The 72,089-nt window shown below is 41.2% G+C and overlaps 2 protein-coding genes across 4 annotated transcripts; one reads left to right on the top strand and one right to left on the bottom strand.

Moving 5' to 3' along the window:
• Positions 1 to 34,721: 34,721 nt before the first annotated feature.
• On the bottom strand, positions 34,722 to 35,471 carry LOC147446116 (uncharacterized). Its single transcript, XM_086524671.1, has one exon. It carries the CDS (start codon positions 35,469 to 35,471, stop codon positions 34,722 to 34,724), a length of 750 nt encoding a protein of 249 aa, XP_086380797.1.
• Positions 35,472 to 36,440: 969 nt separating this feature from the next.
• Positions 36,441 to 50,492, top strand: LOC147446115 (calcineurin subunit B-like). Of its 3 annotated transcripts, none has more exons than XM_086526163.1 (6): positions 36,441 to 36,564; positions 40,333 to 40,555; positions 40,866 to 40,970; positions 48,813 to 48,944; positions 49,086 to 49,198; positions 50,143 to 50,492. In XM_086526163.1, the coding sequence occupies exons 2-6, from the start codon at positions 40,519 to 40,521 to the stop codon at positions 50,257 to 50,259; spliced, it is 504 nt and encodes a 167-aa protein (XP_086382289.1). In that variant the 5' UTR covers positions 36,441 to 36,564; positions 40,333 to 40,518; the 3' UTR covers positions 50,260 to 50,492. The 3 variants fall into 3 exon arrangements, with proteins under 3 accessions (XP_086382289.1, XP_086382290.1, XP_086382291.1); XM_086526164.1 differs by lacking the exon at positions 36,441 to 36,564 and adding an exon at positions 36,571 to 36,728; XM_086526165.1 differs by lacking the exons at positions 36,441 to 36,564; positions 40,333 to 40,555 and adding an exon at positions 40,675 to 40,727.
• The last annotated feature ends 21,597 nt before the right edge of the window (positions 50,493 to 72,089 follow it).

The following is a 72,089-nucleotide window of genomic DNA, read 5'->3' as shown; positions in this document are numbered from 1 at the left end:
CAATAACGAGAACATAGAATCTTTATTGTAAATGGTAAGTCCTTAGTGAGCATGGAATGCTTCAAACAATCGTGGGCAGTTTTGGAAAAGCTCATCAATGAGGGCCACAAGGAAAGTTATGGGCAACTTGTAAAAGGTGTATTGACTAAGCATTGTCTTTGAACCAAGCCAGTCGCACCCAAGGTTAGGAGGGGCAAAGGAGGAAACATGGTCGCACCCAAAGGAAAAGGATTTGGGGGTGCTCGCTCACAAGGGATTTTTGCCGGGTGGAATCATCCTTCAAGTAGAACCAAAGTCTTCAGAGAAGAGAACTGTGTCCCTCAATAAGAGCTTCATATTTTCAATTTTGCAAGGATTAGAGTACAATTCCAAGACTACGAGAACCTAGAATCTTTACTGTAAATGGTGGATTCCATGGCCTTTATTTCCCCTATCATCACTTGGTGCTACCCAACTCTCATGTATTTGTAGGCCACTATGAGAGATAGTCGACATTTGTTTTCCTTTTTTCGCCTACATAAGGCCTTAGTAAGCATGGAACCCTTGGGAGAAATTGAAAAGTTGGAAAGCTTGGTGATGAGTGCCACAAGGAAATTTAATAATGGCAAACCTTTTTCTTGTAAGAGGCGCATTAACTAAACATTATCCTACGTCTAAACATGCCATTGTGACTTTTTATGTCAAGCCAATGGACTTATCACAAGAGTAGATGGCAATATAGGGGCCATACATAGAATGAGCATATATATATATAGAATGGTTGGGTGGTGATTCACCAGACTCTAACTTATGGGTTTCGAGACGAGGGTTGAAGGAGCTACTTGGAGATCATAGCTATGGAGATCCATAGTTGGTGGTCTTACACTAATATCATAGAAGATAGCTAAAGGGTTTTATATAGAACATGTCTAAAAAAGGGTAGGTTGGGAGGATATTTTCAAGCCACTATCACTTGTTCTCTCATTGTCATTAGAGCCAAGATGATTTCTGGGAGAGAGGGTCGTTGAGACTTTCCCAAAAGAGGGGAACTTTGCATGCATGCACCCAAAGTGGTGGTTGAGGAAGAAAGTAGGGAGAATTGGGTGATCAAGAACGTTTGTGTACATGAGGCCTTGCAAGGTTCTTATAGGGAGGGGAGAGCGGACCTTGAGTAGACTAAATCGGGTGTAGAGGAGGGGGTAGAGGTCGCCCTAGCAAGTGAAGCAAGAGGCGGCACAAGGCCAATAGTTATTGATGTTGCCATAGCTCTACACAACCTCTTCTTCGCTCTCTATAAGCTCTTTCTCATTGCCACCATGCCTTAAGCACTCCTTTTCACGTCTCCTTGAGCTATTGGCTGCCTAAGGGATAGCCCCAATGCCATCCTAAAGGCACCCAGGGAGCACGCTCTCACTAAGCTAAGGCTCAATAGTCATGGTGCTAAAATCGGTACCAAGGTTGGGATCTTGGAAGCAGTCGATGAGCGAGTGAGTTGAGGGAAATATTTGCGATGATGATCATTAAGATGATGCATTGACAAGAAATTTGGTAAGTCTCTAAAATGAAAGGACTATAGGATTACATCATGCAAATCTCCACCCATCCTTGCCCTTATATGGACCTTTAGGAGTGCATGTGTCAATAAGGGCCTTGCTCCCTAGTCCTACATTAGGCCTGACATACTCCCCCTTTGGAGAAGGGTTTTCGTCTTCAAAAAAAAAACTGGATATATATTCTTAAGAACACTAATGTTTTCCATAGTGGCAGTTCCTTCGTGTCTAGCACTTGACCAATATGTCACATTCAATGGTCTAGTAACTTGTGTGTAGCGGACAATAGCATGAACATAGTGAGCATTTCATTAGAATAGCTTCCTAATGAGAATAACAAGAGTGCTTGGGTGTGGAGAGCAACAAAAAGCATAACACCTAGTTAGATAACATGAACAATACTTCAAAAGAGAGAGAAATTAAGCAATTGACAACAGTTGAGGACCAGATTTCCATGGAGCCGGTCACCCCTCCAAAAGGCTTTGTATTATGGTTTCTCCCATCAAGAGAGACATTTTACAATACAATTCTTTGTGTTCCTTCAGTACTAGCTAGTGCAATGAAAATGGAAACTTCATGCACTAAGCAAAACACTTATCAAACACAAGATCAATTCCCTCACGGTCTCAAACCCAAGACCTCACACACCTTCGAAGATGGTGAGAGCTAGCGGGGTATGAGAGTAGATTGAGAGGGAGAAGGAGTATTCTTACGAGAAAGATGTACATCTCCTCACATAATCACTCATATTACCATAGCTTAGCTTAGTAATTAGCATGGTAGAGGAGATGAGCATGCATTGAAGCTTGGCTCTTGGTTGGATTTGCATCACGAAGCCAAGAGTTGTTGGTGTAGGCCTCCCTTCTCACAAGCTTGGAGTATGTGGTAAGCTTTCCATTAAAGCTTGAGAAGGAGAGAGAGTCTTCTTTGCTTCACACATGAGATTGTGTGCGTGTGTGTGTGATAATTCCTTGTAAAAATCAGTCCCCCCCTCTCTCTTGGACGACCCCTCTTGCTACAGTCCTATTGGACCTCCCCGGGCCTAGCCAATGGGAATTAAGCAGTATAAGTGATAGCCTTGACATGTGTCCGCCTTTCCCCTTTTGTGATAGCTTTAGGTAATTATTTAATTCAACTGAACTCTCATTGGACCCCTTTGCCTCCTGGCCAATAGGAATCAGGCAAGCCATTGGGTTGTTGAATGCTCATTGGTCCCCTTGGGAGACTATCCAATAGTCTTCTAGAGAGCTTAATTCCTATTGGTTCTTTTATTAAGTGTTTTTAAAATTGATTAAACTAGATTTACTCTAGCATGATTCTCATTGGTCCACCTCCAAGGTCATCCAATAGGATTTGAGTACACCTTGTGGGCATCTGGGCTAGGGAGCTGACATGTGTCCCTCATTCCCTTTGTGTAAAGGGAGCTTGTGTGTGTGTGTGTCTGTGTGAGTTCCTCTCTCATCTCGTACAACTAGGGCTCACCCCCTTCTATGTAGGGATGCATGAAGACTTCTGGGACACACACAAGCATCCAATTCCCCTAATGTGTGACCTTTGGACACAACCTTTGAATTTTGAAACCTTTGCATTTTGGAATTCTTAATGGGTTGAACCTTAGGGTCTTTTAAGGCCATTGTTGCACATTGCTCTTTTGCAGATGGCCCCCCCTTTGGATCCCTATTTTCCCTCCTTTGGATCCCTACTGTGGGTCTGCTAGCTTAACCAATATTCTAACTTTTTCTCCCTTGGCACTTACCCATATTAAATGACCAGTTTAACATGATAAAATCATTTAAGAGAATTAGATATTGATTATTATGACAAATATATGGTCCATTAGGAGGTTCAATGAAACCAAAAATAACATTTTGATCGTCTACATTGTTGCCTCTTTGTAAGCGTTTTGATAAACGGCTTATATCCAAAATTGGATGAATACCATAGCGTGTGGATTCAATTTATAGTTCTTCAAATGAGTTACCACAACTAAGAGATAACTAAATGAATGACCAGGTTTCAGACTTTTTAAAGGTGATAGAACATGTAAATACCTCTTCTCCACTTTCCATGAAAGTGACATGCTAACATATCTCATTAGCAAAGATTAACTCCTTGACTTGTTGTCATTCCTCATTAGTAGGAAAACCCCACCATAACTAGTGATCAAATGATAAGGAAACTCCATTGAGAGGTAATCTTTCTAGTTGGATTGCTTCTTGCTAATGTACACTCTTAGCATATCCTCTAGCACTATATTAACACTTGCCCATCGATCTCTGGATGATTGGTAGTACTGATATTGAGTTGTGTTCCCCAACCATATAGAAACAATCATCCAGAAAGGACTGATATCCATGGGTCCATTAGTACTTACAAAATTGCAGCGTAATCCATATTATCTGTATAGATTGTGAACAACCAACTTGGTTAAAGAGTGCACTTGATTATAATAAACCTACAAAGTTTAGACAAACTATCTACAAGCACCCACACCTAGCTATCACCTCGTATGGTGGTTGGTAGACCCATAATTATAAACCCCATAGACATACTACACTTGTGGTGCCAAAAGCTTCAAAAGCTATCAAATTTATGAATTTGCATGCCGCTCCAAATATGTCATTGCTAAACACTAGGGCCATAACACCTAGTGTGCATGCATTTACCAAAAACTTATCCAAACCTGCATTTTCATGATTATAATTGCCAATGCTTATGGCTTATGTTATGCTCATAGCACACACGAAAGAGGAGGGAATAAAATGTGTAAATAGCTCTACAAAAAGAAATTAAATGCTTCCCAATGTAATTACTTGAAAGCCTTGCTAAATCATTTGGATGATAATAGAATGTGAAAATGAATCACATCTAGGTACAAAAATGAAATATTTTCATTAACAGAACATAGCCTTGTTATATGTATAAACAACCATCTGTTAATGTTGTTTAACAATATTTGTACCTTAACAAGTCTTACTTGGTATCTAGAAATTTTTTGCCACTAAAATTGTTCCTGATACTACGCGCTCAATATGGTCTAATAAACAAATTTGACCAACACCTAGGGACTCTAATGCGACACATAATTAAGAAAAAGGCATCAGTGTCACTCCTAGAGACTCATATTCTCCACAAATAGAATATGTCTCATATAATGATGCCAAAACATATAACATCCATCACTAGTACGATATGTACTCGTGTGTGGAGGTAACTGGAAGCACTCAAGAACATGAGTGAAAGGGACCCTCATGAACCTTGCTCCACACTAGCTAAACCGAGCTTTATGAGTTCTTAGACCATGTTTCACACCTTGTGACTAACAACATGCACCAAATGAAACCCTACCATGTAGTCCTATAATTGTTTCAATAGGGAAGTGGAGTGAACCCTTGATATCAGAATGGACGGTTAAGAGAAAAAGTATTAGGTTGCAGAAATGGTACTTGATACACTATTGTCCCAAAATCCGTTGCTCGTACATGACATTGTCATTTGTTTGAAGAGCTATGTGGATGGAAGCATTCCAACATATACATCCCACATGTAAAGCTCAATCACATCATATTAAAAAAGAAATGGTACTTGGTACACTACTGTCCCAGAATCCTTTTCTCGTACATGACTTGTCATTTTTTTGAAGAGTTAAGTGGATGAAAGTATTCCAACATATACATCCCACATGTACAGCTATATCAAAGCATATTAAGAAAGGAAACAAATCCAAATCATATGCATACTATGGGATGGAAAATACACTATACTACCTGAAGGTCAAAGACAATTTTCAAAAATTCCAACTTCAAAAGGCCCAATATTCTTGTGTCATGTTAAACACTAAAAGTAAAGATTATTGAAGACAAACAAATATTTGACCGATAACTTGGGTGTTGCCTTGGCAATCCAAACCCCTTGGTGAGATTCTGCAAAGAAACTTCTTAAACTATTGATTAACTGAGAGTAGCATAGGCTATTGTTCTACCAATTGTGATTGTAAGCAACATGGTAAAGTGAACTTAGCTACTACCCCTTGGCATTTGAGAACTTCTTTTCATGAAAGTACAACTATAAAGAGGCCAATCAATGAACATCAACACTTATGGAGGGATTTGTCATTAGGTGGGTCATACCATTGAATAAACCACGCCTATAGACACGATCAATGCTATAGAATAAGTAGAAGATCCTCTCAAGTTGGAATCTGATTCACAACTAGACCTTGAAACAATCATATCTTCCCATGGAAAGAAGAGAAAGATTCCCAAAACCAAAAAGAAATGTAATCATATAGGTATTCTTTGGTTTTCAAAACAAGAGTGCACTTGTTCGGAGGCTCTCTTAAATTATCATGTTATCACATAAGCTAGTTGTTTGATATTGAGGCCATGCCTATTTTCCACAAACAGAAACCATCATTTGTAGTGCATGCACCTTGCACATATAAACAATGATATACAATGCATGTCGATCCATTGAGATGCAATGAACACGACCATAGATACTAGCCTCAATTGCGATTGAGTAGAAGGTCATAGTAATGACTAAATCCTGCAACAATTTCAACAGGAGAATTGTTAATAAAAATCATTGGAAACAAACAAGATCTTACCTCATCTTAAAGAAGCATGCAAGTCTAGTGCATGTGGACATCATATTGAGTGGGTTTGGTGGACAATGATTTTCTTGACAGAGTAGCTGGTATTATGGCGGAAGCGTAAATAGTGATTGAGTGGAATTAATTCCATCATACTAGCATGTCATGCATGCCCATCAAATAAAATAGAGTGATAAGTGTTTGGCTACAATGACGGCCTCAATAGTTTGAGCAGATACCACGAGTACCTTGCACAATCTATACTGGCATGGATACATCACAATTTGATGTTTTCATATGTAAAATGTGAGCCTATGTCCTAATATTGCCAATGCCCCAAACATGTCTACAATTGCCCTTGATCCTAAGTCAATGAGCAGTACCTTGGCATGAGGCAGAATCCTTGCTGCTCATTCTGGCCTTCAAATCACTTTGCTTTGCAAAGAAAAAAAAAGCGTTCCAAATTAAAGGTTAAAAACAAAAAAAACAAGAACTTGAAATTTTATAACCTTACTGGCCATATGTGGCAAGTTATCTAGAAATCTAGAAGCAAATGATCAGTTGAGAGAGAAGGTTAGTCTGATTTTGCAATCCTAGATTGAGTCCGCCTCATAGCCATGAATTCTAAAGTATGTTACCTTGACTCTGGCTGCGATGGGGTCTAATGTGCTTTGAACTTATCCTATGTATCTTGTAAACCCCTTGACTTGAGACCTGCCATCACTCATTGCATAACCGACCAAATACCCTTGGAAAGCCCTCCCAAGTTTGTATGCTAATAGCATAGCTCAAACATTGGAAAGTACAATTTGGTGACACCTTGTGGATATCGTCTTGTAGATGGCTCATCCCATTGTCACCCTTGCTAATGGATTTGTTACCATAATCACGTAGATAGACAAACCAAGAATCTTTGGCCAAAGTTTCTTAAAAACCTAGGCATAGTCCAACCTTGCATGATTTTTATGCCTTTGACAAGCCATGTATGTACCAAAATTAATAGCAATATTGCTTACACAAGCCGTGCTTGAGTGACTCAAGGAATCGTGCTCTTTGGGGGCTCTTGTCGATTGAATTTTTTGAAGGTTATTGCTTATCCGTGATTTTTGCAAGCCTTGCTTGTGCTATGATGCAACATAGCTTGAATTTGTCAACAAAAACCAAAACTTTTTGCTTACTTTATTACTTACCGATGCTAACTTTCCTTGATCTACTTTTCAAAAAAGTGGCTTTGCCTTATTCTTGGCTCCTAGCACGAGGACCTTAAAAATTTCTTGCCTTTGCTTCAACAACTATGTGGTAGTGACATATTTCCAAGCCTCTCTAGAACCTCAAAAACGAGTGAATCTCTGGTTACCTGGAGAACCCCCTTTGGAAGAGGCTTTAAGATACTTAAAAAATTTCTTGACCTTGAATTCTGCTTTTATTGTCGAACATCGTCGAATGGCTTCGGTTGCACTGCTTGAAAATCTCATCTCTTAACGAGTAGATGTGTTGGGAAAATATGAACAAAGGATATGATTGCCATATATGTCTTTGCATGTCAACAATTGCATGATATGTGTGTGCGAGCATCCTGGGTGTGTAAACCCCTCATCAATGCTCCATCGGTTGCTTCTCGCACACCTACATGCATGCATGAGAAACTCCTCATGGAGCTCGTTCCTTAGTAGGGGAGGGTGCCCAAACCCTTTAATTAAACAAAAGCATGTAAAAACAAATTTTGGCCATGGCATTGCACAAAAGGCATCGACAAAGAGAGAGAGAAAGAGTGATGGCAACCCTCCATGGGCCTCCTATGCCCGTGTTGATGTGACAGTTCTTGGGAGCAGGTGGTTCCCACGGTGGCCTTCCCCACTCGACTTCGCCCTCCCCTCACAAACTCAAAAGGCTTGCCCATGTTTGATTTTGTGATAGTGCTTGGGAGAAGGTGGTTCCCACGGTGGCCTTCCCCACTCGACTTCGCAAGGGTTTCCACCATCGCCTTAACCCTACCATGGAATCTTCGAGGAGAGAGAGAGAGAGAGAGAGAGAGAGAGAGAGAGAGAGAGAATGAAAATTCCATGCAAAATCCACGACCTCCCTCCTTTCTCTGAGCTTTGATATACTAGTGAAAGTACTGGAGGACTACAACATACTCATCTCCACCCATCCTTGCCCCTATATAGTCCCATGGTTGCTATTTTAGGATCCCCCTTGACCAAATGCATGCGTAGATAAGGGCCTTGCCCCCCCTCCTACCTTAGAATTGGCATAAAAACCTCTCTATACAATGTGTGAGAGATAAATGATCTAGAAACTCAAACAGGGTCTACTAGTTAACACTACTTTTGTAATTGGACACTCAGGTGTCTTGAGACACTTAAGTGTCCTATTTTCCTTCCAAATTTTTGGATTTAATTTGAGTGTTTTTTATTAAGGAGTTAGATTATGAGCCAAAGAAAATTGAGGATTCTTTTCTATGTCAAAAGGAGCACTAGACCAAGAGATTGGTCATAAGTTTGAAATTGAAATTTTCAACAAAAACTTAAATTGTCTCTCAAAAACAGTATAAAATGCTTATAACTTCTTGAAAGAAAAAACTTTTTCTTAAGTTTGTGGATCCTTGGTAGTAATAAATAAATACTATTAAAATAAGAAAATTAATTCTAAGCTAGTTTTCATATCTACTAAATGTAGTAAGAAAAAATGTAGTCTTGAAAATGCTCAAATGGGGGAAACTTTGGAATTTCAAAGATTTATCAAAGAATTAATGTAATCCTAGTGAAAAGCTATGATCCAAAGTGAATATGTAAGTCAACACCAAGAATGTAAATAATTTTGGGTGTCCAATCACACATAAATCAAGTCGCATTTCAAAGTTTTGCCATGCGTAATCCATCAACATTATAAGCTTGTCACCAAAAAACCATGTAAACAATTTATTCTTGTATTCTAGCTGAGGAGTAGTGATTATTTATTAAAATTGACAAAAAAATCAAAGTTGCCCATTTTTATAGTCTATAACTCTCAAGTAAAAATTGACAATTTTAAGGAGTGTGGTTTTGAGATACAAGATTATATCCTTTTTTTTTTCAAAACTCACAATGGTGAGTAGATTATATTAGGATAACCAAAAAATTACAATTTTTTTTTCATGCTCGTGACAAGCCATGACTTCTTCAAGGGATCAAAGACACATTGGTTGATAGGGAAGCCACCCCACGATAATGAAAGAGCCCACACCTTTCCCCATGCAAGTCAGTCATTGCGGTGTCTATGGCCGTGCTCCACTCATTAGAGTTCATTTGATTCCTCATGGCGATGACTGCCCCCTACTTTCTTGAATTATCTTCGTGAACTTAGGTATTTGTATGGTGTTCTCAAAGATCCGACAGTTCATTGCCTTCCAAACATGTTTGAAGTAATAGAATCTCACAACTTGTGTTGCGATGAGAAGTTCTATACTCTTGAACACCTTCCCTCCCAAGAAGAAATCGTTCTTGAAGAACCCTATTTTCCAGGTCTTTTTAAGCCATTTGCAAATCTTCCTTGCTAGGCCACAAATCATAGGGCACTCCTGAAAAGGCGAGGGAGGTCTTCACTAGCCGTTCTGTATTGTGAGCATCTGTCCGGACTAATTACTCTGGAGAGAAATTTCACCCTAGTTGGCATGGCTCCCCACAACACCTTCCATAAGAAGACCTTCATCCTATGTGGCCATTGTGGATGCCAGATACTCCAACCATTCCTTGCTCCCCTGCTTGTTAAGCAGGGATAACCAATCCTTTGAGGTCATAAGGGTGAGGTATGCATCCTTGGTTTGCAGTTTCAGGAAGTGTGTATTCTTGAGCCATTGCCATGCTTTCCACTCAAACTTCGATTCACAGTTTGGTAGACCCCATCTGTTGTCCCACAATTGTCCTAGATGTCTAATACCTTTTCTATTATCTTTCTGGAAACTTACGTCTAGAAAGGGATCAAAAGGATGCTTCTAGCCTTAGAAATCCAAGGGGACTAGTGAGTTATAGAATTGTGAAAATATCTTGATAGATCTCTTGTTTCCAAGGACTCCATTGCTCTATTGCATTTTTTAGCGAGCTTGTCAGTCGTGCCTCCACGTTTCAGGACATTCCATGGAGGGGAAAGTATCTTGGCATGCACCTCAAGCCCTTTCGAGCATAGTTTGGAGTTGTCCATCATGGCCTTAGCCATGATAGCCCAAGAATTGTCTTGCTTTGCGAGTGCTACCACAAACTTGGCACATTGGGCCTCCACATGATTGCAAGGGTTAAGAATCCTTAGAGCACCTTGCTCCACAGGTCTTGCAGCTGTCTCCCCTTAGCCCACTACCATGGCGTTGAGTCTTTAGTGTTGTTCTTCCATAGATATCTCTTCACTCGTTTTATGAACTCTTTCTAGTTGCATTTGACTAGCTTAAGCAATGGACCATTAAAGGCTAAAGAAGGGAGCATAAATGAATTGATTTCCTTTACTATGGTCGAGTTGATTTCCTTTACTATGGTCAAAAAGGGCAGAATCACATACTCCCATATTTGCATCTTGCTTTTTACCCTCTCCACAACCCATTGGAATCTTTGATTGTGAGTTATATCTACCCCCAAAGGGGCTTCTAGGTGTTGGAATATCTTCCTTTTGACACTATCACGCCGGTCCACATTGACGGATCAAACGAGTCATTCTTGAATACACTTTGACCCTAACACTAAGGCATATGTATGCACAATTTTGAGAGCCTTTCTGATAACTTGAGGGCACACTTTGAGGAAAAGCAAGGAGTCCTCCGCAAAAAGCTTTGCCAAAAGTTGGGCAGAGTTAGCCCTTGAATCTCCTCTTGAGCAGCACTATCTTCAAGTTATGTTACCAAAGGATGGGATCCAATGGCAAACATTATAAGGGAAGTGGGCACCCTGTTTTATTGATCTTTTGACTTCAAAAATTCCCACAATTATCTCTTTGAAAAGGAGCTCCGATTGGCTACCATCACCAAGGGTGCTGACAACCGGCACATCTGCAGCCCAAAGCCTAGTGACTTCATGACATCTTCAATGAACGACCATGTGATCCTGTCTCATTGGCTTTATCTAGATCCAATTGTGGTAGGATACACTCTTGCTTACTAAAAGTTACATATGTAATGCCAACCATTGCTGCCAGAACGTCATCATATATTGACCTTCCCTTGATAAATCCATGCTAGTGGGTAGTAAGGACTTTTTCTAGGAGGGGGGAGAGCTATAGTTTTGGCGATAATTTTATAGGCTATTGACATCATCATTATGGTGCACCAATGCTTCAGCTGGGAGCAACAAATTTGTTTGAGGATGGGCTTAATGAGGCCTCTTTTGATGCTTAATTCCATCACTACATCAACCAGGGCTTGAATATCCATTCGCGTAATGGGGGACTTGAAGGATCGGGGTGATCGATGCAAGAGAAGGGATGGAGAGAATGGGAAGTGGAAGATGACAATGAACACATGTTTGGTGGAGCATGAGAGAGTAATTGACTCTCTCCTCCTTATTGTCTTTATGAACAAAAAATGCAATAAGAAGGCGGGCGCCCGGGCCACAACCCGGCCACGGGCCTGAATCCCAACAATCTCCCACTTGAAGGCCAATGTGTCCCAAGTGGCTAAAGAATGTAGTGGCTACTATGTACAAATGTACAAAACCGTGAAGCATGATTGTAGCTTCACCTTACGCCCATCATCTTTATGCAATGTGCAAACCGCTCTGAGGCTAAGCTCTCTGTTAGAGCATCCATTGGGTTTTTATCCGTGTGAAATTTGACTAACTCAATGCGTTTGCTAGCCAAAATATCTCGTACCACATGATACATGTCCTCTATGTGTTTTGATTTGGAGTGAAACACGAGGTTCTTTGCTAACGCAATCGCACTTTGACTATCATAATGTAGCACTGGAATCTGGTGTATACCAAAATCTCCCTCTAGACGAGATAACCACATATCTTCCTTACTGGAACTAGAAACTGCAACATACTCTGCCTTAGTGGTGGAAGACAAAGTGAAATTCTGGATACATGATCTCTAAGAAACTAGCGTTCTAGCGAACAAGAAAACGTAGCTAGATGTGGATTGCCTAGTGTCCACACAACCCGCATAATCCGAGTCAGTATATCCAACTATGGATGCATCACTTGTGTAAGCACTTGCTAGCTGAGCCCTTCATGTATCTCAAGATGTGCTTCACTACTTCCAATGCTTTTTGCCTGGATTTGCCAACATAAACTTGTTGACCACTCCCACTACATATGCAATGCATGGCCGTGTGCTAACCATGGTGAACATGTGACTTCCAACTGCCAAAGAATACGACACCTTTACCATCTCTACCTTTTCAGCATCCGATTTGGTAGAATCATGCTTGCTAAGTTTTTCGTATGCAGCCATTGGGATACTCAATGCTTTCCCCCCTTGCATATTAAAACGTTGCAAGACCTTGTGAATATACTCTTCTTGCGAAAGTTTAAGTATACCACGTTTGTGATCTCTCTTGATACGCATACCAAAAAAGTGATGTGAATCACCCAAATCTTTCATAGCAAACTGCTTGCTTAAGGCGTCCTTGAGAAGGGCAATCTCATCTTTTGACTTCTTGGTTATGAGCATATCATCCACGTACAAAATCAAATCATGAGGGAACCATCGTTCAACCTCTTTGTGTACAAACAGTGATCCTCTTGGCTTCACACGTAACCCTGGGATTGAATGTACTTATCAAACTTGATGTACCATTGCATTTAGCCTTGCTTTAATCCATACAAAGATTTCTTGAGTCTACACACCAATTTAGCCCATGTTGGCTTCTCACGCTTTATCGCCATGAAGAAATGTTGTCTTCACATCCATTTGGACCAATTCCAAGTCCTTGATGGCTACTAGACCAAGCACAAGACACAATGTAGTCATCTTGACCACTCGAGAAAAGATTTCATCAAAATCCATGCCTTCCTTTCGTTTGCTTGAACCCTTTTGCAACTAATCTTGCCTTATACTTAGGCTCGGGATCATTTGTGATATACTTCTTCTTGTACACCCATTTGCATGTCAATACCTGTTTACCCGTAGGTAACTCTATCAATTCCCAAGTTTCATAGGCTAAAATCAAGTTATACTCAGATTGCATAGCCTCTTCCCACTTCACGCTATAATCCATTTGAATGGCCTCTTTGTAGCAAGTGGGTTCACCGCAATCAGTGACTAGCGAGTAGTCTAATCCTGGCTCAAAACGCTCAGGTGCACGAGATGTACAAGTAGGTCTCCAAAGTGCCTGACTACTAGATTCCGCTCTCTCTGGAGCAACATGTGTGTGTAGTAGTGAAAGGTGCATCACTAGCACGTCCATCATTCTGTTAATTGGCCATGAGGAGACATCCTCAAACCGTACTCTGTGATATTCAATGTTTGTTCACTGGCTTTTTATGCATCTTAGCCTCATTGAATATCACTTGTGAGATGCATATGACCTTCTTTAATTCCGGGTGCAAGAGACAATATCCCATCTCTCCATCTACAACATATCCAATGAAGATGCACTTGTGTGATTTGGGGTCCAACTTTTGTCTAAGCGCTTTTGGCACATGTGAGAATGCCTCACACCCAAATGCACGTAATCTATCATAATTGGGCTCTTTGCCCATCCACATCTCCTATAGAACCTTGTACTTTAGTTGTGTACTAAGTGATCGATTGATCAAATAAGTAGCCATCATAATAGCTTCTACCCAAAATGCTTGAGGTAAATTGGTCGTGGACAACATAGAAGTGACCCATTCCTAAATGGTTCTATGCATCCTATCAGCACACCATTTTGGGTGGGTGTAAAAGGCATGGTAAACTTTCTTCTAATGCCTCGTTTACTGCAAAATCCCTTGAACTCGGAGGAGATGTACTCATCTCCATTGTCACTGCATAAAGCTTTAAGCTTTCTACCCGATTAGTTCTCTACCAATGCTAAGAACTTATGAAAGACACTAAATATGTCACTCTTTTGCTTCAAGAGATAAGCCCACACCTTTCTTATAGAGTTGTCTATGAATGTTAGGAAGTATAACGCTCCCCCTAGAGACTTGAATGGCATAGGCCGCACAAGTCGCTATGAACGAGATCTAGAGGACTCCCTAACTCCTTGTCCAAAGGCGCTGATGTCAACCTAGTTTGTTTTCCATAGATACAATGCTCACATAAAGAGAAGTTAGAGTAATCTAACACAAGGATATAACCAGAATGCTACAAGACTTTCATTCCCTTTTGACTCATATGTCCTAACCGACTATGCCACAACTTTGTAGACGGTAGCTTGCCTACACAAATAGAATTCTCTTTCACAGAAGAGACATAAAATGAGTACGATGAGCCAGACTTATGGCCTTTAAGCATGACCATATATCCTTCTTGATAACCAAAAACCATGAGAAAATATGGTAGTATAACCCAAATCATCCAGCTGTCCAACTGACATCAAACTCTTTGTCAATTTGGATAAATGTATGACATTATGTAGCATAAATTCAGTGCCATTACACATAGAAAACTTGATGCTTACCACACCGTATATATCAAGCTCATAATAATGCCTAGCTTCATCGTGTCATGTGTCGCAGTGTATGTAGAAAATCACTCCTTGTGTGGAGTCACATGAAAGCTAGCACATGAATCCACAATCCAATTTTGTGCATAACACTCATCATGAGCTAACAATGCATCATGACTCAAATCCGATGTGAAAATCAACGCATCATTTGACATACCAAAAACTGTCTCAATGGCTAGATACTCAACCACATTAAGCTCTTCAATTTTCACGTTGCTTTTAGTTTTGTCAGACTTTGATTTTTCTTTGCCTTTATCATGCTGAATTGTGCGGAAATCTTTCTTTAACTATCCCTTTTTATGGTAGTAGTAACACTCTACGTTTCACATGTCTTTGCCATGACTCTTGCTGCGACCTTGTCTGCGATCGTGTGAACGACTGCGGCTATGACCACATTGCTTTTGCTTGTCACAATTGCCACTAGATGCATATGCATCACCATGCCCACTTGCATCAAGAGATTGACGTCAGATCTCCGCAGTGAGCAACGCACCAGCAACACTACTGAAATCTAGCTTGCCATTGGGTGAAAAATTGCTTATGGTTGTGTTAAAATTATCCCATGATGATAGTAGCGACCATAACAAGAAAATGGCCTTCATTTCATCATCGAAATTGAGCCCTTTTGAAGTAAGCTGTGAAAACACGTTGTTGAAACTTGTTGAAGTGAGAACTAACATTACTGTCTTCTTTCATGTTCATGCGCATCAATTTCTTCATCAAGAAAACCTTGTTCGTTCGTGGCGTTGTTGCCATCCTAAGCCTAACATAGAGCATCCCACAAATCTTTGGCATTGGTCTTATAAATTATGGTAAAGTAAATGGATTCACCAAGGTGTAGGTGAATGGTCGCCATAGCACGCTCATTCAAGTCATCCCACTCATCATTAGTGTACGCATTCTCTCTTCTTGCAAGGGTGCTATCAAGACTTTGTTGATCAAAACACTGTCGCCAAATGATAGAGTTTGAACCATCAAATTTTTTGATGTAGTATTCTCCTCTTTTGGAAGCCCTACTTGTAGCCATAATTAAGAGAATGTAGCCAAAAACTTTATGGCGGACTGCTTGGGATAATTTTGGCAGAGTTTCCCCTAGAATAGGAGCAAAATGTCAAACCAAAATGTAGTACAATCACTATGTAAGAAAAGCTAGAAGTGCCAAGAACGCATAGAAGAGACTCGCAAGAAAAATTTGGCAGAGTCTCCTTTGTATGAGGTGTCAGAACTCAACTAAAAAAAATGCATAAATTGCTCAAAAGAACCATTGGGAATCTGCTACACAAACGACTACTGTGTGACTGCAATCTCGACGTCAAAAGCACCAAAAACCGTCCAGATACATGTCCTATGGCGAGGGTACCATAAGAGGGGAACTCGAGCTACCTGTATCACCAAAGGTATCTCAACATTCGAGAATAAAACAGCTCAAAGAAAACCTCACGCTATCGACCCTCCATAGGCTAATGCAAACACAAAAGGACTAGCCACAGTCTCAGAAAGGGCTCTTTTGGTCTGAATCTCAGAGACGAACGAGAAAAACAGCCAAAAATGGCTCCACATGTAGTACAATAGGCAGTGTCCACAACTCAACGTACATGAGTGATTGCGCTCAAACAAGAGCCAAGAACTACTGCATGGAGTAAAAATGATCCCTGTGGGGATATCTACTCTCAAAAGAGCTCAATAGCACTAGGTGTGCTCACACAAAAATGCATTTGTCAATGCATCTGTCCACAGAGAAACTATTGTTGAAATGACTCCTAAATCTACCTGAAAGGCTCTGTCTCTAAGTGTCTGGTAACCTGGAGAATCTGTGTGTAAATGGGCTCAAAAGCCCCCTATAATTTGTAACCTGCATATCGGTGATTTCCACTGTTGGTGGAAATGTGCTAGTCAAATAGCCGCCAAAGGTGCTCGGAGTTGAAACGGTGCCTTAGAGCACGATCAATGCGCTCGGTACCGATGCCGGGTGTCAATCCTCTATGGTAGAGGCACCTCACCCGTGCATGTTGCAAGCGCAATTGTCAGTGGGAATGCACGTTTCGGGGTTCGATGTTGGAAATCTGCCATGTAATGTGCAAGAACAATGTCATGGTTGTCGAGATCGGTGTCGAAATCGATGTGCAAATGCGGAGCAGCAAGTCGCCGATGTCTAAGATTTGGTGTCGATGTCGAAGCCGAAGCTCTCTCTCTCTCTCTCTCTCAATGCATGAGAGTGGTGACGATGTCAATGTTTATGTCGCCTTGCGCCGCCGTACGGAAGCCTCCAGTGTGAAGCCAAAAATTCCCTGCTCTCTCTCTCTCTCTCTCTCTCTCTCTCTCTCTCTCTCTCTCTCTCTCTCTCTCTCTCTCTCTCTCTCTCTCTCTCTCTCTCTCTCAATCTCTCAAGCTCGGTCGGATGGTTGAGAGAATGTCGAGGTGTGTGTGTGAGCGGTCAAGGAGTCGGGGGGGGGGGGGACCCTGTGGGAGGGGCTCCTTGCAGAGACACAGGTGTGTGGGGCTCAAAATTGAATTAAAAAAATCGAAATTCTGCTCTATTGAAAACTACAGGTCTGGATCTTTGACGAGCGTGACAATGGGTGTGTGTGTGTGTGTGTGCCTTTTTCTAGCGACTCCTGCTCAATGCTTTTCAATTCCTTGCTATCACGTTGTCGAGATAATCCCCTTGAATTGCAAGCCTTTGTCTTGCTACTCGGTGCTCCTCCGTCGGCCTCAATTACAAGCTCAATGCCTCAGCACTTGTTCATCTTGGTTTGCCCGCTACACTGCTCTTTGATTGAATGCTTTCCCAAGCCAAAATTGGATCCAGTTTACCTGCTTCTACTTGACCAAGCCTTGCTCCAATGCCCTTGATTTGCCTTCCAATTTGAGCCCAAGGTTTTGCTCGGTTCTCACGACCGGCTCTTTGAGCTTCCGATTCCCTTACTATGCTCAATTCTCCCTTGCTTTTGATTTCAACCAAGGCTCTGCACTTGCCTCTGGTTCGTGCAAAACTTTATTTCCATGGCTTTTGACTGGGGTTGCTAGCACGTGGGTAGGGGAGCGGAGATGCAGGGGCTGTGTCAGCTCTGATACAAGTTGAGGATTGGGGTGATCCGTGCAAGAAAAGGGATGGAGAGAAGGGGAAGGGGAAGATGACAGTGGACACAGGTTTGATGGAGCATGAGAGATTAATCGTCTCTCTCCTCCTTATTGTCTTTATGAACAAATACTGCAACAAGAGGGCGAGCACCCCCGACCACAACCCAGCCATGGGCTTGAATCCCAAGAGGACTTAAGACCATCCCAAAATTCTTTGAAGAAATCAATAGTCTATCCATCCCAACTAGGGGACCTTTCTTTCCCTAAGTCTTGCAACGCAAGAGAGCATTCCTCCTCGGTGAAAGCCTTCTCCAAGAGGTTGGGTTCAGAGCAGGATATCTTTTTTTTTAGGCTCCCAAAAAGAGTAGATCTGGCATTGTCCGTTTTAGGGGATCAGACCTCGGAGTGGCCTATATTTTTTCACAGGTGGTTAAGCATTAATTGAGCAATTTTGTCAAGATCATTAATATCATTTCCATACGCATTTGTGAGTAAGTGGACTAGACCCGGATTTCGTTTTAACTTTGAGGGCCCTAAAGAAGGGTACACGGTTGGCCTACTTTGGCTAGAGAAAGCTTTTTCTGGATAGGATTCTAGCCTTCCTTACCTCCTCTAGTTAGTGATTGGTTAAGTCCACTTTAGCATCTAGCCATCTTTTGTGCTCGGCCTCAAAGGTAGACCCTTCCTTATTTTTGGTGGTAAGACTTTCCATTTTGTTAGAGCGAGATGTTTGAGACATTCCTCCTGCTATTTCTTTCTTCTAGGCCTACAATTTTATTTGCTTTTTGCATATTCTTGGCGAGAATATCTCAGGCCCTAGGGCTTCCCAAATCCACATCTTTCCCAAGCTTGCTCAAGCGGGTCTTTATCCTCTCTCAAAAGTAACTTCTTAGACCCTTCGGGGAAATGATGATCTCCATTGGTTTTTAAAATTTTATGCTTATTGATAGGTGATTCGACAAACATTGTGAAGTTACCACCTTCAATTCAAGCCATGAGGGTAGCCAATCGATGTGATGAGAGTAGTAATAACGGTCCAATTGTGATGTCGTATTGGCATATTTCAAGATGGTGTATGTGAACCCAGACGTGCTACTTCATGGGCCAATCTCCCCAATGCCCATTTCTCACAAAGGCTTAGCCATTTGGATCCTCCAAATCTAGCTAACATGTTCGACGCATCGGTTATGTCCCTCTCTTCTCCATCATTTTAAAGTCTCCCACCAAGAGCCATTCCCCTTCAACATGGATGCCTTTCAGCTGCTCCCATAGCTTAGCTCTTTCCTTTGCTAACTAGGGTCCATATATGGTGATGATGGTGATATGTTGATCTGCCCACTTTATTTTAACTCTTGGATCTCTCTCAGAGGGATGATTGAACACCACTTTTGGCTCTAGAACTCTATCCACAATTGAGAGGACGCCATTGTAAAAACTGCCCCAAAAGAGTAAAGAATGGAGTAGGAATAACACGTGCTATGTATACAACCCAAAGAGGATGGTAAGGAACCCGTTCTACAAAAAATTGATTGATAGAAATTCTGTACAAAAGGAAGAAATTGCTTGCGCAGTACTCCCTGTAGTGGAAACAAAGGCCAAAATGATCATGAATAAAAAATCTGAGTTGCTAAAGCTTGCCCAAGCTTGTGAAAATTTGAGAATGTTACTCAAAGGAGTATTCGCGACAGTACCATGAGAACATGACCTGCTTTAAGTCGTGATCCTTCCCTTTCTCTCACTTTGTAGGTGAGAATGTCTGCAAGTCCTGCTCTTGTGCTATCTTCTACAAGGAAAGTGTATTCAAATTCTTGGAGTTCAAGCACCCACTTTGCTATTCTAGATGAGAGGCTCATGTGTTGTACTACATATGGTAGATTGTGCTCTAAGGTGAGAAACACAAATGGCACAGGGAGAAGATACGATCGAAACTTCCTTACCGCAAACAAGATTGCAAAGACCACTTGAATTCCTTGTGAAGAAACCATATGGCCTAGCAAAACCACCTGAGATTCACCGATATGACACTTCTCTGGGTTGAGTTGTCCCCCAAATTGATGGAGCCTCTTAAGCCCCTCTTCAACCTTTTGGCAATGAAGTGATCTACAACTATAAATACAGAAATCATCCATAAAGACTCTTATGGATTTTCCAAAGAATGGCTGAAATACAAATATTGTGAATCTCATGAAGGTGCTAGGAGCATTGGTGAGCCCAAAAGACATTACTCTGAATGCAAAACATCCCCAAGGTGTGATGAAGGTGGTTTTTGGTTGGTCCTCTTTTGCTATTCTAATTTGAAAATATCCTGAATACCCATCACACACAGTGTAGCATTCGTGACCTGCTACTTCATTCAAAATTTCATCTTGGAAAGGGAGAGGGAAGTGGTCCCTCTTTGTCGCAGCGTTGAGGGGTTTGTAATCCACGCAGACCCTCCACTTACCATTCTTCTTGGGAGTGACTACAATAGGTGATACCCATTCGGAGTTGGATACTGGATAGATGAAGCCAGCCTTCAAGAGTCGATTCACTTCTTGTAGGAGAGCCTTTTGTTGCACAGATCCTAGTCGCCTTAACTTTTGAGCCACGGGTTTGGTCCCTGGTTTCAATTCAATTCGATGCTCTATTACATCTACACCTCTTATTTGTGAGTAGTCAGTGATAAACAAATTGGGATACCTCCTTAACATATTGATGTAGGACCTCTTCTCCTCACAAGTAAGATCTTTTGCAAGCATCTTCTCAAATCCTTCTTCAAGGTGGTGGCATCTTTCATCCCCTCGTGTGTGATTGTCTGTTGGCTTTTCTTCTACTGGAACATCTTGAGTGTTGGCGTTGAATACAATTCCCATTACCTCCAAAGAAGACTCCTCTTCACTGGTTGATGCACTGGTTGATGCTTCCTCATCACTTGAGTAAGGACTCTCCTTCACGCTCTCTTCATCTGCCGTGGTTTCATAGTTGATGAGTAGTTGCTTTCCTTCTCGCCAATCATACACCACCGGTTGACCCTTCTTAAGAATCAAACGACCACTTCCCCATTTTTGATCTGCATTCACAGCAATGAGCCAAGGCTTCCCTAGGATGATGGGATAGCCCTCTCCCTTAGCTGGCATGACATACATATCCACTCGTGCATCTATGTTACATACAGAGACTTTTACATTTTCAATGATCCCCAAACACTTCACACTTGAGTTGTTGGCTAGCCTAGCTTGACAATTAGAGGACTTTGTAATTTCAAGCCCTAACCTGTTCATTGATTTTTCCGTGATCACACACATTTGAGCTCCACCATCAACATATACATTAGACACCTTTTTACCCCTTATGTAAGCATCCACAATGGGTTCCACATCTTTTTGTATCTTTGAGGCCACAACCTTAATGGAAAGATTTGCTTTATTTTTTGGAATTCTTGTACTTACCAACTTTGGCCATTGCCTTCTTGCTTTGGCTGATAGGTGTAGAAGTTGAGGCCATGAAATGTTTGGCTTTTGGGTTTGTAAATCCTCCAGGATGTTGTAGGGCTCTAGCTCCTTTCCCAATGGGAAGTCGTTGATACCAATTTCCCTTTGCCTTGATCTTTTCTTCCTGCTACTTTCAGCTTCTTCCATCTTTGACTTCTTCTTCTTGTCCCTTCTGGCTGAATTTGTTCCTTCACTTCTCATGTCTTCATCCTTATCATGTGCTCTTGTGCGTTTTTCTGTCGGCATAACATCAAAGTTTAGAGTATGCTCATCTATTACCTCTTCTAGCTTGATGATGTTGAGTCCTCTTTCTTCCTCCTCATGTGGGACGGGAGGTATATTTGCTGGTGGTGGTGGTCGACAAAAGATTTGTGGGCCTTGAGCTTGTTCTTGCTGCACAGTGAGAGGAGGTGGTCTGGGGGGATATATGTCTCCCGGAAGTCGCCTTGGATGTGGACAATTGTACATGCCATGGCCCATTTCATTGCAATTCCAACATCGCAACTCTTGAGCTTGTCTTCGTTGATTGCGATTCCCTTCTCTTGGTTGTCGTTGTTGAGGTAGGCCTTGTACTAGATTCAGAGTGAGGTTCTTAAGCTGTTGAGTTAGCCTTTGTAAAACCTCTTGTTGAGAGTTATCTCCTATTTGTGAAGATTGTGCAAGAGGGGCCCTAATTGGTGCTTCCATGGTTTGTGAAGACTCCCTCTCACTCACTTCATTCAAACCCCTTGCTCTATGTGCTTGGAAGTGTAGTTTTCTAAACTTGATGATGGCTACCTCACGTGCTTCTTCGAAGGTGGATGGGAATTTTAGCTCTACTTTAGCATTTAAAAGTGGATACAAGCCAACCATGAATCTCTCTTTTTTTAGAAAGTTAGGTGCACCACCATGATTTTCTAATGTAGCCTCCCACCTACCCCATAGATTGACAAAGGTTGCTTCATAAGAGGGATAGTCTTCAAGTGATACCTGCTTATGTCCAATAAGACATTTCCATAGTCCTTCACAAGTATCACCTTGCCCGAACTTGGAGAGGAAGCTTGCTCGCAGTCTCTCCCAATTGGACTTGATTTGGGGTTGCAAGGTCTCATACCATGCTTTAGCTTCTACTTTTAGAACCAACGGGAAGACTCGTAGCTTTACTTCCTCTTCATCTCTCCCGGATATGAGATGTGCCATCTCCAAGTTGTCAAGAAACTCTTGCGCATCTTCCCCACTTATTGCATAGAACGTGGGAAAAGAACTTGACATTTTGTTTAGACTTTTTGAAATCTCTTTTTTTTAAAGAAACTTTTCTCTTACGGGCCGCACAAGATTATTGACACTATAAATCTGATTACATTAAAATGAAGATGTACACATCCATTGTTAATTCGTACTTTATCATAGGTAGAATAAATGGATTAATTGAAGCATTGATTTCATTGAGGCGAGTGGATCCAAATATCCTCCTTATGATAGACTGAAACCTAAACTTAGTTGCAATGATTATATGAATGGATTGCCAAGCAATAGGCCTAAAAGGTTCATTGTTTTGATCGTGATTCATGTGCTACTCCTCGTTGTTGGTTTGAAGACCTCGTTCCTTCATATGGCCCTTGAGCACCCCTTCACCACTCCTTGTTCCTGCCTTTAAAACAAAATGAAAACGTGAACATCAAAAGAAGTTTCATAATTGATGATTGGAAGTATAATTGGATTGGGTGATGCCAGTATTTCTCTAAGTCTTTCTGCACCAAACATAAAAACAATGCGTTGTTGGAAAAAGACTTTTCTATCTATGTGAACATTTACTCTAATGTGTTGTGCAAAATGAAATGGATAGATGGAAACTCCATTGTTCATCACTAAAAAATTTGAAGGTAACTTGGAAATATGTTCCTCAGTGGGGGCACCACTTTATGAGGGCGAGCTTTTTGAAATGGGGCCTCTAAACCCAAACCAATGGGCCTACCCTCACAAAATGTTCGTAAAGAGGTACGCACATTACTTGGGGCACCACCTTCTTTTGGGAGTGGAGAAGGAAACCAATCAAAATAACACTTGCACTCACCCACTCAAGCAACACACTTTGAAAACCCCCTTACTCTATATACACTTTGGACACTTGAACACCATCAACGATTATGCAACCCAATGCCGTGCATCAAAATGAAATATGCAATTTATGGAATAGCATTCACCTTCTTCCCATAAGAATACCCATAATACATCCAAACTCTTCTTCTCTCAAGCACTCATCAAAAAAATCATGCGCACAAGACTTGCCTCTCAAACACACAAGAGAATCACTTACATCAAACTAACACACTTTGCATAGAGAGCTCATCTCCATCTATGCAATGCCGTGACACAAATAAAATCACCATGAGAGGTAGCCACATGCATATGTAATGAAGCAAAAGAGAGTTGGAGTGAGAAATTTCTTTAGACCAATTGAATAAGTGTGGAGAAACAAACCAATGGTAAATTGAGAATAGAACACTTACTTGATTTCTCGCACACCTTTTAAGGGGAGGACAGACGCTGGCTAACCATCACGAATTGCGACACTTGAAAGTTTTGAAGATGATTTCATGATCATTAACATAACCATGAGAGAGATCGTGATGTATTTACAAGTTATTGAGGTGCTACAAATGATTTATTGGGTTTATGGAGTAAGAGATGGTAGAATGGAAAGAGTGGAGAATAGAGTTGCACTTCCTCCAAAGAGGAGGGTTAGGAGGGAGGATGTGAAAGAGGGAGAGTTGGGGTTTTCTCTACTATTGATCAAGAAACAACATGAAGTTGAAAATATAGGTGCGTGTCCTTGAGTCTCTCCAAGGGGGGCTATTTATAGTTGTGTAGGAGTGGGATTATGCTACACTTAATTAGAGTAAGTGATTAGACCTAATTAAGTGTCCTTTGACCACTCATTGAATTTTGGACATAAAAGGGACTATTTATTCACCAAAAATATCATTTTAGACCGTGAAGGCTCCATAGGGGTGCATATTGTAGGTGGGCTCTACCATGAGGCCCTACGGGTGGCTCCTGCGTGGTATCTCAACTTGTCTGTCTTGGCATTTAGAAAGCATCTTTAGGTTGGTCCCATCACATGCAAGTGACCTTGAACACTCATTGCTCTTCTAGAAGATGAGTAGGGGAAAAATAAGATCTCACCCTCTTGATTTACTTGATTTACAGTTCCCTTTTGCTGCGAATCTGACAGATTTACACTATTTTGACCATAACTTTTTACCTGTAGCTCGGAATGACATGCTTCAAAAGGCAAAATTGACCTTCTCAACATGTTTGATATGAATTTGGACTATTCTTCACGCCCATGCACCAAGGAATTCGGTTTGGAAGGTCCACACTAGGCTAGGGAACCTTTTGCTTCCAAGTCTTCTTGTATGGGCCCTTTGCTTGTATGCATCCAAGGGGAATCATGCTTTTTCAAAAGGCTATGATGCTTAAACAAATAGAGGAGGGCCCAATATTATTTGCTTGTGAAAAGAATATACAATTGGAGTCTTTTTGAAAGGAGAGAAACTATATGTATATTCTTAAGAGATATTGGGCCACCTATGTAGGGGGCATAGAAGACTTGTAGAGAGGGACCATAATCTTTGGTAAAGACAAGTGGAGAGTTGATTTCCATGGGAATTTATCTATATGGGGTGGAAGATGGATATATTATTTTTCTACTACTAATTCACAAGAGGTAAGAAAGTTTGGGGGTATATAGTTGGTTATTGTATGCTTATTCTATTTACCAAGCAAAAAAGAAAAGGGTGGTAATATAAATATATGACTAAGGTGACATTTTTGGGAAGAGTATAATGTATGTGTCGCCACAAAGGTTAAACGAAGAGGGGGAATTTACTCTAGATAACTTAATAGCGTAGAAAAATATATACACATATGAGGAAGAGGACGTTGAGTAGGCTGACAAATGTTGCAAAAAGATGGTTACCATTTTATGCCACTCACCGTATATATGAACGACACTGAAGAATTCAGGTGAAACCATGGAGACCAAAATGATCACTAGGAAAAAAACCAACAAGGAAGATCGTCATGAGCCACAACAGCTAGGACCCAAGAAGAAGATAGGAACTTACCCAAACCCTATAGAGGAGATCGAGCGAGTCAAGCAATTGGTAGAAGATAGCCAAGGGATCTAGAGCCAACACCTAGGCAGATCCAGATTACAAACACAGTTGGTGTATGACTTATCTAAAAACCATGTCTACTTGCAATTCCAAGATTCTGTCATTCGAGTGGATCTTGTAACTGGTCAAGCACATCCTCTAGGAAACATATTTATAATTGATCATAGATCTGACACCACAGTTCACTCGGTCCCATTGCAGTATTGTTACACATGTAAAATGGACATTGATGTTGGGGAAGATTATCCTTATATGGATGTTCTACCTGGGATGACTGAGTCTGACAATGTAGATTGGGTCCACCTAGGAGCAACCATAGACACTTAGGGAAATAGGGGGACGACCTGGGTAACACCTGAGGGGATGAAATGCCACAACTCATACCCTTAAATATGATAGAAGCAATGCATATAGCTTCTGATGACCTACAAGATGAAGGCCTGACTGACATTCGAACCAGTAGCGTCTCACAAGACTATAGCCCACACGATTCGGAGTCAGAATCATCAATTGAAATTGACTCTGAGGACGAAGAATCTGAGTTAAATCTTAATGCAAATGTGGGGACAAACCATTCACGGCCCAATGGTACGCTATATGACAATCTATCCAGGGGAGCAGAAGACACAAGTAGCGATTCATCTAGTGACTCTTCACTAGAGATTGATCGTAATAAAAAATTAGATAAGAAGAGTAAGAGATATAAGAGGCAACGATATCAAGAAAATGTGCGTGCTAGAATAAATGAAAAGAAATCTACCGCAAAATGGCTTTATTATAGGGGCATGTGATGCCCATCGAAAGTTGGTAGATAATTTGGGTGAATACCTTCAAAGCGTTACATGGTGTAGTCCACAACCCATTGACATTGCACAACTAGAGGCTACAGAGAAGCCAAAGTTGAGCCGTACCGTAAGGAGACGACAAAATCAAGAGTTAGTTCAACAACAAAAGGAAGCAGAAGGGAAAACACATTCCATAGGAAAACAAGACCCCACAAACTTACACCCTGCACATGAACATTTCAAATCCTGCACCATAGAGGAACATAAGGTTGTGTATACAAAGGCATAGAGGACACCTATCGATGGAAGTAATGGAGTCTATGACAGTCCAACGATAAGGAAATAGAGTTAGCAGACCCAAGAGAATAATCCAAACCTGTTTTCATTGCCCAAGATCTGACAGAGACTGAGGAGTGTGTACTTAAAGAACTTCTCAAGGATTTCAAGGATATATTTGCTTGGATATATCATGATATGAAAGGTATTCCACCTTCCATGGTGCAACACACAATCCCCGTAAATAGTATGGCTAAACCAGTCCAACAACGTCCTTACCCAATGAATCCTAAGCATGCAAAGATTGTTCAAGAAGAGATTGAAAAGCTTGTCAAATGCGGATTCATATACCCTATTGAGCACTCAGAATGGGTGTCTCCAATAGTGATTGTGTTGGAAAATAATGGGAAACTCGGAGTGTGCGTGGATCTCAAGAAGGTCAATGCCGCCACTAGGAGGGACCATTACCCCTTGCTGTGCTTGAAAGAGTTGCAGGAAAGGAAGCTTATAGATTTTTAGATGGGTACTCTGGATACAATCAAATCACATTTGCAATAGAGGAACAAGCTAAAACGGTTGTTATAACCAAATTCGGAGTGTTCGCATTTCGTGTTATGGCTTTTGGCTTAACCAATGCTCCTGCTACCTTCCAAACATTAATAAAAACTGCTTTTAGAGAATATTTGAGGGAGTTTTGTGAAGCTTTTTTAGATGACCTTTGTGTTGATTCTTCTTGGAAAGAACATCTATCATGTTTACGAAAAGTGTTTGAGAAGTGCAGATTGTATTGCATCTCCTTAAACCCTTTTAAATGCCAATTTTTGGGTTAAAAATGGAGTCATTTTAGGGCATATAGTGTCCAAAAATGGGATTTCCATATATGAAAACAAAATTAAAGCCATTGCTGATTTGCCACCACCTACAAACTATAAAGGACTTCAAAGGTTCATGGGCCATGTTGGTTATTACCGGCGGCGGTTGATTTTAAACACAAGCTTCTTATTGAGTTCCACTGGACCACAGAGTGTGACCATGCTTATGAGTCATTGAAAAAGACCTTGACAAACGCTCCCATTCTACGAGTGCCCGATTGGAATGTAATTTTTCATGTGCATATTGATGCATTGAACTTTGCGATTGGGTGTGTTCTAACTCAACCAGGAGAACATAAATTGGACTACCCCATTAGCTTTGCAAGTCGTCAATTGAATGATGCTAAGAGGAACTACACCACTACAAAGTGGGAAGGTTTAGCTATGATTTACGTAGTGAAGAAATTTTACTACTACCTTCTTGCCAACAAGTTTGTTTTCTATGTGGATCATCAATTTTTTTTTGTATCTAGTAAGTAAACCTTGTTCCACGGGAAGAATTACACGCTGGTTGTTAATTCTTCTTGAGTTTGATTTCACCATTGTGGTGAGACCTGGTAAAAGACATGTCATGGTGGATCATTTGTCTTGCATACCCAATGGTGAAGCCCCTATTGGAGTTGATGATGAATTGCCAGATACTTCGCTATTCCTAGTCGAGACCATGCCTGAATGGAGTGAGAAGATTGTGAACTTTCTAGTTAATGGTTTTCCACCCAAGGAGCTTTGTAAGGATATAGCTCAAAAACTGTTAAAAGAATGTGAGCCTTATTCTCTCATTGCAGGAACTCTCTGCAAGCTAGGGAAGGACGATATTCTTAGACGTTGTGCTGGTGAGGATGAGTATTTATACATACTGCAAGAAGCCCACATGGATATAGACGGAGGACATTTCTCAGGGGAACTAACTGCTAGAAAGGTGTTGCAATCAGGCTATTGGTGGCCTACCTTGTTCAGGGATGCATCACTTTTTGCAAAAGGATGTGATGAATGCTAACATTACAAGATCACACAACGAAAGGATAAGATGCCCTTACATCCTGCTAAAGTGACTCAGCCATTTGAAAAATGGGGTTTAGACTTTGTAGGCCCAATTAGTCCGGCAGCTCGTAACACTCAATCTCAATATATTATCGTTGCCACTGACTATGTGACAAAGTGGACGGAAGCTAGGGCGACATGTAAGGCTGATGCAAGGTCAACTACCAAGTTTCTCTTTGAGAACATTATTACAAGATTTGGTTGTCCCTTTGAGATTGTGAGTGACAATGGTACTCATTTTATCAATGGAGTGATAAAGGAACTCATGACAAATTTCATGATAGCCCAACATAAGTCCACACCTTATTATTTACAAGCAAATGGGCAAGCTGAGAGCACCAACAAGACCTTAATTTCTATCTTGACCAAAACAGTTGAAGCTGATCGCACAGATTGGAATTTGAAGCTCACATAAGCTCTATGGGCTTATCATAATTCTTACAAAGTGTCTATTAAACTGTATACCATTCAAAATGCTATATGGCCAAGAGGCAGTTATGCCATGGAAATTTGTAATTCCTTGTCTGCGCGTAGCTTCACAAGAAGGTTGGGATGGTAACCCTTTAGTTGAGCGTTTATATATCCTTGAAAGGTTAGACGAAAAAATAAAATTGGTTGTGCAAAATGCACTTGTAGAGAAAGATAGGAGGAAGAAATGGTTTGACCGTCATCTAAAGAACAAAGATATCAATGTTGGTGATAAAGTCCTTATGTACAGAGTGCGTAAAGAAAAGAAAAAGTTGAAATATGGGGGAAAAGGACCATATAGAGTATATGAAATCACCCCACAAGGTACCATTCGTGTTTAAAGTCTTGATGGAGTTGAAACCATTGGATTCCTCAATGGGAGCAAATTTAAAAGATATTATAACCCTTTAAGCCAAGAGGAGCTACGTGCCATCCATAAAAAAAAGGTAGCCAAGGCACAAACAGAATTGAAGAAAATACAAGCTCAAGCTGAGGCTAAGGAGAGACAACACATAAGACGCCAACGAGAGGCCAACTTTGGAGTTACACATGCGTTCCACGTTGAAATAGAGGATGATTGGTTGGACTCTGACACACGTCTACGATACCCTATTGAACTAAATAGCACCTATGGGAAAGTGCTATATAACGCCTTGTTAGACACGGGTGCTAAATATAATCTGTTGTCATATGGGGTGTGGTGTCAGTTGGGAGAGCCATCTCTGTCTGAGAGTACTATCCAAGTCAAGGGTGTCAACAAGAAAAAAAATGTGATTTTTGGTATCTAGCACACTTCTATCAGTTATGACAACGGGGTTGTAGCTCAAGAATTTTTGGTCATGCCTGTTGGAACTATGGAAGGTAATATAAACCTAGGACGCACGTGGATGATAGCGACCAAAATGCACTATTGATTGGGGGATAGGGAGTTTCACAATGCAAAAACCAACTCTTAGCCCTATCACTCAAGCCATAGTCCCTGAGATATTACTTCCTGAGGAAATAAAACAAAAAAAACAGTGCATGTCCAGGAGGTTGAACCATATGTCCCTATAGCCCAACTCTCTAAAGCTTCAACTTATGAAGTTGAAACAAAAAATGAGACACACAAGACCCATCACAATATAACTGAGAAAACATACAAGTGGGTCCCTAAAGCTTCTTTAGCGACCATGGATGATGCTAAAAAACAAGATTCTTGTAAGAAACGCCCCACTCGCTCCCATAAATGTAAGAAAACGTTGCATTGGATTCCTAAACAACTATTGGAAGCCCAAGGATGCTATCAAGGAAATGATCAAATTTGGGTGCCAAAACGTAAATTGTGTTCTTACCTTTCACCTTACCCATGTGAGTCAAATCCTGTGACAATAAAGCCGATTGAAGATCGTGGGAAAGGAAAGATCATACACCTGATTCGGAGCTAGTTTGGGTGTCCAAGCGAGAAGGTCTTGTTTTGCTCATGTCAACCATAGAAAAACAAATGAATCTTCTTGCTCTTCATGTAGTTCATATACAAAAATAGAATCTTTGACACAAACTCCACATACCATTGTACATATCCATACAAACAAGAAAGAGTTTTCACCTCCCGTTGTAAGTTCACCACCTACAACAACGTTGCAAATAAAATCATGGGAGAGTACCTTACCACCCTTGCAACTAGATGAAATGCCTAGGGCGGTCAAAAACTATTGGTTAAAGTCTTCACCCAAGAAAACTTGGAACAATTGGTTTCAAAAGGTGATGACACCATTCCAAAAGGTATGATCTACTCAAGGAAGGGGGGAGTGTTTGCTGACATCCATCATTCACTTGCTCCCCTCTTAACCTTCCTCCCTGACCTCTCAATATCCAATATTAGGGAATGATGTATAAAGCCTTATACTCACAAAAACCAAAATAAAAAAAGCAAAAGAGCAAGAGCCACCAAACAAAAATCTAGAAACCTACAAGTTCTATATATGTCACAAAATCATGAAAACACATTATGCACAAGGACACGACCTTTTGACACGGCCCTTATAATATTTGCACTCTAACCATCATCTATCTGGGTGTATAGATATGGATAGTACTCTAGAGTCATCTACTCCTACCTTGGGTCAGAGGTACCCTCTTTACTTTTCACAAGTGTTTTACATAGTCTAGTCGGTGCTTGCATGTGAATGAGATTTGGTAGGTACGCTAGCATGTGAGAGGAATTTCGAGGAGTTAGAATGGCTGATACGTCTCTTGACCACGACTGATCCATACTTAGTAGAGAGCGTCTCTCCCATTGCACAAGCCTACCCTTTTGACTAAGATGACTATAGACGTCTATTGACCTTCTTAGTAAACATGTGTGCCTTTAATGATGAAGAAGATTTACATGATTACACGCATGGCACGTATGGTCTCATGGATGTTGATTTTTTTTTTCTCGACGATGACGAGGATAGGGGTTTAGCCTTAGGGTTACCTCCCAATCTCTACAATATCCTGTTCCCTTGATTCTCTAGGGGGGTGTAAATAATTAGGTTACGATCCCTTATGTTGTTTAATTGTGTTCAATAAGGGTTGGTGCCTCTTGCCACTGATGTGCCTCCTAGAGGTATTCTTTGTGTTTCCTAGTGTGTACAGGAACGTGTTGTTGTTGTTTGGATTTTGAACTTCATGGAATCTTTCTCTCGTTCACTCTTCAAATCGAGCGCGATCGTCAACACAAACATGTGTTTCTTGTCCATTAGCATTGTCTCTTGTCTTCTTTTTTTTGCATCCATGTTTGTCTGCTTTAAATGGATTGGTAGCACAATATTCAACACATCTGCTTAGATTAAATATTATATTCTATATAGTTTTTTGTCATAATCCCTTGTCTAGGTTTCAAAATCAAGCAGTTCTGACTAAGCTAGTTTGACCAAGTTAGGAGTTAGAGATCTTCTCTTAATACCATGGGGAATGCCTTCCTAATAATCAATGGTTAGTTTAGGCTCTTAATCCAATTTAGGCAACATTGTGTGCAATGTACTAGGGCTTTCTAGTGGGCTTAGTCCCTAATGATCTTTAGCTTAAGTATTATAAAGGGAGTTTACTAGTGTGATGAGTGTGGGGAGGGTAACAATGTTATATGACCCCCCAAAGTTACAAAATTAAAATGCTTAAAACAAACAAAATAATCAATAGTACCACAATATAAAATCTTAAGCTGGAAGAGAAATCCAAGCTTGATTTGGTACTTCACTCACATGTATCGCCTATGGTACTAGAGCCCTAGAGGTTCCCGGTGTGGGCACTTTTCCTTGAAAAGCAAAAAACCCAAAGCGTACAAAGTAAGCACATACATCAAAATTGAATCAATGTGAAAAGACTTTGGGGAGTCAACGAAAAGAGAATAAGTCAGGTGATGATTTCATGAGCAATTCCTTTTATCCTAACTACAAGGTCTTCTAGGTATAGCCTCTAGTCAGCCCTCGGACATGAAATACTTGGCTCTCATGATTAAAGAACTTAATTGACCAAAGAAAATTAAGAAGCTTGCCCATGGTATTAATAGTTGACCTTTAGTGCCTTTCGGTCGTTAAATTAGCGACCCCGGACTTGTTTAGTTTTTTACCTTTACAACTGTTTATGCGTTTGATTATATTACAGTTTAATGTTTACTGCTGACAAATTGTTTAATATTCTGTTACCGATCAATTTGTGTGCCTACAACTGCATATGCTTTTTAATTGGTATGGAGAATGCAATTACTGTGCCAATTTTGGTTGATTTTGTAGTCATTGAAGAAGGCTAAGGACATTCAATCCCGGATGCTCTTCCACCTAGACGAACGATCTTCATCTCAATAGCTTCCGAGGACGGAATCTACATCAGGAAAGGGGGGCATGTTAACCCTCACTGACACCCTATTACCTTCAACGAACGCATATTATTTATTTGATTGAGTCATGGACTGGGCTTGTCGGTCCAATAGGTGTGTAGGTGATCTCTGATGAGAGGCGCACCACTTATCTTATTTTTACAGTAGTTTTGCAACGACTGGCCACTGTGGGCACCCATGTGTGAATGGGCCAAACTCGTATAAAAGGTCCATTTGACCTAAAAATCCTCATTCTTGGAGGTGTAAGCTAAAAAGTGCTCTTGCTCCATCTCTGTCTCCTTCTCCTTAGTGTGCTCACGTGTGTGTGCGTGTGCGTGCGTGTGCTTGTGTGTGTGTGTGTGTGTGTGTGTGTGTGTGTGTGTGTGTGAGAGAGAGAGAGAGAGAGAGAGAGAGAGAGTAGTCGAGCATTACGGCGGCGGCAAGGCGGTTGAGCGCAGCGTCGACGGCGGCTCCTTCTTCTTCGTAGCACAAGATCTTTCACGATGGAAGCATTGAGCGGTGAGTGACACACCATTGTTTCTTTGAGCTTGTTAGGACTCTCTGGTTGTGTGCTTGCAGCCTTTCGAAGCTCGCACACAGTGCACATGCAAGTTCCCAGCCTTTGACACGTATGACAAAGCGTACATATCCCTAGGGGGATCATTGCCGCTAGATTTACATGCTTTTTCTAACTCAAATTGGGCTCGTTGCTATGACACACGAGAGTCCACAAAGTGGTTTTTGTTTCATGCTCGGCAATTCATGCATATCTTGGTTGAGCAAGAAGCAACCTACTGTGGCTAGCAACGTACATACATGCTAGCTCTACCAATGACAAATATTAATCTATTAGATTCCTTAAAAAAACAAAAGAGCAAAACTCACAATTGTCAGTGACTTATATTTATCAACCCAAATAATTACAAGGTCTTGTCATGCTCGTGTTGAGCCATGACGTCATCCAGGGACCATAGTTACATCAGCTATCAGGGCAACCATCCCACCCAACTCGCCCCCTTATCCTTGATACATAGGGTCCCTTATCATGTTCTTCTGAGATCTTTTAATTACCGATAGCCAAGATTTTCCCCCGTCTTAAGCATGCCCTCTACTATCGACAAGGCACAAGTAGTCCTAGACCAATCCTCCGAGTGTTGCTTGCGTCCGAGCATCCATATTAGCACTTTGCTCTCTTGTATAATTTTTGCGAAGATTGCCACCTCAAGACCTCCTTCAAACACACGGCAGTTCCTTGTGTGCCATACATTATGTAAGATTCCTATAGGCTAAAGTATTATAGGAGAGTCTAAAGGAAGGAAACAATGAAAATGAACAACTATCTTCATTTGTACCCAATTCTAGAGTACTCGTCAATTGATGTTTATTGAAGAATTCTATAATAAAAATGAATTGGGGCTCCTACGTGGTTTCCTACTGTAAAATATAGTAATTCATTTGACAGTCCAATTATCCCTAATGTTTTCTTTGTCACTTCTTTCATAAAGTTAGCTTGTTTGTTGATTGTTTTGGAGGTAATACACCAAAAGAAAAATCACATGTGCTTCCATTGATGCTCATCGATAAGTCAGTGTAACCCAATATACGATAACTTTCAAAATTGAATGACTGCATCGTTATGTTATCCTATTTATGAAGAATTGCTCCTCCTATCTTACTGAAAAGCTCATAGCTAATGACATTTGTAGTGAAGCCTAATCGACTAGAGCATAATTGTGGATCTTGTTGGCTCAAATAACTTATGCAAATGAGCCAAGAAGTGGACGATAGTGAATGTAGAAGCGTGATATGAGAGAGAGAGAGAGATAGATAGATAGATAGATTGAATTATTGTCCACGGAGGTCAGATATGACCCATGGGATCAAAAACAAAACATTACAACCAGTTCTTTTAAGTGCGGGCAATTGATAGATATTAGTTAAGGACTGAGGGTCCATCAAAAGAAAAATAAAAGCCTAAGGAGAGGTCCTATGGGGTAGGGGCCAGTTTAGGCGTTCGAAACTCTTGAATGATGGCCTTCCCTCCGCGGTATACTGCCCACTTGCCTTTGGCTCGTGCTTCACGCACTTTTTTCAACTCTTCACCTTTGTGCTTGACTTGTGTCGGGGTGAGTTCTTCGGCGATCCAAAATCCGATGTCTCTAAGGAGACGCGATTGCTGGAGTAATCGGAGCCGTTCCTCCTTGTCTTTGAACTCAAGAATGGCATGTCCACTAGGTGTGCGCTTGGTGTTGAACTTGTTGACGATACATTCCACCGGATCGTAGTCGATATGGACCGGTTTAAGAGTTTCGTTGAGGAGGTCGATTAACTTGCAGAAGTCTTGTTGGCACTCATCCCATGCTTGGGGCAGCCCTCCAATGCGAAGCTTGAGGGCATTCTCTTCTTGAAGCTGACGTTCCCGCAATTTTGTCTTCACACAAGTTTCCACTTTGGCGAGTGCAATCGTATGAGCTTGAGTGACCTTTTCTTCGACTTCCTTTACCTTGTCTGTTGTGAGGCCGATCATGGAGTCAAATCGTGCCTCGAGCGTGCTAAGGCGCGCTTTGAGGTCGCGGTTTTCTTCCATGACCATGTCAAGAGCAGCTTGCAATTGTCCAATGCGGTCTGTCTTGCTAGGAGCTGCGAGGACAAGGGCAAAGCTAGCCCGTGCTCTCCCCGATGGTTTGGGGCTGTTGGTGGCCATCTTCTCGCTTGCTGGAGGCTTTGGTGAGAACATGTTCTCAGAGCTCTTGAAAACTTGAAACAAGTTCACCTTCTTGTTGAGGGTGTGAGTCGAAAACTGTTCGAAAACAGAGACCTGAGAGAGAGAGAGCGAGAGAGCGAGAGAGAGAGAGAGAGAGAGCGCTTACCAAACTTTCCAGTCTTACACACGCGGACTCCAATTCTTACTCTTCTTATGAAATCGTCCTTGATTTCATGCAAAACACAAATTTTCGCAAACATTTCAATACATACCACTCAAACATCAAGATACCGAGTGACATAATGGCTCATTTCAATTTCTAATAATAGGAATCTTACAAGATTCCTCTACATCCTTGGCTTGGGTTTACAATGAACACTAAACTTCAAAGGGTAGGAATCTTACAAGATTCCTCTACATCCTTGGCTTGGGTTTACAATGAACACTAAACTTCAAAGGGAGAGCAACATTCGAACTTGCACAACGATGGAAGATCCAAGGTTGACCAATTTGCACGCAACCCGTTCGTGCATACCTCACTTGATAAATAGAAATTTATCCCCCTCCCCCGGTCCCAACTCTTCTGCCTCGCTCCTGCACGATGTGCCACCTGGCTGCCCCGTCGTCTGCAACCAACCTCCCTTTGTTGCCCGTCTCGTCACTCATTGGTTGGATTCTTTGCCTTTGCTACTTACGGGGTATCTCTATGGACTCCCCCTATGAAGTTTTTTGCAAAATCGTAGCGACATTCTACCACTCAAAGTCTCGGGAAACATTTTATGTGGAGCCGGCTTTGGAACTTTTTCACACTCATATGACCAATAATCACACTAAAAATCTCATATTATAACTACAAATTCCATCATTTGAACCTGCCTAAGAACCTTCTCACCCAAATTTGAGCTGGCCATTTTTCACTTTGAACGGGCTTTGGATAAAGCGAACCTATCTTTTCCCGAGGTCAAACCATTAAAGAGAGAGAGAGAGAGAGAGAGAGAATCCACGTAATCGATCATTTGAAGTTTGAAGTTTTGAATGATAAGCTCATGAAACGAATCGCGCCTCCTGGAGACTCACCACGAAATTTCTCTGCTCTTGCGCAGCGCAGCATTGTTGGGGGTCATAGGTACTCTCTCTCCTTCCCTTAGTCTCCCTTAGTCTGTCTCTCACACACAATTTTTCTGTGTGTTATTGGCGTTGCGGGAACAAGTGAGGCTGTGGACAAGGAAGCTATGTTAGAAGCAGGAATCGGTGCAGGGGATATTAGGGCTATGTACGAGATCAGAGAAGGTAGTATTACCACTCTTTTTTATGGTGAAGAAAACCCCATCCTGCCCTAAGCGCTTTAGATATGATCCTATTGATGTGAGAATGTAAATCCACAAGGCAGATTATGTTGCCAATGTTTGTGGGAGACGACACCCTTAGGGGATCCGGTGGTAAAGGGGCAATATTTATGCTATGCCTCATAGAGGATGGTCAGGTGAAATTAAATAGACTCTAGCCTATGGGTTTCGAGGATGAGGGCTTAAGGGAGCCGCTTGGGAGAGAATGGCTACGGGGTTGGTCTAGCCATGGCTCTCACACTTGCAAACGTCAAAAGCTTTTTGCAGGCCCTTTTGTTCATGTTAGTAGGCTCTTCTTCAAATGTGTATTGGGCTCTTCTATCTGTTCTTATCTCTTCGACAATGTGACTTACGCTTTGTGAGAAGGGCAAGATCCTTCAAGCTCCACAAATATTCCTCCTTTTGCTAGCCATCCCATAAACATTGCAGATTTCAGGTGCAAGACACGTTCTGGCAGAAATTATGCAATGGTCAAATTTTAGTGGAACAACTACCTAGTCCTCGGAGGTATCCACTCCTAGAGTGCTTGTCTCCCAACGTGCAATGTATATTCTAGAAAGTTCTATTTTGTGGGAGTTTGTTACCTAGCACCAAGCTTCTAAATCCTTTACTTCCAAGTGCAAGACGTGCCTTTGTGCTTATTCTCAGAATAGTGGTTTTGAGTTATGCACTCACACTTGAGGATATATGCAAAGGTGAGCGAAGATGTGTTTCCTTTTGAGGTGCAGCAAGGATGCACAAGAGCATCAAGCTCAGTGCATTGGTGCACAGCCCATGCATAAGATGTTGAGAAGTTTCTTTTGAATGCAGAATTTGATGAGAAATGTGCCTATTGAATATGAGTGGCAGACTATAAGAGGAAATCTCATTGTACAACTCCACCAAATATATAATATCATTTCAAAATTCAAAGAATTCTTTGCATGACATGTATAGCAAGTCATACTTAAATGTTTTCGTTTTTCACTTGGAGTGGGCTGATTATGGTATACAAAAGAAATCAAATTGAAGCGGAACCATTGTCTTGAATGCATGGTCATATATGGAGATGCTTGAATTGCATTGATTAATTTGATTTTAGACTACTCAGCTCTGCATGTTGTTGGTGTGTATTATTGGATACTGCTCAGCTCAACAACATTTGTCTTGAATGCATTCTTGTATATGGACTCTGAATATGGATGAGTGAAAGGTTTTAAGTGGGCTATGCCTAACTTCATAAATAAGAAGCATGCTCCCACTAACATTTACTTAGAATTCAATAGTTATGAGAGTCCTTTCTTGCTGCTCGTGCTCTGCTTATGTTAGGGTATTCTACCATTTGGAATTTGAATCGCTTGTTTTGGTCTTGGAGTGGCCACCCCGTCAAGAATCTGGACAGTTTCAGGTCTAGTTTGGGTGAGGCTATTCTTTGGCTTCTTTGTAAGTATGCGTCAGGAGATGCTTTGTTAGGCATAGCCCACTTAAAACCTTTCACTCTGAATATGGATGAGTGAAAGGTTTTAAGTGGGCTATGCCTAACTTCATAAATAAGAAGCATGCTCCCATTCCATCCTTGGCCTTCAGCATTCTCCATGTTTTTTGCTCCAGGTGTTCTTTTTCCTTGCTGCGGCTTCATCTGCACTTCTGCAGTTCTCAGCAATAATTTTTCTTCTCACTCTCATTTTCCACTCGAGGTGCATTGGGAATCTGGAATTAAACGTGGGTGTGGTGCACCCTTTGTGTTCTGCCGTGTTTGGTTCAATTCAGAAAATTTTGGCTGTGTTTTCAGAAAATCAAGGCACACAATTGTTTGGTAACTCGTGGTGCTGGCATTGCCATACTTTGCGATTCAATCATCTGCAACAGAATTTTTGCATGGACAGCATCAACATCTTGCTGCATTTTTCGGTTCTTTGCTGTCCAGCAACATGTGGAGGACAGCAAAGAACCAAAAATGCTGTTTTCCGCCCAAAAACTCTTCTGTGCTACACAGCAGTCCAAAATAGACACAAAGCACACCTGTAGGTATGATCTTGGATATGGCATTAACCCTTATCTTGTGGGTCTTTCAACTTCAAAGGGGCTAGTGTCTTGGGGGTTGTTTGGATTATAACTCTTTGTGCCTACCAGTTCCTGAGGAGAAGGGTTAAAGAAGTATGGCCTAACCTATGGTGTTTGGGATCTTTTATGTTTCCAAATTGGCAACTTGGATCGTACCAAGGTATGTGGGGCTCTTTTTTGTTTTAAAATGGGCAAAACTTGGATTGTACCAAGGTTTGTGCAGCATAACATGCTCATGATCTTCCAAAAAGGATCACCTATGTTTTTGAAGCAAAGGCCATTGCTCCCATTGTGCGTGAATTGTACAGCGTACACTATTGTAATTTATTCTTTGATTGGCTTGGCTCAGAAGGTGTGAAAATGTAGGATTCTTTGGATGTACCGGAGGCAATATAACATCGTGAAAATGGCTCCACAAGACTTTTCAAGCTTACGCAGAGGTTTGGATTTTCCTACCTGGGTCTTGTCTCTCATGTAGTTTGAGAGCCACTGTAGGTGGTACAGATGATACTTTGGTGGTCAAAAGGGAGATCAAAGCCTGGAGATAAGGGTAAGCAGAGTGGAACTTTGAAGGTTAAGAACCATAGCTTTGGGTTGGATGCTTATAACCATAGCAAACGGTAAGGACAACAAAGAGAGGAAGATAGACCTATGTGTGAGAGCTTCTTCGTGATTTTAAGCACACCCATGTATTTGTAGGGAGCTCCTCCTATGCAAAGAGAGTAACAAGGGTCGCCATGCATAAGGAAGAGAAAAAGAGAATTGTTAGATTTAATAGTTCGACCGATATGGCTCAAAATGCCACATTACTCACGGTGCCATGATTGTAAGCAAGGGGGGTGCTTGATAATAGCTGAATATCAGCACTTTCTCCCTCTTTGAGAAGGGATACAAAGGGTTACTCTGGTGTACGTGTGGAGTCTTGAGAGAAATTTTCCAATAAATTAGGGATTTTTCTCAGCTCGTTTGCCCTTTTTTATGGTTAAAACAGGTGATTTTTGGGTGAAAATTGGCACCAAAAGAAAAAGGTGAAATCACCCATTTTGGGGAAAGGCCACAATTCTACCATGTGGTAAGGCTAGTCAAGGTCTTGAGGCATTGTAGCCCCTTTCTTTGGGCATAGGGCGTAGCATATTGACAGGGAACGGGGGGAACAGGGGGTTGGAATGACAGAGCGTCACTTCTGCCAACCCATCCTCATTTCAAGCTTTAAGTTGCTGCCTCTCATGTCGAGAATGCCTTCGAAAATGGGTTGGTGATTTTTTTTGGTTCTTCATGGCCATATCTAATTCATGAGGCTTGGAACCCAGATTGTAGCGAACATTCCATTGCTTATTACAGTGTTGAATTGGATGTGCCTGAATGTCACCAGTTTCTTTTTAAGTTTTTCGCTTAGGAGTTGAAGCTCAACAGACAGTTTCTGAGAAAGTTTTTACTTCTTATGTTTTCATAACAATTCTAGAATTAGACTCCCTCATTGTTGAACTTAGTCGGTGGCTTTGCAGGAATTGTTGTCAAAGAAAGTTTGCAGCTTGTTCAAATTGGGCCCAACTGCCATGTAGCAGCTCTCTACATGATAGTAGAGCGCTTGGCTGGACATACAGTAGAATGGTCTTCTTCATCACCTGCGCTGGCTTGTTGTATGGCTTCAGAGTGCCCTTCTTCTTTTAGCCCTTGCTTTGTTTCATGGCATGGGGAATGTTGCAAGTGCTAGCCACTTTGAAATTAGTGAGCTCTCTCTCTCTCTCTCTCTCTCTCTCTCTCTCCACATACATACTTTCGTACATACATTTAAAAAAACATTTTTGATACGTTTACGTGTGCGAGTGCGCATGTGTGTACACTTATACACCTACAAGTCCATGCACAAATTCGATGGGGTGTATACACATATATATGTGTGCGTGCACTACATCTCTCTCTCTCTCTCTCTCTCTCTCTCTCTCTCTCTCACACACACACACACACACACACACACACACACACACACACACAGCCATTTTTTACTGACATACAAGTGATGCTTTTTGTGGTCTAGTTTCTCACAAGGAGTTGAGGCGTGCAAAAAAGAGGTTCTTAAAAATAAACGGAAGCTTGGATTCCGAGCTGGATCCTGAGGATTTCAAGAGAGCTCTCAGTCTTGGTTAGTTCCTTTGTGCTGCAGCATGTGTGTGTGCACACCTATGGAGTAACCTGCTTTTAAAATTTGGATGTATTTGGCTGCACTCTTCCACCGCCCATCTGTTCACACAGGGCGGTCGAAAAAAATGTGGAACAGCTTCCGCCCACTTTGAACACCAAGGGCATACTGTCAATTACATTATCTTGCCAATATTGGAAGAAAAGGTAAGGCGATATTTTTTGTCACCTATACTTGTTAGAGTGACATGGAGGATGGAAGAGCATTCGGGTTGGAAGACACAACAACGAAACCTTCCATGCATTGGTAGGTCTGGGTTGGCTGCAGGCACACGGAGGTTTTCTTCCACCGCCTGTAGCCTTTATTTTTGTTATTTGATGTGCTGTATGTGTGTGTGTTGGTGGCATTAAAGACCACTTGCTTACAAGATTTCATTAGGCTCAGTATGGTTTCATTCCACGTCGCCAGATCATGAACAATTTGGCTAATGTTATGATTGGCATGGAGTATGCAAAATACACCCAGCAAGATGTGCTTGTTATGCAAGTTGATATTGAAAAGGCTTTGACATTGTGCATTTGGATTTCATTGCTGCCACGATGAGGTGTCTAGGGTTCGGTCCTAAATTGGCCAATGCAGTTTATTTCTTGTATGCTCACAGTATGTCCTGAGGGATTCTAGAAGGCGAATTGACGGAATCTTGGCCTCTTGGCTGTTCGATTAGGCAAGGCTGTCCTCTTAGTGCTTTGTTGTATGCTATGCCACTCACCCCCAATTCTGTTGCCAGAAATCCCTAAAAGTGCAGAAACCCTAACCCTAACCCTAACCCTAAGGGCAGTAGGGAGATTTTTGAAAATTGCACTGGCATGATGACGTGGCAGGTTGTACAGATTTCCGTGATTTACGATGGTAGTTTTTTGACTTTGCTTTTGGACCAGATGCTTTTAAGTTTGAAGGCTTTTCACTGTAATTGCTTTTTAGGCCAAGGGCCTTTAAATATGAGGTGTGCAGAGTCTCGAGTACCGGCTTGTACTTTGATGATGCAATATAAAGAAATACCGAAAGGGGCGCCAAGGTTTGGGGCCAATACTCTCTGGGATGGAATTCCGCCACTCCGTGTCGCGTGTCGTCTCTCTCTCTCTCTCAATTCAGTTGTTATTGAAGTGCTAAAAGTCTGTTTCAGTCTGTTCTTTTCTATTGGCACGTGGTGCCCGCCTTGTGACGGCGGCATCGACACCACCTTGAAAGGTGTGGAGCGTTACTTCTTTTGTCCGAGACTCAAGAAGGATGTGGACGACTTTGTACGCAGTTGTTTAGTATGCTAGAAGGTCAAGTTCGATAGGCATAAGGCACAGGGATTGTTACAGCCTTTACCCATTCCCACCTGTCCCTGGGAAAGTATTGCAATGGATTTCATTTTCGATCTCCCGAAGACACAAAGTGGGCATGATGGCATTTGGACTGTCATCGACAGATTTGGCAAGCAAGCTCACTTCATTCCCTAAGAAAGAAGAAGGGAAAGGAGTGGCTTTTGCCAAAGCTTAGCATGAGATATTATGGCCCTTTCTAGATAAAAGAAAAGATAAATGATGTCTCCTTTAGACTCAAGGTGCTCGATACTTGGAAGATTCACAATGCATTTCATGTGAGTCTATTGAAGCCTTCCAAAGGCGATGTGCCCGATGATGGGGAGCCTGATGAGCAACCCGAATTGGAGGAAAGCGAGGAGATACTTGTTCCAGAACAGATTTTGGCACATAAGGACAGAAAGATAAAAGGTAAAGTGATTAGGTGGTTCTTGGTTAAATTCAAGAACTATCCTGCATTGGATGCAAAGTGGATGGAGGAGGACCTAGCAGATACTCCGCAGATTTTGAAACTTTACCTTGAAGCATTCGGTTTAGCATAGTCTACTCTGATAGAACCCCGAGTTTAGCGATGGTCAATCTAGTGCAGCGGGTTTGTAGGAGAGGGGAGTCACTCCGCTCCTTTGTCAACGGATTACCCCGATTTTGACTAGAGTCACTGATGCCCCCTTTGGGTTTCAGGGATGCTAAAGGGCTGAGTAGTATTCTGCTGTATGACTTTATAACAGGAATTCCCGAAAATGAAAATGATTGATTTGTACTTGACTTGTTTGATTGCAGGAACTGAAAGACGAAATGACTACAACATTTCGGTTTTATAAATCTCTATAGACATGATTGCAATAAGGATTAGTTATTCAGGCATCCGTGAGGTCCTGAATGGATCTAGGTGCAATTACTAAATACATTGTCGATGGTCATGGTCTGAGATTTGGAATAAATTTGTCTATGATTTTTCTTGCGATGTCCGATAATGTGATTGTCGTTTTGTACAAGTGCTAGATGTGTCGTGTCTACTGCGTCAGTACTAACAGTGAGTGTCTATTAAGACAGTTTATGGCCTCTGTCTGTTTTACAGGCGTAATCGAGGGCGATTACAATTCTTTCAAGAGGGGGGGTATGTGACAAACTGGTGACGTGGTAGGCCCTCGGACAAACACCACACGTTGACTGCTGACGTGGAAGGCCCCCAGAAAATGTGCCGACATGTTGACGTGGCACTTTACGGACGGCCGCAGAACGCGCTGACATGTTGACGTGGCAGCGTATGGAACTCCGTGATTTCGGCTGACAGTACGGATTTCAGCAAATCGCGCTGCCAACTTTTGGAGATTAATGCTTTTGAGTTTGAGAAGCTTTTGGAGATCAATTGCTTTTGATTTTGAGTTAAAAACTTTTGGGGCTCTGCTTTTGGGCATCCCTTGTAAGAATAAATAAGCCTTAGGGGCTCACTTCTTAGGGCATCTGGACGCAAAGACTGAGAGTGAGCACTCGCGGGCTCTTGTACTTTGCACACAGATTAATATAAAAAGAAATACCGAAAGGGGCGCCAGTCTTCGGGGCCAATACCCTCTTGGCACGGAACTACGCCGGGCCGTGTCATCTTTTGTCAACTGTTTTAAAGTGAATCTCTGCTGTGTTGCGGTAGAATCTTGACTTGGGGTGTCCAAGTTTGTTACAGGCAGCCTATCATTGGCCCTTTGTGACTATGCAGTGGGAGGTTTCCTCGTCCGAGATCTAGATCCACATCTAGATCTAGCCAGGAGTAGATGCACTACATCTATTCTCTCAGAGCATGTCGGAGGTGATGCCCATGTGGAGACCGTGTCAGTGATCTCGTGTGCAAGAGCAATTGATAGTGTCAGTAGCAGTCGCAGTTGTGTGTACCTCAGGTCTATCCAGTTGGCATGTTAGTTCTATGTTGGACCACCCTAGGCCACTTGTATGAGCAGATTGTTGTCAGCATGGAGAGCCTTTCTCTCTCTCTCTCTCTCTCTCTCTCTCTTAAATGTCCCGTCTCATTCTACCTTAGTGATCTCTCTTCTCCATAGGTGTGCCTTGTTCATGTGTTTGGTGTTGTAGGTGTTCTAGATCGGAATTGAGATGCCCACCGTATCACAAGCCAGTTCTTGCCTTCATTGCATCTTCCGCTGCCACCTTTGACACTATGCATCATCTCTCTACACAGTCTCTGGGCAGCCACCTCTTCCGGATCCGCCAGAGCCATGCCCACACACATGCTTTCTTTACCACTGAGATGGTAAAGAAGGTCATTGACAAGATGAGGACCAAGAGAGCATATGATCACAATGACCTATTAGAGCATTTTATACATGCCAAAGATTTACTTGTAGAGTTTCTAGCAGTAATGTTCAACGGTGCCATGTGCGAGGGCGTACCTGATACTTGGAGTTTGTCTTCTATTATACCTATCTTCAAGTCGGGGAACCCCTTGGCGTCTGGGAACTACTGCACTACCATGATTGGACACACATTGGTACGGTTGTACGCATCCATCCTTGAGCAGCCGTTGAGTAGATGGGCAGAGAGAGATGGTGTACGGGCAGCAGGACATGTGGGTTTTAGGAGAGGTTTCTCTACTCTTGATGATATTCTGACACTCAGAGCCATTATTGAGGAGGGGAGATCACATGGGAGACGGCTCTATTGTTGATTTGTGGATTTCCGCAAAGCCTTCGATACAAAGCCCAAAGCTAGATTGATGCACAAACTGTAGGAAATGGGGGTACCCATAGCGTTGATTTGGGGCATCATGGCTCTATATAGGTTAGTGGTGGGGCATGTACGCACTCTAGAGGGGATTTCTAATTTGATTCACTCCACTATTGGGGTGAAACAAGGTTGCCCGCTATCTCCTACACTATTTTTGACATGTATGTGGATGAGGTTTCCGACTACATTGAGAGGGATGGTGATAGAGGAGCACAGTTGGCAGGGCATGGATCCCACTATTGTTATATGTTGATGATATTGTGTTGAATTCTAACTCCCCTCCGGAGGGGATGCAGTGTCACTTAGATGATTTGTACACATCCGCTCATGATAGTGAATTGTCTGCTAACCTGGGGAAAACCAAGGTTATGGTGTTTAACATCACACCACAGTGGGTCAGGGGGTCAGCACCCACATTTACATATGGCCAAGAGACGGTGGAGTATACTTATGCATAGACCTATCTTGGGGTAGTCTTCAGTGGACTGGCGTTTTCTTTGAGGAGAGCAGCAAAGATTAGACTAACGAGAGCTTACGTTGTCACGTTACACATCCAACCCTATATGTCCGTGGACAAGCTACGGCATAACAGGGTTCAGTCAGTCCAGTCAGTCTAGATTTAGAAGTGATCTAGCACTTTTGTGAGTCTATTCGTAGACCGTGCATGCCCAGTCACTGAGTGTAGATGCATATCCTCTGGTTGCACACAACATGATCATCAGTATTCCCATCAGAATCCATTAGAATCAGTTAGGGGAATTTTCTAGTGCCTTTAGCCTATTTTCCCTATTTTTGACATTTTTCACTTATTATTTTTAAGTGACTTTCCAACAAAAGTAGGTAGGGCAATTTTGCAAGAAAATATATAAGCAAACCCAAGTTAGCACTTTCTGGCAAAAGAGGCAGCAGGAGCACATGCTCAACAGGCATCTTCTCAGCAAGAACCCGTAGTACCCTAAGCACCCGCGAGCCTTGGCGACCTCCCTCCCCAAGCCTAGCGTTTTCAGTTTTGCCATCGCCAGCCCCACCATTGCTTGGCGTTTCCAGCAATACTTGATCGCAGCAGATACCTAGCCCTAGCGTTTTGGGTTTCCCACTAAGCCCTGGCGTTTTTGCATACCTTCAGCACCTCCACAATTCCCTGGTGTTTTCAGCCATCCCTTGATCGCTAGCAGTCCCAAAAAGGCCAGCGGTTTCCCTAGCGTTAGCAGATGCAGCAGCGTTTCATTTTCAGCCGTAAACGCAGCCCTTGCAGCAGCGTTTTCAGCCCTATTGGACAGCAGCAGATTCAGCCCTAGTTGGTTGCAGAAGACCCCCATTTTCAGCCCTCGAAAACGCAGCCAAAACAGTCATTTTCAGCCACCGAAACAGCCCCGAAATTCAGCAGATAGAAGACCACAGATTTCAGCCCTAAAGTTGTCGTTGTCATCCCCGTCGTCGTCACCGGCATAGTCCCAGGTTGCATCAGTCACATGCATTCAGTTTGTACCAGTTTGTGCAATCAATAGTAGACCACTCTCGCCGACAAGAGTGGGGCCTTTGGAGGAGGGTTTTACAACGTCTCTGGTGTCGTATCTCTCTTCTCCCTCTATCTCTCAGTCTCATACACTCGCATGCACAGTGTCCATTCACTTTGTTTGTGATCATAGCACTTTCCATTAAGAACGGAAGGCTCTCCCTTCCATAAGAACTAAAAGGAACCTTGAGCACAGTTCGGAGCACTCATCTTGAGCAAAGCGCAAACATTCATTCCGCTGCACCTAACATATGTAGCCTTGGGAGGATTGGAGAGGATGTGTTCGCAGGTTCAGTTTCAGGCACCTCGAACAAAGATCTGGCTTTTTGACACTCTAGTGGCTTCAGCTATGATTTATGGAGTTCAGATTTGGGGACCCTCAGTGGACCATCATGGCAGATCTGGTAGCAATGATGGATGGAGATATATGGAGAGGCCTTTAGTCTCTATGATCTCTCGGATGATTTGGGCTAGCTAAGGCCTCAATGTTACATGCGATTATTCGAGCAGAGCTTGTTGCCTCCCTTCTCGTGGTCGAGGCACTTACTAGATCAGTACCCCTCATGCACAGTTTATGGGACCTCCCCAGGGACAGATATGCTCGGCTAGCCCTTGAGTCATCCTGACACCTAGCACTACAATGGGATATAACATGCTGGTATGGGAAGATAACATCATGGTTTCAGTCACATGGTTTCAGCATGGAGAGACTACCTCCGTTCCATTACCGTTGGATGCACCCTCCCTATCTCTCACACGGACAGAGATCACTAGACTCCTACGTTAGGATCTGATTCAACTAGATACTAGGAGGACATGGATACAGCCGACACGGCACGAAGATGGATTTCCATAGAGAGCATCTTCTCCAACTAGCAAAGGATGGATATGGGCCTATATGGATGCTCATTTATCCCATGGGATACGATGTGCTATTGGTCACATGCGCACATCATCGCATCAGTTAGAGACCGAGACTGGCAGATTCTGGAGAGTACCAGCAAAGGCCAGGTTTTGCCAGTTGTGTCATATATAGCCAGAGACAGAGTTACATCACATTTGTCATTGTCCGGTCTACTATGAGATACGAGGCCGCTTTCATTGTCTATTCAAAGAGGGCTTTGGACCGTTGGCTATAGTCATGAGATATCAAGATCAGAGATGCCTCTGGTTGTTTTTTGCTAGCGCTGCGTAGACACAGGGAGTCTCTTTAGAAGATCAAGCAGTGGGAGACATTCACAATTTCACACAGGGAGATCACTGACTTCTTTAGAGCAGGGACTCGGCACTCATATGAGCAAGCTTCACAACAGACTTCATAGCCCACCTATACCATAAGTAGATTAGTTGACAGAGCCATTGAGCTCGGGAGAGCTAGACGTGCATGTCTACAAGGACATTGATGATTCTCTTCAGCGACCGATGCAATACTTTCACGGATAGGGCCCTATGCTAGGCATCCTCGGGTATTGATGATGATGATGATGATTTTAGTTTTTCACTTTGCTTCATGTTTATTTTGTACCCAGACATTGTATTAGATCCACCAAGATTGTATCAGTTTGGTCTCATAGGTCATTTTGGCCTTTTGAAGACGTTTAATAACATTTCATTTCATCTCTCTCTCTCTCTCTCTCTCTCTCTCATCCACCCCCATTGTACTATTCTGAATTGCCAACCAGCAAGCAATTATTACATACTTTTGGGCTTGCTTTAGGGCTGTCACCTTAGCATCGACATGTGATTGAAGCTTTTCTGAAATCTGATCTCAGTAGTTATGCTTTGTCTTGTGGGTTACTAGCATAAGTTTTTAACTCGAACTTTCCTTTCAAGGTGAGTATAGGCCTTTTTTCTTTTGTGGGGATTCATCTAGTAAGAAATCCTCCCTAGGACACTAAAGAACTGGTTAGGGCACCAAACATGGTGCTCTGTTAAGTAGTTCTTTTTGCAGCCACAACGATGTCTTGATAAAGGGCTCTCATATAAATCAGGAATTGAAGGTTGGCAGATTTTGTCTGTAAATATCAAATGAATAGGAGTATTCACTTCTCCAAACAAAAGCAGTTCAGGAGGAAAAGAAACTTCACTTTTCTACATTAACCTGATTTTGAATTATGGTTCGATGTGCAGATCTAAAATATGTTTGACATGAAATCCAAGAATAGTACATGCAATTTTCTGTTGATTTTATTTTTGGTTTTGGATAATAATCATGTATTTTTGTTTTAGGTGGCAATCCCTGCGCAGAGAGACTTTTCAACGTTGTAGATGTGGATGGTAGTGGTGGAGTTAGTTTCAAGGAGGTTTGTCAGGGTGTGGCTAACAGGAGGTCCATGTCAAGCAAAGAAGCGAAGCTCCATGGTGGAAACCGACTCTTGTTTCAAATTTTGAAGTTGTGGGAAATGTTTGGAGTTGAAATTGTGTGCAATTGTGTACTTATACAATCATACATACATACATGATTACTACCTACACTTCCACTAAGACTCTTCTTAATGTCAGTTCTTTTCAAGTTTTACGACAAAGATGGCGATGGGCGCATCTCAAGGCATGAGGTTGCTGAGGCAATGCAACTTGCTTGCCCAGAACTATTCCCTAGGGCTACCCTCGAACAGGTTTCTTTCACTTCTAAGCTTTCATTTTGTCTTTCTGTAAGATAAGGATGGGCTTGACTCTGCCTACATATGTGTAGGGTGCATGTCTGTACAAGTTTAGGCACGTTCTTGGTGTAATGGTATGCAAAATGGTCACGAGTCTAGTGCTAGGAGCCAAGTTCTGCAGAGTATTAGTGGTATTCACCTAGCACATCCAAATATTTAAGATGATCAAGGAGACTTCTTCCTTGATAATTGTGGTACTTCTAACATTACCATAATTTCAAGGACTTTGAGGCTCCCTTAGTGACTAACCAATCAAAAATCAAGGGATAGAAATGAGTGTCACCTTCTACTTCTATATATTTCAAGGGATATGAAAGATACCCTTTCTCCATACTTCCAGCTGTAGGATCGACTTACAGAAATTTTGTAGCATTTTATGTGTCCACAATATAACCATTTTACCTGCTAATGCCACTAATTTTTTAGTGGTGTAGGGGGCTCTAAGTGACTAGAGCATGATTGTGGATGTATGATGGTAATGATGGTGAGGCTTCCATGTAAGTGTATTGAGTCTGTTGATTCAAACCTATGAGGCACTTGTGTGCCATGTCATGGTCATGATGATAGTGCACTTGTATGATGAAATGGCGGTGTTATTTATCCTAGATTGGATCTTGGATTTTGGTGCATGTTTGCATGTTATTCCTCTTAGAGACTGGTTCTCTATGTATGGTGATGCGTGCATATTGTGTGTATTGAGTTGAGCTTATGGGTGTACACTATTATTATCGTGGATGTGGTGCTACACGCTTGTATCCAAATCCAAATTACTATGATCAAACCTTTTGATTTTCCTTCTTTTTTTGACGGAAACATTGCTAATTCAAATCTTCAATTCCTCACTAGTTACGACCCATAACTTGAAAGGTCATTATGTCCTGATATAACATGTGTTGCAGCTTGTGCAGTCCACCATGCAAATGTTTGACACGGATAAGGACGGTTACCTCAACTTTGTAGAGTTCTCAAATCTGATGAAAGCTTCTGGAATGGATTTGAGCAATGACAGAATATGATTGTGTTTGTTTTAGCCTTTTGCTTATTGGAGGTGGCTATTTGTTCCGTTTGTATTTCTCTTTTTTCAATCCTCATGCACAAGCTCTCAAGATTGTGCTTGATCCTTTGGGTTCTTTAACCTATTGTGCTATTTGTTGAGATGAAAACTGTTTTCTTTGTAGCATAGTGATCCTTATATTCCTTTCAGGTTCAAGTTTAAAAGAAATAAAATAAAATGAAGGATATGCTGGTAGCAAATCACTACCTGTTCTCATTTTGTCGAGTCGGAGGACGCATACAACTATAAACTCCAAAGTTGTATACATACTTATGTATACTAGTATACATATATGTTTTTTTTGAGAATGCATGCTTGCATGTGCCTACACGAGTTGTTAGTCAGTGGAGTGTTAATGATTGTTTTGCCTATGCAAACATGGTGAAATTTTAATACATGTACTAGTATGCAGGGTTTATACATACTATGTTTTGATTTATATTATTTGATACAATATTATTATCAATTAGATCAATCAATGCCCTTTGCTTCAAGTGATGTCCCATGAAATAGAATAAGATGTGCACGAAACTTGGAACTCGTCCAAAAGCCAACCCTTCAGTAAGTTCATTGCAAGCATGGCCCACACTATTTAACATGCTCACTAAAGGCAAAGGCAACAAACAAAATCAATCATTATAGTAATAACATTGGAAACAATAACTTACAAAAATGTTATAAGTTTAATTCCTTCAAGAAATCAATGAGGCATTTTATGAAATTCCCTAGAACTGGTGCAATTTTTGAAATTTAAGCTCAATTATAAATTTTGTACTATGATATTCACTTTGCAAGACATTACAACCAAGACTTGAAAAGTTGGTAATTGTTCACCACCATCAATGACTAGACATCTTGAAGAAAAAGTGCACTAACATTCTCAAAATGTTTTTTTTTGTTGTTGCAAATAATTAAGTATAAAGGATAATGAAGCTACAAAAATGGGCTAAATTTGGTTAGGATAACATTACTTGGTGATGGAGGTATGATGTGTGATAAGAAAAAAAAGTCGGCATTGAGCCACAAGAATGAGAGCCAAGATATTTGAGTGTGAGTGAACTACATACGTCGAAACCCTATCAACCCACATACCACTAGATCCCTCTTGATGGATACAATCCAAACCTCCAAGCTCCACAAAGTTTAGGAACGATTTTTCTAGAGATCAATGGGAGGGAGAAAATTTTGAAGATTCCTATCTATTACTAGTGCTAGTAAATTATTAAAAATCATGCATAGTTGATGATGCAATCTAGTTCATCTATGATTGAGCACAAGGAAGAGTTGCATCTAATCCGTAGTTGATGATCTCTCTACTTGGTCATGGCAAGAGATGGAATTCTATTCGTGATGCCTATACATCTAATAAAAAATGTCTAGTCCTTGGAGTTATAGCCATGAAACTTGTACTAATATAATTCTAGACTTTTTAGTCATTAGTTATAGTCGGGTAGAGATTGCTATCTTGAGAGACAATTTGGTAGTTTTTGCCACTACAACTAGGAGGCAATAGATTGCATTTTCTAGCTACACTTCAAAGAATCATCGTAGACAACTACAAGGAAGTTCCATTGTTGAACCTTTGGCAAGTACAATAATGAATGGAATTACACAATCAATTTACATGATTACCATATGATAATTAAAATATCTCACTACTTTGTAGTAAGATAGGTCAATGCTTGTAGGGCCGAAAACCAGCAACTTGCTTGGTGATAGAGAGTGAAATCAAATTAGTTTCCACCATCATAAAGACTAAGCTTAAAACATGTCTCTAGAGAGTAGCAATATACTTGCAATCTTCACGATTGAACTTATGAAAGAATGTCTCAATCTTCTTCGTTTAACACAAAGCAATACTTCCATCAACTTGCTTTGACTCTATACCCAAATAATGATGCAAAAGCCTCAAATCTAACATCTCAAAAGCAACATTCAAATCCATCTTAAAATCAACAATATGTCCCTCATTTCATTTAGTGAGCCACATGCCATCAACATAGAGCATAATGATTATAAATAGATTATTAGCATGTTTGACATACTAATTGCTCTTAGTTGGACTATTTTGAAAACAATGTGCAACCAAATATGGATCTTTTCATACCAAGCACATGGAGGTTGCTTTAAACAATACAAATCCTTTTAAGCCTACACACCTTGTTTTTCTACATTTTTGCAAATCACCATTCAAAAAAATAATCTTTATGTCCAATTGATGTGGATTTCAACCACTATGAACTTTCAATTCAGAAATGCTACGAATGATATTCATATGACGAGTGGGGGGAAAAGTCTCATCAAATCAATTCCCTTATCTTGAGCATATATTTTTGCCACAAGTATAGCCTTACAATGATCAACATGCTTACTTTTTGACTTGAAAACTTGCTTAGTACCAATTTTCTTTTTGCCAAAAGGCAAAGCACATAACTACCATGTGCCATTCTTCACAATAGAATCATACTTGGATTGCGTTGCAAACAACCATTTTTTGAATTTTGTGCTTCATCAAATGACAAAGGTTCTTCATCATCATACATCCTAGGCATAGCCAAAACATGAAAATCTAATGCATATGAGGTATGTTGAGAACATGAACGAGTACAACTAGACAAATGTGTACCTAAGTTACTATCACAAAAGGTTTGCACAAGCCGTCTTGGGATACCTCTAGCATGCTGATTTTTAGCCCTAACCGTTTGCAAATCCATATAAGAAAATGATGGATTTGTAGCATCATTTGAAATCTACATAGGCTACACAAGTGCATGATGAAGAGTTATAATTGTACTCCCACCATTAAATGGAGGCAAAAATGTATCATATGCCTTCATTGAGTTCATATGTATCTCCTTGATACATGTTACCAAGGGCTAAAAACATCTCAAACGAAAAAGATACGCTTTCTTCATGGATGATACAACCTATAACCGCTGATTTCTAGATTATAACCAACATAATACAATTCAGAGACTTATCATCTAATTTATTGCCTTGTTAATCATGCACCAATGCATAAATCAATCAATCAAATACACCCACATGACCAATGTATGGCTTTCTGCCATGTCAAGCCTCATATAGAGTGATATTTACTATAATGCTTTAGTTTGACACCTTTTTAGTATATACACAACATACATGATAAACTCATGCGGCAAAGCTTGGCTTTTGTAAGTGACCTTATTTTTCTTTGAATTAAGACCATATTGATGAGGGGTATATAGAATATGATATTGGTGTTTTATCCCACAACTCGCCAAAAATGCAATAAATCTCATGAACATATACTCCCCCTTGATTAGAATAGAGGGGGCCTTAAGCGAATACACCCTTGCTTTCATAGATTAGTTATGACTAAAATCCACAAAGTACAAATGATTCTGAAAAGACGGAGTATCCATTGGACCACAAATATGACTATGGACTAGTTGCAATTTGTGAGTAGCCCAAACAAAACCATTCTTAGGAAATTTGAAACATTGTGTTTTTCTCAAGTCTATTAGAGGACTCTAATTTCTTTGAGACAATTCTAGTTGTTAATTGTCACACAGTCGAGGGATATATGTTCTTCAAGGTCAACCCTAGTAGCGTTCATCGAGAGAAATTTAAAGACCTTCAAGTGTTTTATAACCAAATCTACTAGAAGTAGCCTTCAAATATGGAGACCAATGTGTTGTTTGCTAGAGAATATGTTCTGTAGTTCAATCCACATGTTGTGAAAGCTGGCAAAGTAATAGTGTTTGCTTGGGCCATTTTTATAGAGGAACGCAACAAAGACCTCCACAAATGTCGCTACTTCAACACCCATTATGTGAAATGGATGCTAAACAATGTTGTGGGTGGGTCTATCGTGGAGCATATTAAAGGGGAACTCTAGAAAGAAGTGACATGTATTTTGAAAGCATGTACAACATGCCATGTCTTAACAATCCAACATGAAAATTCCATGGCCATATCATGGAAGTTGAAATCTTTGATAATAGATGTAGAGTTAAAACTGAGAGTGGTCAAGGATGAACATGCGAGCTGCATTAAGAAATTGAAGGCTACAAAATTGCAAAAACTTAGTGATGATAAATTCAATAAAGTGCTAGAACTGTTGCACGAGTAAATTATTGTAAAAAAGTCAAAGTTGACATCCTTGGTTGAGGAAGATTCTGTCACAAGAAGCACCATTACTGTGCAGCTGAAATCACAAGAGTCAATGTTGGTGGTGCTTCGAGGAGGAACAACAGAGGTAGACAATTTCTCCATGCTGATAGTGAGTATCGATCTTGACTTCTAAGCATTGCCTGCATTGTTGTTGGACATATCTTTTGAAATCCTTATGTGTGCATTTGACTGACTCTAAGATGAGATGGGGCTCCATGCTGATCTACCAAGGAGAGAGCGGGGTGCAACATACCCTACTTCTAGAGATGTTGAGTAGGCTTCAAGTGGGGCATCAAGTTTTTATCTTCCCACCTTCACCTTTGGTATTGCCCCCACCCTAGATAACCTTACTTAGTGTGTTGAATGTGGCATGGATACAACATTGACAAAAGATGTCATGTGGTTGTGATGTCCTACAAGCACACATATCAAACAATCTTCTTTGCACCCTTGTGTACCTTTAGGGATCAATGTGTACTTTCCTACTGCTCTATGAAAATTACATGATGAGATGCTTAGTTCAATGCGGTATGGGGAGATGGTAAGACCTTTATATTCTTCTGTTTTGTGTTTTTTGTGTAAAGATTTGTGCCTAGCTCACATCATGAAACTCTACCCCTAGAACATCTTGACTAGGTACATTACATTTCTAGAGAATCCTTTGCTACATTTGGTAGATGCCTCACATGTCGTGTGCATGCCACACTCACAAGCACACACATTCCACACTTGGTATGATCTTGATCCTCTTCCATCACCCACGACATCATCAGATGCTCCCTTCCTAGGCCTATATTGGCCCTTGGTTCATTTTGCTCATCTCGAATGAAGCCTAGTTTATGTCCAAATTGTCTTGCAATTGAATCTATCTAATTATCATTAGCAAACTCTACTTAAGCTCATGATTAATCCATGAATGAAAGCTTAATCTATCCCCCATAATCATCACTTACATAACATGTTTTTTTGGAGTTTGTATGAGAACTAGTATGTCCTGGCTCAACCCATAGTCTCTGGTTTTTGTGCAATTGCATAAATCCCCTATGCTAGATCACCCAAGCTACCTCTTTGGATAGGATAATTTCCATTTAAAATATATTTCATTGCATTTATCTATTGCATTAGTTGTTTGTTGCATTGACTGTATTCCTTTAAGCCAGAATGTTGCACCAAAACATTGTTTGTTGGGCTGCAATTATTCATGTGTGCATAAAGGCCCCATTATAGATTTCCATTCAGCCCATTTTGAGCTCAATTTGGAGCTCATATGAGCTATTTAGCTCCCCATGAGATCGACCATGGGAAGCTTGCCGTGGCACGTAAGTGTAGGGGAGGGGTGGTTTTTGAAAGGCTACATAAGCATATAAGTTAGGGGTACGCCCCTAAACTTAAAAATAAGGGAGAGGGTGGTTAAACCTAGAAAAAAGGCGTTGGGGGGGCGTGGGGGGGGGGGGACTATTGTGTCTCATAAGAATAGCTATCTAAGTGAGCAATCTCCATATCCTCCAACTAGTGAGAAAGTAGTTGTTTGAAATAAAACCTTTGTATTGGGTGTAGGTTATCTCTTTGGAAGGAGTCCTTATTTAGTACATGATTTTTATAATAACTATTTTGTTTCTTCTTGGAGACCATGCCTTTGTGGGAAAAATGGGTATGTGTGTGTGCATGTGTATTTGGCAGAAGGATTTCTCTCTTTGATTTTTCTTGTTATGTAAGGTCACTTGAGCATATGTATATTATATTTCTTTGATTGAAAACCATATAGCATAAAGGGGGTCATATTTACCTTATACAAATTGTAGATAGGGGGTTTTCATAAACTACTCGCTCGCAAGTGTCATTCCCTTTTTTATAAAAAAGTGAATCTGTCAAGTTTAGCTCTTGGCTCACTCTTGCAGCAAGAAAAAGACTCATAGAGAAGGCTTTCTTGACAAGAAAATGAGTTTGGAACTTTGATCTAAGGTAAGCAAGCCAAGTTTGGCTTGGTGAGATCATGGGGTCAATGCTCATCCCCTATTTTTGGGAGCAAGGCCAAACTTCAAATACCTTCACAATCAAGCTCTCTTGCCTTGGCAGATCCGTAGGAGAAAGATCACATGTGGCTTTGGCGGTGAAGCGCAATTCGGGCCTCAACTTTGGCCCATAAAGCACTAAGTCTAGCACGTGTTCTCACATGGTAGTGCCCCCACGATGTTGAAGCTTGAAACCATAAATTCTTAAAAGCCCTGTTCCATGATAGAGGTTTTTTTAGCTTCAGATTGGGGAGAAGCTCTCACCAACCATTCACTATGAGAAAAATTTAGACGTGAATATTCAAAGCATTGTAAGGTCATGATCCACTACTTAGATGATTTCACTTTGCCCTATGATGAATGGATCACATTAGAGACACATTTTGGAGCCATAGCCAAATACTCCAAGATATCTAAAGATGTAGCTCTACAGACTCACCATGGAACAGAGGATCTTCCTTCGTTTGTGAATCAAATGAAGAGCATATGCACCCAATTGGCATACATAAAATCTGAAGTGGACAATGAAGACCAAGTAACTGCCCTACTGATTTTTTTTTTGATGCATACCATGGCCAAATTGTCACCGTACTCAAAGAAAAAGAGACTATAACCAACAATGAGAACGTCATCAAATTGGCTCCAAGATCACAAGAAGAAGCTCAAAGAAAAAGGATCTCAAGAGGAGAATTTGTTGCTATATCATCAAGGAGCAGGACTGAGGAGATACACACTATAACTGCACTAACTACTCAACCGACAAATTCAACAAAATCAGTGCATTGTGGTAAAAACAATCATTGTGAGAGTGATAGGTGTGCAAGCGATGCACGGTGCATGTGGAGTGCGAGGGAGGACAAGAGTAGAAGACACACTGTGTGGGTGGAGCAACCCCCAAGAATGTGGTGAGGAGTTCCTTTTTCTTTGTGTATATGAAGAATAAGGAATGTGTATGTACATATAGTGGGTGGCCAAACACCAAACGTCTAGCCCCAGGCAAAGGCACAATACCTCTACCCCAACAATCTCCCACTTAAAGGTGTTGCATCGACAAGTGCGTGCTACTGGCTAAACTACTAGTATGTACAAGAAAATAGGTGAGAGACTCTCTCAACCTATGCCCATCGTCTCGCTCAATTGATCTACATGAAACCGTATTGGGTTGAGGGATAGGCGAGCCTGCATACCCACGCTAGAGCCTGCATGTAAACCCCGTAGACTACTCTATATGGTCTGCAAAACTCCACTACGCATCATGCTAGTGTTAGTCACCGTACGACTGACAATCCTTGTTGCAAATGCTCCCACTACAGTTTCTAGGTCAAGCCTTGACACTAGTAGATTATACATGAGAAGCTCGAATGCTGACAAAATCTACACAAACTTGGCTGTCCTAGCCTCCTCTGCGCTATCTGCATGTACTGCATCATCATGACTACTCATTGCGTATGGATGTGTCAATGTGGACATTGGGATGGCTACATTCCTCTCACCCATAGGCAGGACCATGCATCTTGGAATCAACTCATCTCAGCATCTAGCATGAGCATATCAAAGAATTCCATGTCCATCATCTCTACCTCTGTCTCTAGGGAGCAGGCCTGCTCTACCTCTGTCTGCACAAACTCTGACAATACCTGCTATGTCTCACTAGAGCACTACCACTCTACCTCCGTCTCTACAGAGTCTACTAGCACTTCATGCACAACTAAATTCTCTGTCTCGTGAGCATGGTGGAGCTCACTTGCGAAAGAGACATGTCTTGTCTCTTGCTTAATGCATGCCAGAACCAAAAGTGAGACCATGACATCTTGAACCTTAGATACACGCATAGGATATATCAAGACACTGCGTGCTCCTATAGAAATCACTAATGAAACACAATGCATCCGGAAAGATTGCTCTCTAAGTAGTGTTTAACACCCATAATTTGCTAACTGTCTCACTGAGATGAAACTCTGTCTAAGTTGAGGAACATAGTGCACATGTCGTAGCATACATGATGCACCACTGGGCAATGTTAAGCAAACATCTCCTGCACCTGCAATGTCAAACGATGAATCATCATCCAAGTGCACACAACCAAAGCTCCCACCAGAGAATGTGTTGAACCACTTATGATGCAATGTGACGTGGAAAACTGCGAGTCCTTATCTAGCAACCAACGGGAAGGTGTGTCACCTCTAGAAGACATGTAAGGAGGAGGAACGCTAAAGGGAAACATGACATCACTATCACTGGCATATGAAGCCATTGCTCTAGCATGTATCAAACCTCATGTATATCACACATAGATCTCTAATGCTATATCATAGGTTTAAAACAATGACATCTAATGTGCCTAGTGTGACCACAATGCCAACAACGTATATATCAGCAACTACGAGACCGCCATCTCTCATGAATCATCACCGTAGACTCTAAACTCTCACACGTGTCTACTAGGTGGATGCCATAGAATCAAACTATGGCAAGAAATCCTAGGACAAATTTGGCAGTCTCCCCTGTAAATTGAGTAAAGAACTCCAACAAAAGCTCAAACATAGACCATGCCAAACTGGCAACAAAGTGGGAGATCACTTGACGATCACACAATCATGAAAAGCATGATCAAACACATCAAAATTTATGCTCACATATGCATAAAATTAGCTCCATAATCTACTATATCTACAAGAACACAATTTGAGACAAACAACTCAACCGAGCATAAAGCGCATAACCATATACACAAATAGTGGGCAAGCAAGCTCAAAATGCATCCCATAAGAGAAACGGCCTGCAAAAATATTCAAAAACCTGTGAAACCTATAAAGCATATGACTATCTGTTTGTAGCCACACAAGCATATGCAACTCTCACTCCTACGAGAGTGGGTACATAACAATCTGTGTACAAACTGACAAAATCTATCAAAGTGAGAGTAAACACTCGATCACTGTCAAACTTGACCACTAAACCATCATAGAGAAAAATTGTTGATATGCTTAAAACATGACAAGAATCTTGGAAAAATTCAACATAGTTTTCTTTGTAAACGGAGTAAAAACTCAAAACTTCTCAACCATAAAAAATCGGCAACACAAACCATGCGTAAAATGCATCAATTATGCCATTTTGATAATGCGCAAAACAGAGACCCGGTCTCCCATCCACAGATATCATACACCAAGTCAAAAGTGACTAAACGCTCTCCAAGCACGACGAAGAGAATCAAGACAAAACATGTGGAAGCGCATAAACCTTTTTGAGATCAATTTGTCCAATCAAAATCCACATATGGCATACATGTATCATAAGCGTGTCAATCGAGCTCACTCTTGATCTATGGACAACTCTACCTGTTCGAAACACCTGTATACCTATGAACCAAGTACCTGCAAGCTATACCTAGCTCAAGGTGTCTTCGCAAATGCATACATAGCATAGATTGCACAAAATCGTGCTAAAACCACTCTCTTGAACACCCCACATAGTCATACAATGCATACGAAACCACATTTAGATGTGTAACAATCCAAAAGTCACATCCCAAAGTATCACTTATATACAAAAAAGCAAGGTGAATTCCCTCTCAAATAGCACCATAGTGTGCTATACATAGCCATAGATGGAAACCGCATAATTCTCTGCAACGTAGGAATCAAATTTCCAAGCTTCGATATGTCGAGGTTGCTGCATAAAATTCAATGCTTACAATTTCAAAATTTTTGATATGAGTAGCACCTCTAGAATGTGACAAAACCCTAGGATAGACTCCTGGATCACATATATCCGAGTGTGAGAGATAAGTTGGTAAAAACATCCATTTTTGACCCAAATATGCAGGACAAACTTGCTGTTGTTGCACTTGCTATAATTCTAATCAAAATTTCAAAAAATGGAAAACATTGTATCGAGAGTCGAAAACAAAAAAAAACGAGCTGTAGCACTTCTTGCTCCTGTTTCTTCTCTACAAAATTTAGCAATGGCTTGCTACTAAATCTCTATACAAGCTGAATATATATGTCTAAGCTAAGATCTGCAATGTGGGCTTCTCTTGCACTGCAATCTGTGTGCACACAATGCTGGCGTAGAAGCTTCTATGTACACGAGAAAAACCGCTTGTGCACATGTTGCTAAGCTGCTACCTTCTCCCTTCTCTTGTTAAATCCAATGTCATTAACACGCGTGTCCTTGCAAAGCCATCGACTCGACCATCACACTACACCCGCCCAAAGTCGAAGCTCTGATAGCACTTATAAGAGTGCTAGGTGTGGAAGCGATGTGTGGTGCGTGCGAGTGCGAGGGAGGAGAAGAGTAGAAGACACACTGTGTGGGTGGAGGAGCCTCTAAGAATGTGGTGAGGAGCTCCTTATTCTTTGTGTATATGAAATATAAGGAATGTGTATGTACATATAGTGGGCGGTCGAACGACACCAGACGTCCGGCCCCGGGCAAAGACGCAATGCCTCTACCTCAACAATCATGACTCTAATTGTTGGTGTTTTGTTAAAACAAAAAAAATAAAGATGGAGACAAAGGCAAAGTCAACATAGAAAAATGCTCAAGTGATGAAAAAATGGACCAGTATGCTTTGTAGAAGATGTACTCTAAGTGTAACATTTAATGGCCTAAAAACTTGTGTGTAGCAAAAATTAGCATGAACATAGTGGGCATTTCATTAGAATAGCTTCCTAATGAGAATTACAAGAGTGCTTGGGTGGAGAGAGCAATAAAAAGCATAACACCTAGTTAGATAGCATGAACAATACTTTCAAAAGAGAGAGAAATTAAGCTATTGACAACAATTGAGGACCGGATTTGCATGGAGCCGGTCCCCCCTCCAAAAGGCTTTGTATTATGGTTTCTCCCATCAAGAGAGACATTGTACAATACAATTCTTTGTGTTCCTTCAAGACTAGCTAGTGCAATGAAGATGAAAGCTTCATGCACTAAGCTAAACACTTAACAAACACAACATCAATTATCCCCGGTCTCAGACCGAAGACGTCACACACCTTCGAAGATGGTGAGAGCTAGCAGGGTATGAGAGTAGATTGAGAGGAAGAAGCAGTATCTTACGAGAAAGATGTACATCTCCTCACATAATCACTCATATTAGCATAGCTTCGCTTAGTAATTAGCATGGTAGAGGAGATGAGCATGCATTGAATCTTGGCTCTTGGTTGGATTTGCATCCACATGCCAAGAGTGTGTCGATGTGGGCTTCTATCTCACAAGCTTGGAGTAGGTGAGTGATGAGTTCTCCATTAAAGCTTGGGAAGAGATAGTCTTCTTTAATTCTCACATAGACTGTGTGAGAGTGTGTGTGTGATAATGCCTTGCAAAAATCAGCCCCCTCTCTCTCTTGGGCGAGCCCTCTTGCTATTTGCTCTTGCTCTACCCTCATTGGACCTCCCCAGGTCAAGCCAATGACTATTAAGCAGCATAAGTGATAGCCTTCTGACATGTGTCCCCCTTTCCCCTTTTGTGAGAGCTTTAGGTAATTTAATAATTCAACTAAACTCTCATTGGACCCCTTTGCCTCCTGGCCAATAGGAATCAGGCAAGCCATTGGGTTGCTGAATGCTCATTGGACCCCTTGGGAGACTGTCCAATAGTCATCCAGGAGACTTAATTTTCATTGGTTCTTTTTAATTAAGTGTTTTTAAATTAATTAAACTAGATTTACTTTAGCCTAATTCTCATTGGCCCACCTCCAAGGCCATCCAATAGGAATTGGGTACACCTTGTGGGCATCTGGGCTAGGGAGCTGACATGTGTCCCTCATTCCCTTTGTGTAAAGGGAGCTTGTGTGTGTGTGTGTGTGTGTGTGTGTGTGGCTTTCTCTCTCATCCCCTACATGCAAGGCTCGCCCCCTCCCAAGTAGGGATTGCAAAGACTTTTTTGTACACACACAAAGCATCCAATTCCCTTAAGGTTGACCTTTGGACACAACCTTTGAATTTTGGAACCTTAGCATTTTGGAAGTCTAAATGGGCTGAACCTTAGGGTCTTTTTAGCCCATTGTTGCACATGGCTCTTTTGTAGATGGCCCCCCCTTTGGATCCCTATTTTCCCTCCTTTGGATCCCTACTGTGGCCGGTCTGCTAGCTTAACCAATATTCTAGCTTTTTCTCCCCTGGCACTTCCCCATATTAAATGATCAGTTTAACAGGAGAAAATCATTTAGGAGAATTAGATATTGATTATTATGACATTACCTCTCTCTTGAAATCATAGGCGTCCTCGACTATGGTGTAGAGAAGATAAAGCATATTCACGAGTCCTTTTCTTAGCGGGTAGAGGATCCCTATGTTACCCTACGACATCATTCCATTTGGCGCTTGAGAGCCTGAGGCTGCCACAAGCATGTCTACACATTAGTCCTATCAGTCTTCCATAGTAGAGTGACAAGCTCTACTTGGTGTTTGGGAGACGTCGTCTCCACAAACTTGATCTAAGCATGCATACTACTTCATTTTTGTGCACAATAAAGAAAAGAGAGTCTTATAAAACAAAAAATTTGTTTATTTTTAACATTTTGTACATTTGCTTACTCTTGGGAAGCATTGTAAGCATTGACAAGGTTTAGGTTATCCTTTAATTGTATGCCTTGCATCCATCTAGCATCTTCAAAAGGATAATTCTTAAACTTAATAAGATATCCTCGGATAGTCTTACCGCCTCTTAATACCTTGTCTTCATGTCGGAGAACGGACTCGGGCTGCAGCACCTCCTCTTGGTCCTCGATCTCCGGTGGGTCTTCGATAGTTGGTTCTTGAGGCGGCTCTCCTTTGTAAGGATTTAATAGGCTCACATGGAAATCATTGTGTATGAGCTACTGATTGGGCAACTTGAGTTGATAGGCCATCTCATTGATTGACCTAAGAATCTGGAAGGGACCATAGTACCTTTTTGCTAGCTGAGCATAGTACTTTTGGTGTCCCGTAGGATTCTTGCCCGTCGTGTGCCTTAATCGAGCCTTGGGAAACTTTAATAAGACCCAATCGTTTTCTTTAAAGACTTGGGCTCTTCTATGCTTGTCAGCAGCAGCCTTTTGCCTTTGCTGTGAGATAGAGATAGCATCCTTAATCTTTTGAAAAGATACTTGTAGGTCTTGGCTATACTCATCTACAGCGAAGATCTTCCCATGTACCTTAAGTAGCAAGGGACTTTTTGATCTCCCCTCAATTACCTCGAAAGGTGCTTTTCCCGTGGAAGTATGTACAATGTCATTGTAAGCATACTCCACTAAGGGTAAGTACTTCTCCCATTGGGATCTTTGATCTACTTTCGTTACATAGGCTTTTAGTAGATCGAGAATGGTTAGGTTAGCTATTTCACTTTGGCCATCCGTTTGTGGATGATAGGCCGAAGAGAAGTTTAGCCTTGTCCCTAAATTCTCAAAGAGACCCTTCCAGAAATTACTGGTCATTCTAGGATCTCTATCCGACACTATGGACATTGGCAAGCCATGGTACTTGAAAATTTGTGAAATGAAGAGGGTTGCCATTTGATGGGCTTTGATAGTCTTTTTGACAGGTATAAAATGAGCTTGTACTGAACCTGTCTACTATCGTCCATATTCCCGTATTCCCATGGATAGACTTAGGCAATCCAAAGATAAAATCCATGGATATGCTCTCCCATGGGTGAATTAGGGATTGGCAAGGGTTGAAGCAATCCAAGTTGCTTCCCTCTATCAAATTTTGTCTTTTGGCATACCACACATTTAGAAAAATACTCTTGTATGTTCGCTTTCATGGTAGGCCAATAGAAATATGTTTCAATTCCCTTTAAGGTAGACTGAATCCCTCTATGCCCCGCATAAGGTGGAGCATGAGATTTATACATTACTTTCTCACGTAGTGAGTTAGTAACACATAGTCTATTGCCATAGAGAAGATAACAATCTTGTAAAGTAAATGGTTCTTCTTTCTTCCCTAATGCAAGGGCTGAAATCACATCTCTAAAATCGGGATCAATAGCATACTCATCTATCATTGAAGATAGATCATTGTGAGTTGCTATGGAAACCTCATTCACTCTCGGCCGTCTTGAGAGTGCATCAGCTACTTGATTATGCTTGCCATCAATGTGAGCAATATGAAAATGAAATTGCGAAAGGAAATTTGCCCACCTCATTTGTTTGTCGGAGAGCTTGGTCTGCGTCATGAAGTACTTAAGACTTTGGTGATCCGTTCGCAGAATGAAAGGAGTCTCCAATAAATAGTGCTTCCATGAGTCTAAGGCATGTAGAACTGCAAGGAGTTCCTTTTCATATATGCCTAGAGCTTGCTCAACAAGGTTGAGCCTTCGACTCTCATAGCCTATGGCATGCCCTTCTTGGAGCAAAAAAGATCCAAGGCAATCACCACAAGCATCACATTGGACCTCAAATGGTTTTGAGAGATCCGGTAGTGTAAGCACAGGTTGAGAGATAAGCTTTTCTTTAAGATTTTCGAAAGCATTGTTCTCCTTAGTAGACCATGTGTACCTAATGCTTTTCTTTTTTAGGTCATGTAATGGTCCCACAATTTGTGAGAACTTTTCTATGAAGCGTCTATAGTATGCACACATACCTATAAAGCTTCTTAGTTCATGAAGATTCCTTGGTTTAGGCCATCCTTTTATTACCTCTAACTTGGATGGATCCAATTTGGATGCCATCTTGAGAGATAATGTGACCTAAATACTGAATCTCTTGCAAGAAAAATTCACTTTTCTTTCGATTAACATAAAGTTATTCTCTCTTAAAACTTGAAATATTACCTGGAGGTGTTGCTTGTGTTCGTCTAATGAATTAGAGTAGATGATAATATCATCAAAGAACACTCCACTGAAGGTTCGATGAGGCCTGAACAGCTTCTCCATCAAGCGGTTGAATGTGGTTGGTGCATTGGTCAAGCCAAAAGACATGACAATGTATTGATAAAGACCAAATGTGGTGCGAAATGCGGTCTTTACAATGTCTTGATCAACTATCCTTATTTGATGATAGCCACTTTTTAGGTCAATCCTACTGAAGTAGGTAGATCCTTGTAGCTTATCAAATAGGTCTTCTACCCGTGGAACGGGAAACCTATTCTTGATAGTGATCCTATTTAGTGCTCTATAGTCGACACACATACAATATGTGCCGTCTTTCTTTTGCACTAATAGCACAAGTGAGAAAAATGGAGATGAGCTAGGCCTAACCATGCCCTTCTCAACTAACTCATGCACTTGCCGCATTATCTCCTCTTTTTGAGCTTGAGAAACTCTATAAGGAGGTTTGTTAGGCGGTGAACTTCCTGGAAGAAGTTCAATTGCATGGTCATCATTACCTCATTTAGGAGGTAGCTCACAAGGGATGTCGTCAATAAAAACATCTTGAAACCCCTTGAGAAAATTGGATAACTCTAATTCCTTTTTGTTGCTTTTATTTGCTTTTGCTAAAGCATTAGGTTCATTTTGAGAATCTTTAACAAAAATCATGTACATGGAAATAGAGCTCTTTATTGACTTGTTGAAAGCTGGTGTATGTACAATGGGGATAGTGTTACCCATTTCCTTAGCATCTATATAGATGTCTTTTTCCCTAAACTTAAAGGAGATTCTCCTTTCAGGGAATTTAACACAGCCAGGCGATCAAACCATGGTGCCCCTAGGATTACATCCTCATGCTTGAGAGAAGAGATAAAGAAGTCCTCTTTGTCCACATAGCTTTGAACATGAAGCCTCAATTTCCCGATTAAGGGAGTGACTAAAGCTTCTTGCTCCTTGAAAGCACTGTCTGCGGGTAGGACATCTCCCATCTCATAGGCTTGTATGCCTAGCTTGGTGGCCAACTCTATAACTAATATCTAATTATCCTAAATGATTTTCTCATGTTAATCTAGGGGAGAAAAAGCTAGAATATTGGTTAAGCTGACAGACCGGCCACAGTAGGGATCCAAAAGAGGGAAAACAGGGATCCAAAGGGGGGGCCATCTGCAAAAGAGCAATGTGCAACAATGGGCTTTAAAGACCCTAATGTTCAGCCCATTAAGACTTCCAAAATGCGAAGGTTGTGTCCAATGCTCAAGCTTAGTAAAATTGGATGCTTTGTGAGTGTGCCAAAAAAGTCTTCAAGGCTCCTACATAGGAGGGGGCAAGCCCTGTAAGTAGGGGATGAGAGAGAAACACACACACACACACTCACACACACACACACTCACAGGCTCCCTTTACACAAAGGGAATGAGGGATGCATGTCAGCTCCCTAGGCCAATTGCCCACAAGGTGCACTCAAATCCTATTGGATGGCCATAGAGGTGGACCTATGAGAATTAGGCTAGAGTACATTTAGATTAATTCATTTTAAAACACTTGATAAAAGAACCAATAAGAATTAAGCTCTTTAGAAGACTAGTGGACAGTCTCCCAAGGGGTCCAATGAGCATTCAACAGCCCAATGGCTTTCCTGATTCCTATTGGCCAGAAGACAAAGGGGTCCAATGAGAGTTTAGCTGCATTACTTAATTACCTAAAGCTCTCACAAAAGGGGAAAGGGGACACATGTCAGAAGGCTATCACTTATGCTTCTCAATTTTCATTGGCTAAGTTTGGAGAGGTCCAATGAGGTGCCAGCAAGAGGATTTAGCAAGAGGGGTCAACCAAGAGAGATAGGGGGTGGATTTTTCAAAGGCATTATTCCACACACACTCACACTAGCTCATGTATGAAGCAAGAAAACTCTTTCTCTCCTTCTCAAGCTTTAATGGAAAGCTCATCAGCTTGTGAGAAGGGAGGCCTACACAAAAAACTCTTGGTTTGTGATGCAAATCCAACCAAGAACCAAGCTTCAATGCATGCTTATCTCCTCTACCATGCTAATTACTAAGCTATGTTAAGATTTCATGAGTGATTATGTGAGGAGATTACTTCTTTCTCGTAAGACTACTCCTTCTTCCTCTCAATCTACTCTCATACCCCACTAGCTCTCACCATCTTCGAAGGTGTGTGAGGTCTTGGGTTTGAGACCGTGAGGGAATTGATGTGTTTTATAAGTGTTTGCGTAGTGCTTGAAGGTTCCATCTTCATTGCACTAGCTAGTTATTGAAGAAACACAAAGAATTTTATTGTAAAATGTCTCCCTTGATGCAGGAAAACCTATAATACAAAGCCTTTTGGAGGGGGGACCGGCTCCATGTAAATCTGGTATTGTCAATAGCTTAATTTCTCTCTCTTTTGAAGTATATGTACATAGATGCCAAAGATATGGGTAACACTATACCCATTGTACATACGCAAGGTTTCAATAAGTCAATAAAGAGCTCTATTTCCATGTACATGATTTTTGTTAAAGATTCTCAAAATGAACCTAATGCTTTAGCAAAAGAAAATATAAACAATCACAAGGAACTAGAGTTATCCAATTTTCTCAAGGGATTTCAAGATGTTTTTATTGACGACATCCCTTGTGAACTACCTCCTAAACGAGGCAATGATGACCATGCAGTTGAACTTCTTCCAGGAAGTTCACCGCCTAATAAACCTCCTTCTAGAGTTTCTGAAGCTCAACAAGAGGAGATTATGCGGCAAGTGCATGAGTTAGTTGAGAAGGGCATGCTTAGGCCTAGCTCATCCCCATTTTGCTCACCCGTGTTATTAGTGCAAAAGAGAGATGGCACATATTGTATGCGTGTTGACTATAGAGCATAAATAGGATCATTGTCGAATAGGTTTCCTATCCCATGGGTAGAAGACCTATTTGATAAGCTACAAGGGTCACATACTTCAGTAGGATTGACCTAAAAATTGGCTACCATCAAACAAGGATAGTTGATCAAGACATTGTAAAGACCGCATTTTGCACTATGTTTGGTCTTTACAAATACATTGTCATGCCTTTTGACCAATGCACCATCCACATTCAACCGCTTGATGGAGAAGCTATTTAGGCCTCACCAAACCTTTACTGGAGTGTTCTTTGATGATATTATTATCTGCTCTAATTCACTAGACGAACACAAGCAACACCTCCAGGTAGTATTTCAAGTCTTAAAAGAGAATAAACTTTATATTAATCGAAAGAAAAGTGAATTTTTCTTACAAGAGATTTAGTATTTAGGTCACATTATCTCTCAAGATGGCATCCAAATGGATCCATCAAAGTTAGAGGTAATAAAAGGATGGCTTATTCCAAGGAATCCGCATGAACTAAGAAGCTTTATAGGTATGTGTGCATACTATATATGCTTCATAGAAAAGTTCTCACAAATTGCGGGACCATTACATGACCTAACAAATAAAAAAGTTAGGTATACATGGTCTACCAAGGAGAACAATGATTTTGAAAAGCTTATCTCTCACCCTCTGCTTACATTGCCGGATCTCTCAAAGCCATTTGAGGTCCAATGTGACGCTTGTGGTAATTGCCTTGGAGCTGTTTTGCTCCAAGAAGGGCACGCCATAGCCTATAAAAGTCGAAGGCTTGACCCTATTGAGCAAGCTCTGGGCATATATGAAAAGGAACTCCTCACAGTTCTACATGCCTTAGACTCATGGAAGCACTATTTATTGGGGACTCCTTTCATTTTGCGGACGGATCACCAAAGTCTTAAGTACTTCATGATGCAGACCAAGCTCTCCGACAAACAAATGAGGTGGGAAAATTTCCTTTTTCAATTTCATTTTCATATTGCTCACGTTGCTCGCAAGCATAATCAAGTAGCTGATGCACTCTTAAGACGGCCGAGAGTGAATGCGGTTTCCATAGCAACTCACAATGATCTATCTTCCATGATAGATGAGTATGCTATTGATCCCAATTTTAGAGATGTGATTTCAGCCCCTGCATTAGGGAAGAAAGAGAAACCATTTACTTTACAAGATGGTTATCTTCTCTATGGCAATAGACTATGCATTACTCACTCACTACGTGAGAAAGGAATGTGTGAATCTCATGCTCCTCCTTATGCGAGGCATAGAGGGATTTCAGTCTACCCTAAAAGGGATTGAAACATATTTCTATTGGCCTACCATGAAATCAAACATACAAGAGTATGTTTCTAAATGTGTGGTATGCCAAAAGAGGAAGTTTGATAGAGGGAAGCAACTTGGATTGCTTCAACCTTTGCCAATCCGTAATTCACCATGGGAGAGCATATCCATGGATTTTACCTTTGAATTGCCTAAGCCTATCTATGGGAATAGAGGAATATGGATGATAGTAGACAGGTTTAGCAAACAAGCTCATTTTATACTTGTCAAAAAGACTGTCAAAGCCCATGAAATGGCAACCCTCTTCATTTCACAAATCTTCAAGTACCATGGCTTTCCAATGTCCATAGTGTCGGATAGAGATCTTAGAATGACCAGTAATTTTTGGAAGGGTCTCTTTGAGAATTTAGGGACAAGGCTAAACTTCTCTTCGGCATGTCATCCACAAACGAATGGCCAAAGTAAAATAGCTAAACTAACAATTCTTGATCTACTAAAAGCCTATGTTACAGAAGTAGATCAAAGGTCCCAATGGGAGAAGTACTTACCCTTAGTGGAGTATGCCTACAATAACACTGTACATACTTCCACGGAAAAAGAACCTTTCAAGGTAATTGAGGGAAGATCAAAAAGTCCCCTGGTACTTAAGGTACACAGGAAGATCTTCGCTGCAAATGAGTATAGCCGAGACCTACAATAATCTTTCCAGAAGATTAAGGATACTATCTCTATCTCACAACAAAGGCAAAAGGCTGCTGTTGATAAGCACATAAGAGACCAAGCCTTTAAAGAAAATGATTGTGCACAAATGTGAAGTAGTATGCATGCTTAGAATCAAGTTTGTGGAGACGACGCCTTCCAAACACCAAGTAGAGCTTGTCACTCTACTATGGAAGGTTGATAGGACTAATGTGTAGACATGCTTGCGGTAGCTTAGGCTCTCAAGCACCAAATAGATTAGTCATCCATTCTGGAACGATGTCGTGGGGTAAGATAGGGATCCTCTACCCGCTAGAAAAAGGACTAATGAATAGGCTTTATCTTCTCTACCCCATAGTCGAGGACGACTATGATTTCAAGAGAGAGGTAATGTCATAATAACTAATATCTAATTCTCCTAAATGATTTTCTCATGTTAAACTGATCATTTAATATGGAGAAGTGTGAGGGGAGAAAAAGTTAGAATATTGGTTAAGCTGGCAGACTACCACAATAGGGATCCAAAGGAGGATAAATAGGGATCCAAAGGGGGGGCCATCTGCAAAAGAGCAATGTGCAACAATGGGCTTTAAAGACCCTAAGGTTTAGCCCATTAAGACTTCAAAAATGCCAAGGTTCCAAAATTCAAAGGTTGTGTCCAATGTCAAGCTTAGTAAAATTGGATGCTTTATGAGTGCCCCAAAAACGTTTTCAAGGCCCCTATATAGGAGGAGGCGAGCCTTGTAAGTAGGGGATGAGAGAGGAACACACACACACACACACACACACACACACACACACACACACACACACACACACACACACACACACACACACTCACAAACTCCCTTTGCACAAAGGGAATGAGGGACACATGTCAGCTCCCTAGGCCAATTGCCCACAAGGTGCACTCAAATCCTATTGGATGGCCATAGAGGTGGATCAATGAGAATTAGGCTAGATTACATTTAGTTTATTTCATTTTAAAACACTTGATAAAAGAACCAATAAGAATTAAGCTCTTTAGAAGACTATTGGACAATCTCCCAAGGGGTCCAATGAGCATTCAGTAGCCCAATGGCTTGCCTGATTCCTATTGGCCATAAGACAAAGGGATCCAATGAGAGTTTAATTGAATTAATTAATTACCTAAATCTCTCACAAAAGAAGAAAGGGGGAAACACGTTAGAAGGCTATCACTTATGCTTCTCAATTTTCATTGGCTAAGCTTGGAGAGGTCCAATGAGGTGCCAACAAGAGGATTTAGCAAGAGGGGTCGACCAAGAGAGAGAGGGGGCCGATTTTTCAAAGGAATTATTCCACACACACTCACACTAGCTCATGTGTGAAGCAAGAAGACTCTCTCTCTCTCTCTCTCTCTCTCTCTCCCCTTCTCAAGCTTTAATGGAAAGCTCATCATCTACTCCAAGCTTGTGAGAAGGGAGGCCTACACCAACAATTCTTGGTTTTGTGATGCCAATCCAACCAAGAGCCAAGTTTAAATGCATGCTCGTCTCCTCTACCATGCTAATTATTGAGCTATGCTAAGCTTTTATGAGTGACTATGTGAGGAGATAAACTTCTTTCTCGTAAGACTACTCCTTGTTCCTCTCAATCTAGTTTCATACCCCGCTAGCTCTCACCATCTTTGAAGGTGTGTGAGGTCTTGGGTCTGAGACCGTGAGGGAATTGATGTTGTGTTCTATAAGTGTTTGCATAGTTCTTGAAGCTTACATCTTCATTGTACTAGCTAGCTATTGAAGGAAGACAAATAATTGTATTGTAAAATGTCTCCCTTGATGGGGGAAACCTGTAATACAAAGCCTTTTGGAGGGGGGACTGTCTTAATGTTAATCCGGTCCTCAACTGTTGTCAATAGCTTAATTTCTCTCTCTTTTGAAGTATTGTGCATGCCTATCTAACTAGGTGTTATGCTTTTTGTTGCTCTCTCCACCCAAGCACTCTTTTTATG

Source organism: Adiantum capillus-veneris, chromosome 12, assembly GCF_014529385.1.
Source record: "Adiantum capillus-veneris isolate H3 chromosome 12, ASM1452938v2, whole genome shotgun sequence".
Lineage (NCBI taxonomy): Eukaryota > Viridiplantae > Streptophyta > Polypodiopsida > Polypodiales > Pteridaceae > Adiantum > Adiantum capillus-veneris.
Note: the sequence above shows the minus strand (reverse complement) of the source record. Positions and strands in the feature narration are given on the sequence as shown.

Bases quoted from the DNA above. Each gene is read 5' to 3' on its own strand.
- LOC147446116 (XM_086524671.1), bottom strand. From the start codon at position 35,471: ATGTTCTCACCAAAGCCTCCAGCAAGCGAGAAGATGGCCACCAACAGC.
- LOC147446115 (XM_086526163.1), top strand. From the start codon at position 40,519: ATGGGGAATGTTGCAAGTGCTAGCCACTTTGAAATTA. The intron at 40,971-48,812 runs GTTAGTTCCTTT...TTTTTGTTTTAG, and splicing joins CAAGAGAGCTCTCAGTCTTG to GTGGCAATCCCTGCGCAGAG. The intron at 49,199-50,142 runs GTTTCTTTCACT...CATGTGTTGCAG, and splicing joins CTAGGGCTACCCTCGAACAG to CTTGTGCAGTCCACCATGCA.